Below are 65582 nucleotides of genomic sequence, written 5' to 3'. Positions count from 1 at the left end.
TGTATTTTATCTATCTCCTTTCCAGATCACTTGGTAGGTTCCCAGTGTAAGCTGGGAATTTATTGGACAGGGCATTTGCACACCGTCAAGGCATTTCATTGGTTCCCCTAACCATTCCACTCCCCATCAGAGCACTAGATTGTCGACCATTAGGGTCCGGGTTGGTTAAGGAAGTTAATGTACCAGTCACCATGATTACGCAGGAGACACATGTTGAGCAGATCACCTTTACGATTATTGAGTCTCCTGCTTACCCTGTAGTCTTGGGTATCCCGTGGTTAGCCCTTCACAACCCCAATTTCTCATGGCCGCAGAGGGTTCTTACGGGGTGGTCGCGTGAGTGTCCGGGTAGGTGTCTAGGTGTTTCCGTTGGTGCGACCACGGTGGAAAGTCCAGATGGTACCCCCACCGTGCGCATTCCCCCGAATACCATGATCTGGCGCAAGCGTTTTCCAAGACGCAAGCGACTAAATTACCACCTCATCGGGAGGGGGATTGCGCTGTACCTCCCAGGAGTCATGTGTATCCCCTGTCGCAGGCTGAAATGGAGGCTATGGAAATATATGTCACCGAGTCCCTGCGCCAGGGGTATATACGTCCCTCCACTTCACCTGCCTCCTCGAGTTTCTTCTTTGTGAAGAAGAAAGATGGTGGTTTATGCCCGTGCATTGATTATCGACCACTGAATAATGTGACGGTTACGATTTAGTTATCCTCTTCCCCTCATTCCTTCAGTGATTGAGTCAATGCATGGGGCCCGTTCTTTCACCAAATTAGACCTCAGGAGTGCCTACAACCTGGTGCGTATTCGGGAAGGGGATGAGTGGAAAACAACATTCAGCACAACCTCGGGGCATTATGAATACCTGGTGACGCCCTACGGTTTGATGAATGCTCCATCTGTTTTCCAGTCCTTTGTGAACGAGGTGTTTCGGGACATGCTTGGTCGTGGTGTGGTGGTCTACATCGATGACATCCTGGTGTATTCCACTACGTGCGCCAAGTATGTGTCCCTGGTTCGCAAAGTACTGGTCCGACTGCTGGAAAATTATCTTTATGCCAAGGTTAAGAAGTGTGAGTTTTTCCAGCAGTCAATCTCCTTCCTCGGATATCGCATTACCACCACAGGTGTGGAGATGGAGGGAGACTGCATTGCAGCCGTGCGTAATTGGCCGACTCCAACCACGGTAAAGGAGGTGCAGCGCTTCCTTGGCTTTGCCAACTACTATCGAAGGTTTATTTGGGATTTTGGCAAGGTCGCAGCTCCCATTACCTCCTTGTTGAAGGGTGGGCCGTCCCGGCTCCGCTGGTCTGCTGAGGCTGATTTGTCATTCAGTAGATTGCGGGGTCTGTTCACCTCAGCCCCGGTACTGGCTCACCCCGATCCATCACTACCATTCGTAGTGGAGGTGGATGTGTCCGAGGTAAGGATAGGAGCTGTCTTATCCCAATGCTCGGGCACGCCACCCAAGCTCCGCCCCTGTGCCTTCTTTTCTAAGAAGTTCAGTTTGGCGGAGCAGAACTACGGCGTTGGTGATCGGGAGCTGTTGGCTGTTGTCCGAGCTTTGACGGTGTGGAGACATTGGCTCAAAGGGGCGAAACACCCTTTCCTCGTCTGGACATACCACTGTAACCTGGAGTACATTCGGGCAGCGAGGAGGCTGAATCCTCGCCAGGCCAGGTGGGCCCTCTTCTTCACCCGGTTTGATTTCACACTCTCATACATTCCGGGTTCGAAGAACGTGAAGGCACTGTCTCGGCTGTATGACACAGAGGAGAGGCCCAGAGACAACACCCCCATACTCCCGGCCTCATGCATTGTGGCGCCGGTAGTATGGGCGATGGACGCAGATATAGCGCAGGCATTACGCACAGATCCATCTCCACCGCAGTGTCCAGCTGGGCTGCAGTACGTGCCTGCGCTTATCCGTGATCGTCTGATCTACTGGGCACACACGTCACCCTCCTCTGGTCATCCAGGTATTGGTCGTAAAATGCGCTGCCTGACCGAGAAAAACTGGTGGCCTACCTTGGCTAAGGACGTGAGGGTGTATGTTTCCTAATGCTCATTGTGCGCCCAGAGTAAGGCACCTAGGCACCTCCCAGCGGGTAAGCTACAACCTTTACCAGTTCCACAACGACCATGGTCTCACCTGAGTATTGATTTTCTCACTGATCTTCCCCCCTCCCAAGGTAACACCACGATCCTGGTCGTTGTGAACCGCTTTTCAAAGTCCTGCCGCCTCCTTCCTCTGCGCGGTCTCCCCACGGCCCTACAAGCTGTGGAGGCTCTGTTTACTCACGTCTTCCGGCACTACGGGGTACCAGAGGATATAATGTCCGACCGAGGTCCCCAGTTCACGTCTAGAGTCTGGAAGGCTTTCATGGAACGTCTGGGGGTCTCGGTCAGCCTGACCTCTGGTTTTCACCCCGAGAGCAATGGACAGGTGGAAAGGGTGAATCAAGATGTGGGTAGGTTCCTGCGGACCTACTGTCAGGACCGGCTGGGGGAGTGGTCGGTGTTCCTGCCATGGGCAGAATATGCTCAGAACTCTCTCTGCCACTCCTCCACTAACCTAACAGCCTTCCAATGTGTTTTGGGGTACCAACCGGTCCTGGCACCGTGGCACCAGAGCCAGACCGAGGCTCCCGCGGTGGATGACTGGTTTCGGCACGCGGAGGAGAGTTGGGACGCTGCCCACGTTCGCCTCCAGCGCACCGTGCGTTGTCAGAAGGCCAACGCTGACCGCCACCGCAGGGAGGCCCCAGTGTTTATACCGGGGGATCGGGTCTGGCTCTCGACCCGGAATCTGCCACTCTGCCTGCCCTGCCGGAAGCTGAGTCCGGCAGGGCGGGACATCCTCGATCCCTCCCTGTTGAGGGATTTCCACCGTCGCCATCCGACTCGCCCTGCTACGCGTCCTCCTGACCTTCCCCGAGGGGTGGGTACTGTCACGACTTCCGCCGAGGCTGCCCCCCCTCCTGGTTCGGGCAGGCTTCAGCGTTCGTCTTCACTAGAGTATTAGCTACTGCCGATCCCATTCTCATCAGTCCACTTGTCATGTCTTGTCAATCACACACACCTGGTGTGTGATTTGTATGTGTATAAGTATTCCCTCTGTTCCCCTTGTCTTTGTGAGTGATTGTTTTGTTGTGAGAGCGTGTAGCTCGGTTGAGCTACATTTCACTGTGTTATTGCCAAGGTGGATGTTTTCCCGTTTGAATATTGGGGCATTTGATTTATGAAAACAGATGAAACTCTGGACTTCGGTATTTTACCTCCTGCGCCTGACTCCTTCTTTCACACCTCGTCACATTTCCACGGAGGTGGCACAGATAGAAACTGAGAGACACCTCCCCTGACACTCCTGCGACCAACCCAACAACCTCCTCTCTGTCCACGATATACTGGGGTTATGCAACTGTAACCAGGGGAGACCTAAAACTACGGGGTGTGCAGGAGAGTCTAAGATGAGGAACGTGATGCGTTCATGGTGGTTGTGATCAACTGTGAGGGAAATGGGAGTTGTGGTCTGGCTCACCAGTCCTATTCCTAGGGGACGGTTGTCTAGGGCATGGACTGGGATAGGGGGTTGTAAAGGGACTAGAGGAATGCGTAATGATAAGGCCACTGACCGGTCTAGGAAATTACCTGCAGCACCTGAGTCCACTAAGGCAGGACTCAGTGGGGGACCAGGATAGTCCGGGAAGGTGACAGGGAGGAGGACGGGCTAGTTGGACAGAGAGGAGCAAGGCATGTCCACGCCTACCTTGGAAGGTGCAGGAGCGCTCCTCAGCCTGTTGCTTCCTCACCTGGTTCTCCTTCTGGGACAGGAGTCCAGGGGTTGTCCGACTCCCCGCAGTAGGAGCAGAGACCCTGTTGACGGTGGCATTGACGTTCCTCTGGGGGAAGGTGCGTCGTGCCCACCTCCATGGGCTCAGTCTCGCTGGAGGTTCCTGGGAGAAACCTGAACCCCTGGGATGGGCGACGACGGGCACGCAGGAGATTATCCAGACGGATGGCCATGGCGATGAGCTGGTCCAGCGTGAGGTCCTCATCACGACAGGCCAGCTCGGTCTGGACGTCCGCCTGTAGCCCACTGCGGAAAACTGTCAACAGGGCCTGGTCTTTCCAGCGTACTCAGACGCTGTCCTGGACCCCTGGCACAGATGTTGGAGATGCTCACCTCCCTCTCGGCCCTCTGTTGGGTGGTCGGAAATGGCACGGAAGAGTTGGATGAAGCGCTCATAGGACTGTACTTCTGGACCGTCCCGCTCCCAGATGGCGTGCGCCCACTCCAGAGCCTGGCCTGTCAGCACTGAAATCACCAAGGCCACCTTGTCCCTCTCAGAGGCCGTCCCGGCATGACGTGCAAGGTGGAGGTCACACTGCAGGAGAAACCACCTACAGTGAGCTGGGGTTCTGTCAAACCGCTCAGGGAGGGGCAGGTGGACGTTGCTGATCGGACCGGGTGATGTTGATGGTGGGGGTGTGGCTGGAATGACCATGAGGAGCTGGGAAGGTGGAGGTGTAGCCTGCAGTTGGCGTACGGTCCGGATCACCTCGTCCATGGCAGTCCTGAGATGCTCCAGGCACGAGTCGTGCTGTAGGAGCTTCGCTTCGCTCCTACAGCGGAGAGGTCGGGATGTCCTGCTGCCTCCTGTTTTCTTGGGTCGGTCATTCTGTCACGAGTGTAGAGAGGAGTAGGCAGGAGGCAGTCGCAGGTTAGAACTACTGAATTTATTAAAGCGCTATTGCTTAAAGTGGGACGAAACCCATGTGCAAAATATAAAGTACTCAGGAAATAGTAGGAGAGATTCTTCTCAGGAAAACAAGCAACATATACAATGACTGACAAAGACAAATGACAGAGGGAGTATATATACAGTGATAGAGTGGGGATTGGAACCAGGTGTGTGTAATGATGATGAGACAAGTCTGGGGTTGATGAGTGAAGGGCGTTTGCCAGCAGCAGGTTTGGCAGCAACTAGAAGGCCGGAGACGCCGAACACCTGAGTTGGACGGGAGGGGGAGCCAAAGCGAATGCTGGTGTGACAATATGGTGTGACATTAAATCAAGACCATAGACTTAACATCTAAATGAAATGTAGGCCCAGTTAAAGCCTCTAAATATAGGTTATTAAGTCACAACAGGGCAGACTAAATGCCACATCAACGAATGAATGCATTGCCGTGCCTGGGGGCCGGATTCATCACCTCTGAATGGACAGCGCTTAAAATGTGGCGCCAAAACTAATCCGAAACAGGTATAGTCGGCAGAGCTCCATGGTGCTGAATGAACAGTGTTTCTGTCTTGTATTTTCTGTAGGTCACGTCATTTTACTGTTTTGAAAACATTTTGCAGTTTGTTGACCGGTTAATGAGGGTCGGTTAGTCCGCAGCAAAATTGACCGAAATTTGCATGCAGCCCAGATCTAGATCAGTGGAGGCTGCTGAGGGGAGAACGGCTCATAATAATGGCTGGAATGGAGCCAATGGAATGGCATAAACCATGTGTTTGATGTATTTGATGCCATTCCATATATTCCGCTCCAGCCATTACCACGAACCCGTCCAACCCAATTAAGGTGCCACCAACCTCCTGTGATCTAGATACAGTTTACCAAAGACCGCTGCCTTGAGCTGGGCTTACGGTGTGTGACATGCCTCCACTGGGATGCAACTACTCTGTAGTTGCAAAGTAGCTAAAAAGTAGTAAGTATTTGCAAAGTTGCCAAAATGCTAAAGTTGTCTGTGATGAGATTCGAACACCAACCTTTGGGTTGCTAGATGTTCGCATTAGATGTTCGCATTACACACCCACCCACCTTACTTTGATTTTGCCTTAAAGGTATACTTCGGGATTTTGGCAATGAGGCAGTGTATCTGCTTCCCAGGAGTCAGATGAAGACGTGGATACCATTTTTATGTCTCTGTGTCCAGTATGAAGGAAATTAGAGGTAGTTTCACGAGCCAATTCTAACTAGTATTAGCGCAATGAATGGAAATTCTGTCTTATTTAATCATACCAACGTAACATATCATACTAATTTCAGTGTCCCGGATTTCTGTTTACTATGTTACATCTAGTCTATGAGACCAGGCTGTTCTGTTGGGTCTTAAGACATGACATGATCTGGTTGTTTGAAAATTATGGACTTTATCATTTTGGCAGTTGTTATCATCAAATCATAGCCTACTCTGAAATAATTGTGTTGTTTTCACTATTGACCTCACGTTCCACTAATGATAGCTCTCTGGAGTATAGTTCAGTGCAAAGTAAGTCAGTTTGCAGGTTTGCAAGCTGACAAAGAAAGAAACTGTATTAAGGCTACTGTGTTACTGAAGGTGTTGCTGGATGTTACTGTATATGTAATAATAAGGTAAGGCTACTGGACCTACATACCATGACACAAAGTCTGTCCGCTTTAGCATATTCTGTGGGCCCTGTTAAATGAGCTGTTTCCCTGCAGGAATCGAGAACTAAACAAACAAACCAATAGCTGAGAACAAACTAACACTTTATGCTGTATGGTTTTTAAAATTATGAGAATGATCTTTCACCAATTTACAAAACTTTTGAATGAGGGAAAATGTAGATATTTACATTTTAGTCATTTAGCAGACGCTCTTATCCAGAGCGACTTACAGGAGCAATTAGGGTTAAGTGCCTTGCTCAAGGGCACATCGACAGATTTTTCACCTAGTTGGCTCGGGGATTAGAACCAGCGACCTTTCGGTTACTGGCACTACACTCTTAACCACTAAGCTACCTGCCGCCTTATATATAGATATGTCTCGCATTGTATAACCTTATTATTCTGAAATCAGGATTGCTATGAGAAATGTCTGCTAAGTGAGTTGATTTTTCTGCAGTTCAATGCTTTCCAAGGACGGCTTTAGCTGATGGAGATGAAATCCATGTAAGAAACTGTGTTGATGTACAAAACATTAAGAACACCTTCCTAATATTGAGTTGCATCACGTTGTTAAGAGTAGGGATGTCAAATGTTCAGGCTGCTGCACAGACTCTATGGAGGCTCTAGTCTAGTGTGCCCGGGTAAATTGTGTTTGAGAGTATTTTTAAACTCTCTAAATGGTTAAATGAGTGAGAAATAAATGTAATTGTTGCAATAGTTTGTGAGTGGGCAACATACTCACAATATGATATTATCACGATACTTGGGTGCCGATACAATATGCATTGCGATTCTCATGATTCTACACTGAGTATACCAAACATTAGGAACACATTCCTAATATTGAGTTGCAGCAGCCTGCAGCAGCCTGCAGTTCTTGACACAAACCGGTGCGCCTTGGTGTTCAAAGACACTTCAATATTTTGTCTTGCCCATTCACCCTCTGAATGCCACACATACACAATCCATGTCTCAAGGTTGAAAAATCCTTCTTTAACCTGTCTCCACCCCTTCATCTACACTGATTGCAGTGGATTTAACAAGTGACATCAATAAGGGATCATAGCTTTCACCTGGATTCACCTGGTCAGTCTTTGTCATGGAAAGAGCAGGTGTTCTTACTGTTTTGTACACTCTGTGTATGTATACATTATTTGCTGATAGTGACATTGTATTTGCCTTGGAGCAGTTATCTTGTATCCCCCCCACAAAAAAAGGATTTGTCATATTGTCAGTTTGATCAATGAAAGGGACTAGCCTATCTCCCTTTAGGGTCAAGGTTTTTCAACAGTCTTGAAGGAAATGTAACATTGCCTTGGGATGGGCTTGGTGCTGAAGATAGAAGGACTATGCTTTCTGAGATGTTATTTTTACCACCACTAGATAGCGCCATGGTCAAATATATGATCCACACAGAAGTGAATTGATCCTGCATCAGGATACAAATGTGTGTTCCTCTTCTGTGTTATCTGGTGCAATATTATGTGCAGCTGGCAGGTATTATATTTTACCAGCTCTTCTCACCCTTTGGCAGAGCATTCTGGCTAGTGACAGAACACATGCTTTCCGCTTGGCTGAGTTCTCACACTCAGAGAGTTGTCTTGTGGGGTGTCTTGTTGCTTCACACCCCCAACCTCCTCAATCCCCTACCCAGCTCTAGCTTGCCAGGGCACGGCAGCCTGCTCATGGACTACTATCAGTCCACAGCCTTCCAGCTACTTCTTTCAAGAAATACTCCCACAGTGGGTGAGAAACCAGAAAGGAAAGAGATACACTTCCAATGACTCATCTTTTTCACAGTATTTGTGTAGTGTCATTGTCAATCATATAGCGACTATTGTGTGTGTGTGTGTGTGTTAAGTCTGATAATAATAGTTACTAGATAGCAAAAACAAAGTATACATTTTTATTCCATACCTGACTCTCCACAAATATTTTCCTAATTAACAAAACAATTAATCATGCTGCAAGGTAAATACAATTAGTAAGTCATCAGAATGAGTTTCGTTTTTCACCTGAATGTAATAGTTGGTAGCTGAAACAATTTGAGGTTTTGGTATATTGAGACTATAATCAACCTTTCTGCTCTTACGTCTGTTTGAAAGGTGGAGTTTAATCACAGAATGTGGGTGCAACATAATCGTGTTGGGTGAGATCTCAATCTTCTGTCATAGGAAATGTTTCAGAGAGAGACAGTGTGTCGTTTTTTGAGCACACTATGTATTAGGGGTGTAACGATCCATCTACTACATCGATGTATCGATTTATATTCCTATGATCCAACTACATCGATCTGTGCTCGGCGAGTTGGCCTTTTGGACAACATATATCAATCTAACATCGTTTTAAAATGTAATAAATCGATTGTATCGATACTAGGAAATAACCCATTGGATTTAAGCACGTCAGACTTTATATGGATGTTTTTTCTTAGCACTTTTAATGATAAAGGCTTTAAACATTACTCGATTCAGTCTGCCTATCCGTGACGTCATCGCCCCGCGCCAGCAGCAGCGCAAAGGCGCAAAGACAACAAAACATAGCATGGCGGACGACAGAGGAGAAGCCGACGAGCGAGAAATTATCAAGCCACCATTGCGGTCCTTACAAGAAACAGGAATCTAGGAAACTTCACCTTCACTGTCCAGTATCCAGGTATTTATTTCAGTCACACTGGTTGAATTTTTGGCTAAAAGGTTACTGAATCGATTTCAAGTCACTGAATCGTTTCGGATCGTATCGTTCTAAATGAACCAATATCGTCCTTGAATCGTATCGACAACCACGAATCGTGATACAAATCGAATCGTTGTTAAAACGAATCGTTACACCCCTACTATGTATGGTCAAGAGTATTTCAGCTCACAGACACAAACACACTCCTCTTTTGTGTTCACTGACAATTTTCCAGTTGCGTCAGGACCTCTTTGTGCAAGTTTCATAAGCAGTATCTGTCTGTTTGCAAAATCATGCCACCACAAAAATAACCATATGACAATGCTTTTACTTCAAAAGACGTAACACAAATAAGACTTTTGGACCAACAAAGATTATTTTACTTAGACTCTAATTTCTTTGTTGTTCATTTTTGTTTCTTCATTCTTTCAACATCGTTTCGGCGGTGGTCTGGACCACTCTATGATGGTTGTGCCTGTTCGGTTCTCTGGTTCTGTGTCATCTCTGTACAGCGTATAGTAGGGAGTCTGTAACACATGCAAGCACAAACACAGTAGACTTACAGTTAGTGAGTGCATACATTTTTTTTTTTTTTTCATACTGTTTTCACAGTAATAATCACCAAAGAGTTTCATGGAAACATGCCTCCCCTCTCTGTCAGATTACAGTTTGATGTGTTTTTTCCCCCCCATCCCAACCCTTTCAGGGTACACTAGTAAATGGACGTCAGTGTTACAGCAGTGTTCACTAATGATAATGGCATTGAGAAATACCCCAAACCTTACATTTACTCAAATTCCAGGGTTCGTCTTCCATTTCTTGGCTGTAAGTAAGAAAAATAAATGTTACTGATGTATGAAGTCAAATAAACTTTTGAATGGAGCATTCCTGTTCTCTGAATGTGTCAATCATACCCGATATAAGAAGTACCCTCTATTCTGAATTCCCCCAGGTCCCTGGAGATCATCCTAAACAGAAAGCACAGAAGATATCAATGATCAGGTGCTATAAAATCAGGTATTGTCTTATTTGATTAAGGCAGTATTTATTCAGCCGACAACCACTTTAAAATGAAAAAAAGTCAACATTTCAGTTGGAACAGAAAGAAGTGTGCTAGATATCCTTGTTTATCTGTCTAAGCTCCTTTTCCACTTATTTCATTCTTTCGTAGGCAAACCCATTAGAGCAGACGTCACTCCCATTGAGTCTCTGCCGTAAACAGACACACACTAAGCTGAGCACTTCTCCACTCACAATTCTGCTGTAGCTACTATGTGAATGCCAACCCCAGGTAGAATGAAGGATTCATTATGTTGAGTTAAAGCACTAATTTTAGACCGTAATTACCTGCATCATGGAAAAGAACAGCTAATGTAGACAAGTAGAAAGAGTGACAGTATGTGTGTAAAAAAGGTAGCCTCTATACGCACAATGAAACAGTCTCATAATAGGGCAACACACTGAAAAAATGACAAATCCTGCATACGTTGACAAAGTGAAAAGAGAATATCCTCCAGATGCCCTATATTGACTGCTAAGGGCACATCAAGAGTTTTAGCTCTCCTGTGTAAATAAAAGCAAAGGGTGTTCACAAGATCTTTAATTTGATCATTAGTACCACACTATAACAAAGCACTGCAAATTGTGATTAGAGATTACTGAGAGATTTCCTCTCCAAAGAAGTGAGAGGTGCAAAGTAGATGTAAAAAGGAACATGCAGAGGGTACATACGCGGACCACAAACTCTCCTCTCTCTCGTCTGGTATGGAGTTGAGGAACTAGCTGCAGGAGAGGGTGCTTCACAGGGGACTGACACATCCACAAAACATCCACATACGGACAGACATGAAGAAACATGAGAACCATGAACAACTGCCCTGACATCGAGACAGAGGGCTGGGGGTTGCAGAGAGGACTCCATATACACACACAACATTCCCCCCTAACATCCCATCCATACAGACACAAGTATGAATGCATGCTCCAGTGGATGCACCCATGTGCACGCACACACTCACACACCAGGGTTGGGCTCAATTCAGAATTTTGGAATTGACTCCCATTCCACTCATGAGTTGAAATTCTAATTGAATTGGCCACACCCCACAGGATGTAGAATTTGAGTTTGAGTGACAGGAAGTAGAAGTTAATTCAGTGCAATTCAAATTAATTCCACTCAGTCATAGAACATGAGTTTCATTGAATCTGACTGGTCACACTTCCAGATACCAACAAATATCACTTTTCTCTGAAAACAATGTTTATATACTCTTTTAACATTAGTGCTTAGAATAGCCAATTATATTTCCACCAACCAATTCATTTGTTTGGCTTCTTTTTGAATGCCTCAGGGTCAACTTGAGGGTTAAACTAATGCATCCTGGGAAATTGAGTATTTTCCCCATTTTGAACAAAATGTATGTGATTAATGAAATCTAATGACTTAGAATATTCATAAACAGGTTTTGTTTTCCTTAATTGTTCCTTTAAGAGTTTGTCCTGAAATCAATTGTTTCAACAATATTTTATATGCATGTATATAATGACATTTTTTATATTTGTTCAATATGTATATTTGTATAGACTACCAGGTACTTTACCCTGCACCTTATACTGCTTTTCTATGTACATAGTCATTGAACACTGGTCACTTTAATAATGCTTACATACTGTTTCTCCCACTTTATATGTACTGTAAATACTGTATTCTAGTCATGGCTCATCATATATAACTTATTTTGTAATTCTGGATTTTTGTATTTTTTTGTTGCTAGGTATTACTGCGCTGTTGGAGCTCGATTTGCAGATGTTATTGCAGGTGCAGCGAAATGCTTGTGTTTCTAGTGAAACAAGCATTTCACTGCACCAGCGATAACATCTGCAAATCTGTGTATGTGAACAATAAACTTTGATTTGACTACACCTAATATAGAATAGAAGAGGCATTTGAATTTTATAGAATTTCACTGAATTCAATTATATTTCCTTTAATTCAAGAATTGGAATTTGATGCATTCCTCGATTCAATTCTGAATTGGGCAACACTGACACAAACACACACAGCATATAGTGACAGCACACTCTCCACATGCAGGCCATGCCAGTACATAGAAGTGCTATACTTTCTCTACAGATGTAATGTACCAGCATCATGGGTGGCAGGTAGTTTAGTGGTTAAGCGCATAGTGCCAGTAACCGAAAGGTCGCTGGTTCTAATCCCCAAGCCGACTAGGTGAAAAATCTGTCGATGTGCCCTTGAGCAAGGCACTTAACCCTAATTGCTCCTGTAAGTCGCTCTGGATAAGAGCGTTTCCTACATGACTAAAATGTAATGTCATGCGTAGGTAACATTGAACAAAATTTGGTGTGGGATGTCATAATGATGGAAGTGATGTCAGATAACCGATTACAATCAGTTAAATAAATATTTTCATGGCGTAATCACAATGTCTAGGAAATACATATTTTGATTGTTATCTGGTTGACAAGTTTCACATTTTGTCAACTCAACTTGATTTTACTGTGCTAACATCCTCTGAGGAAGAACTTTGCAAATCCAACCTCCGCCCAGTGACTGTAAACAGAGCTATATCCTAAATGAATTAATGAAGCCATCACAGGAAATAGAGAATGTCATTTCGGTGCTATTACAATGACTTGGAGATTTGAGAAGAAAATAGTTGGCACTTAAAAATACATTGTCCTTTCTGTTTATCTAATTTGCGCTGATGATGTTCCCCCACGTCAGTCATACTGATGACACAGCGGAAGTGAGGGGGGCATGAGTAATTTAAATTATCATGCAAACAAGACAGTATACATTGATGTGGAAACAGTGGCGTCATGTACCCCAAAAATGTGAGGGGCACAAAGTAAGTGAGGATAGCTGGGGGGTGGTCTGTAGGGGGGGCTAGGTCCCCTGTCCGTAAGTTAGAGAATTTGGCATTTTTCAAACACCTGAAACACCTTTTTTTCTGCAATCTAGTCATATTTTAACAGTAAATTTAAGCGCAGGCGGTAGCGTTATAGGTTCAGGGGTGTGTGCTATTTTCACTATCACAATTATCAGCACACTTGTTGGTGTTGGCGCGAAAGGGCTGGGTTTTGATTAATAAACAAGTTGTGGGTGTGTCGAGGCTCCATTGCGAAATATGTGGTTGCTTCAAGTTGTGTATTTACGGTATTTTATGTATGGCCTTCGAATCAACTCCAATTCCAATGTTAGTCCGTTATAGTTTGTTAAATGGCTTACAGAAATGAAATAAAAAAATGTAGACATATCTTTGCTAAATACTAACTTGAACCCATTTGCAGTCCACATTGTTTTAAGTAATTGCATGGCTTCAATAGCATTCACACTGATATAGGGGCTAGGCCTACTGTAAATTGCATTATGGCTGAGCATGGACATGCCAAACATTGTCAATAAGCAAGATTAAAATTAATTATTGATAAGGCTTAAAAAGATCATTAATAATTCTAATCAAATTCTAAACAAAACGAAACAACAACTGGTTTTAAATAGGCTATGTCACACTTAAAGGCACCATAATTTCTCCCCATGGGCATATAATATTAAAACAACGCAGACTATGGAGGGTTTTACACACATCCAAACTTTTCACAGTAGCTGGAAAAAGATGCATTATAAAGAGAAATGGAGAACGTCCACTCACCGGGCCAGCAGGCATGCCAGCTAAGATAGTTAGACAAGCTAGCTACTCTAACTTCATTGACAGCCTGAAATGGCTTCTTGGTAGCTAGTTATGAGGTTGGGAGATTGGGAACCTACACTATATATACACAAAAGTATGTGGACACCCCTTCAAATGAGTGGATTCGGCTATTTCAGCCACACCCGTTGCTGACAGGTGTATAAAATCGAGCACACCGCAATGCAATCTCCATAGACAAACATTAGCAGTAGAATGGCCTTACTGAAGAGCTAAGTGACTTTCAACGTGGCACCGTCATAGGATGCCACCTTTCCAACATGTCAGTTTGTGAAATTTCTGCCCTGCTAGAGCTTCCCCGGTCAACTGTAAGTGCTGTTATTGTGAAGTGGAAATGTTTAGGAGCAACGGCTCAGCTGCGTAGCGCATAGAAATCGTTTGTCCTCGGTTGCAACACTCACTATCAAGGTCCAAACTGCCCCTGGAAGCAACGTCAGCACAATAACTGTTCATCAGGAGCTTCATTAAATGGGTTTCCATGGCCGAGCAGCAGCACACAAGCCTAAGATCACCATGCACAATGCCAAGTGTCGGCTGGAGTGGTGTAAAGCTTGCCACCATTGGACTCTGGAGCAGTAGAAAAGCGTTCTCTGGAGTGATGAATCACGCTTCACCATCTGGCAGTCCGACGGACGAATCTGGGTTTGGTGAATGCCAGGAGAACACTACCTGCTGGAATGAATAGTGCCAAGTGTAAAGTTTGGTGGAGGATGAATAATGGTCTGGGGCTGTTTTTCATGGTTCGGGCTAGGCTCCTTAGTTCCAGTGAATGGAAATCTTAACGCTACAGCATACAATGACATTCTAGATGATTTTGTGCTTCCAACTTTGTGGCAACAGTTTGAGGAAGGCCCTTTCCTGTTTCAGCAGGACAATGCCCCTGTGCACAAAGCGAGGTCCATACAGAAATGGTTTGTCGAGATAGGTGTGGAAGAACTTGACTGGCCTGCACATGGTCCTGACCTCAACCCATCAAACACCTTTGGGATGAATTGGAACGCCGACTGCTAGCCAGGCCTAATCGCCCAACATCAGTGCCTGACCTCACTAATGCTTTTGTGGCTGAATGGAAGCAAGTCCCCGGGGCAATGTTCCAACATCTAGTGGAAAGCCTTCCCAGAAAAGTGGAGGCAGCAAAGTGGGGACCAACTCCATATTAATGCCTATGATTTTGGAATTAGATGTTCGACGAGCAGGTGTCCACATACTTTTGGTCATGTAGTGTATCTGGGCTAGTTAAAGCCAACTTCATAAAATTGCTAGGTGGCTAGAAGTATTACAGAGAAACAACAACAACAAAAAACTGGACAAATCTGAGGGGGCACATGCCCCTGTGCCCCCTATGGGCATGACGCCTCTGTGTGGACACATGCCGCACCTAAAATAGTTTGCATCTTGCATGCAGAGCAAGAGACAAGGGAAGCACTTTGGCTGGTGGAGTTGTGTTTTTTTCAACCTTTGTTATACCAGGGATGGGAAAACTATGGTATTTCCTATACCAGAAACCAGCAACCTAAGGGCCTATCTCCTTGGAGGACAACTCTTGAGAAGTGACTAAGTTAACAAGCTGGGCAGCAATAGGGTGTGTGTTTGTGTGAGCAGGCATGCATTTTGAGAAAGTGAGTGTCTGCAATTCATGCCTCAAAATATTTGGTTTACTCCGGAAAAGAAACTAAGCTAAAACGTAACACTTTTCCAGGATATAAATTCACGTTATGGAATAAAAAGGTAATACAATACTAAAAGCACAGTACAAGTAACAAATAATTTAAAAAATGCAGTGTGCTTTATTGTGTCAAGCCGCAAGCAGTGCATGGTGAAATTGAACTTTAACCCAACTTACCGCCCCCTCTGTTAAGCCAGCACCTTGTTGCTTAACATAATGAAATAAAAACTGTATACGCAAGCAAACACATACACGCACAAATAAAATTGTCAAAAGGTTGGATGTTGATTGCATTGATAGGCGTTCACTAAAGGTAACATATTTCAATAGATGGATGAAACAGACATGATGCCACACTTACCCTTTTACTAGGGTTGTCCTGTCCTTTCAAGTCCTGCAACGACAACGAAATAAAACTCAATTTACTCTTGAGAATGATTAAACACTGCAAATCTGAATATACATGCAACTGTGTTGTGCTCACATAACAGGATAAACCACTATAATGTTTGTATTTGTGTGTTTATACATATGATTATTGTTTGAGCTACTATGCTGGAACATGAAGGGTGGAATACCTTAGACTTCTGTGCAAGCATGAACACACAGAGTTCTCCTAAAGCATTGGGTATCTAGGGTAGCAACCAGAGAGCAGGGGGAAAGAGTTGAGCGTAAGAATCTGATACAGTTGTACACCATTTTAATTTCAAGCCTGTTATTGACTATTTTAAATTTCATCATAATTGGAATTGATCCTGTACTTGAAAATATGAGAGAGGTTCAGAGAAAGAAAACATTGAACATTCATCCATTCCCTTCAGCGCTTTCATTTGATCATTTAATTATTCTAGTCTTACTCACACGAAATGGCAGGTCTGCAGAAATGTAGGATGAGCACACATCTTCTAGCTATTGGAGACAAGACAAGAGAGTGCTGTTATGATAGAGGGAGTGAACAGTAAACATGTCTCTTTATTGCAAAGGAGAGCAACAACTCAGTCTTAGTATGGGAAAATGTAGAGAGAGATACAAAGAGAAGCACTGTAGTTCTGTGGCCTACCTGGTTGAGAAGCTGGTGCTGGTCTATTGTTGCTCTTTGCTGTTGTATTGGAACACCTTCCATTAAAACACAGACAGGCACAAGCATCATTACATCATCACATTGATGCTGTAGGACTGAGCTGGTAGGAGTGTGCAGATCATGATTAAAAACCATAACAATCCACTTTGAGTGGATCATAGACATGAACTAATGCATTTTGACAATACAACAGGTGGATGGGAATTAGAGTGTATTGAAGCTTTCCTATGTTACCCTGTGGTCATATTTGTTCATATTCAAAAACTCACAGTGACCAGCTAAATATAAACCAACAGCTCTGTATCCCAAAGGTGTATTGACATCCAGCAATGGTATGCCCCAAAGGGGATGTCTTTCTTGTAAACCACTATTTTCCCTTATAGATCCGTCTTTCCCTCTCTTCTTTCCTTCTTTTCATCTGACACAGCAATAGCTCTGTTATCTCTTCCTGTCACCATCGCGGTTTAACTGTCTCTAAACACCTGTGCCAATTAACACATAAGAGCATCAAAGCTGCGATCAATCTCTCAATGTCACAGCAAATAACCCTTAACAAATATAATTGATCACATCTGAAGAGTGATTGACACGATTGCCATTCTAAATCTATTGACGTCTCAATCATTTGTGACATTATTGCTGTTTGGAGTCGAATCCAATCCAATGTTAAGTCATTACAATTTTGCCTGTTTGTCAGGGCCAGAGTTTGCCTGCCTCAGATTATCCTGACATGTCTTTGGGGGGTAATTGTAGTAGATTCAAGCTGTCAGTCATAGGACAAGGAAAGGAGTGAGAGAGGGAGAAGAGGGCCATGCATGAAATAAATAAAAGATAGAGAGAAATTACCAGTGCAATAAGTACACTAAAATCATAATTTTACCAAAACAAGCTGCAACAATGCCACAATAGATGTTATTCCCAGAAAGGTTTGACAATACTAATGGGTAAATTTTAAACTAATGATCAGGCTCATCCACAACAAGTTCCAATAGGAAGTCCCATGATGGTTCAAAATACTGTGAAATTAACTGATTGTTGATTAGAAGGTCATTTCCTTTCCAACTGATGTCAGTTATGTATGTTAGATGGCTATGGGGAGTCATAAAAGTGTAGCCTAATGTCATACTCAAGAATAGGGCTGGATTTCCCCAAATCATCATTGCACTAAGATCATCTTTCATCCATTTAGTTTCAATAGAATTAAGTTTACCTTTATTGCTACCTATGATGCTTTTGGGAAACCCAGCCCAGGTCTGTTCAGTTCCGGTACTGGCGGGATGAAACACTTCTGTTTTTGTTTCTACCTGGTAGTTAATTGCACTCACCTGGTCTCCCAGGTCTGAAATAGTTCCTTATTAGAAGGAGAAGACGAAAACCAGAAGTGTTTCGGCCCTCCAGGTCCGACATTGAACAGCCCTAGAACAACAGGCTGTGAAGCCGCAGTACTGGTGGTGGGTGCCTATAGGCTTACACCAGTTCTCTATGCAACACAGTTTAGAATCAATTCAATTCCAGTCAGAGAAAATCCCATAAACGAAAATAAAGTATTGGATAATAGGTTAAATAGGATAAATAAAAAAACATCGTTGTAATGAAAGATTGCCATCCGATCAAATCTAGCGCTCTGATTTTAGCAACAATCTGGGAGACCCCAGGCCCTCTTCAGAACAAAATAAACTTACCAATTGAAACTGCTGAAAGTGTTGATGACATGGCAAACGTTTAATTGAATGCAACAGGCAACAATTGCCGTACATTTACTGATAATTATAATGATAATCTGCATTTAACGTAGACTTAAGTAAATGTCACTATCCACAACAACAAACAACTTTTAATTATTTCTCAAACCTTATCTCTCCTTTGGGAACGTTCCCAAGAATGCGTAATTACGCACAATAATATAATGTTTGGCATGTGAAATAATCTTGAGTTTAAACATTGATATGGGTCTATTCATATTGTAAGGAATTGAAATAGAACTACTTTTAGTCTACAGTTTAATTTTTTCAGGAGTTGTACACATTAAAACAAACAAAGAGAGATGATTGATTAACCTAGTTTTATTTTGTAGGCTAAACAAATGTCTATCTTTTCAACATATATATTGTTGTTGTTGAGCTTGTTGATTAGGCCTATTAGCAATTTATGTTGCCCAAATTTAATGGTTTAGAAAAACTTTCATAACCTATTCAATTAGGCTACACCAGACCCACAAATATTTCCCATTGCCTAAAAAGTTTTTCGTTTTAACATCTTGACTTCGACCTTTAGCAATGCACAAGACTTTCCATATTCTATACCCAAAGCATGGACAAAATATATTATTAAACTTACTTTTGCAGACGGGGATGGCTGAGATGAGGAGAACTAGGAGGGTGAGGCTCGCACTGCTGAGCGGGTTCATTGCGCTGGTGCTGAGGCCGCTCATGTAGCTCGCGCTGCCGCTCTGAGAGACTCTGGTTTGGCACTGAGAGGTCTTCATAATTACTTCTCTCTGGTTGCTGTTTGCTTGTGTTCTTGTTCATCTGTGATAAGTACTATTCCACCGGAACAATTTTAAAACATTAGGTCACACCCTCTCTACATCAATGACTGCGTCATTAATTCCACATCACATGCACGCGTAGGCTACACTAGGCTAGGGCCTATCTAATTGATGATTGAGGCTATGAGGAAACGTGATGCTATAACAACATAAATAATATTCTGCCTGAACAAATACACGAATGAGATATAAAACAGTATATGTTTGACAAAATATCTGACATTATTCAGTTTAAAATTATTTTATCACAGTGAGGGAAAAAAGTATTTGATCCCCTGCTGATTTTGTACATTTGCCCACTGACAAAGACATGATCAGTCTATAATTTTAATGGTAGGTTTATTTGAACAGTGAGAGACAGAATAACAACAAAAAAATCCAGAAAAACGCATGTCAGAAATGTTATAAATTGATTTGCATTTTAATGAGGGAAATAAGTATTTGACCCCTCTGCAAAACATGACTTAGTACTTGGTGGCAAAACCCTTGTTGGCAATCACAGAGGTCAGACATTTCTTGTAGTTGGCCACCAGGTTTGCACACATCTCAGGAGGGATTTTGTTCCACTCTTCTTTGCAGATCTTCTCCAAGTCATTAAGGTTTCGAGGCTGACGTTTGGCAACTCGAACCTTCAGCTCCCTCCACAGATTTTCTATGGGATTAAGGTCTGGAGACTGGCTAGGCCACTCCAGGACCTTAATGTGCTTCTTCTTGAGCCACTCCTTTGTTGCCTTGGCCGTGTGTTTTGGGTCATTGTCATGCTGGAATACCCATCCACGACCCATTTTCAATGCCCTGGCTAAGGGAAGGAGGTTCTCACCCAAGATTTGACGGTACATGGCCCCGTCCATCGTCCCTTTGATGCGGTGAAGTTGTCCTGTCCCCTTGACAGAAAAACACCCCCAAAACATAATGTTTCCACCTCCATGTTTGACGGTGGGGATGGTGTTCTTGGGGTCATAGGCAGCATTCCTCCTCCTCCAAACACGGCGAGTTGAGTTGATGCCAAAGAGCTCGATTTTGCTCTCATCTGACAATAACACTTTCACCCAGTTCTCCTCTGAATCATTCAGATGTTCATTGGCAAACTTCAGACAGCCCTGTATATGTGCTTTCTTGAGCAGGGGGACCTTGCGGGCGCTGCAGGATTTCAGTCCTTCACGGCGTAGTGTGTTACCAATTGTTTTCTTGGTGACTATGGTCCCAGCTGCCTTGAGATCATTGACAAGATCCTCCCGTGTAGTTCTGGGCTGATTCCTCACTATTCTCATGATCATTGCAACTCCACGAGGTGAGATCTTGCATGGAGCCCCAGGCCGAGGGAGATTGACAGTTATTTTGTGTTTCTTCCATTTGCGAATAATCGCACCAACTGTTGTCACCTTCAAACCAAGCTGCTTGGCGATGGTCTTGTAGCCCATTCCAGCCTTGTGTAGGTCTACAATCTTGTCCCTGACATCCTTGGAGAACTCTTTGGTCTTGGCCATGGTGGAGAGTTTGGAATCTGATTGATTGATTGCTTCTGTGGACAGGTGTCTTTTATACAGGTAACAAGCTGAGATTAGGAGCACTCCCTTTAAGAGTGTGCTCCTAATCTCAGCTCGTTACCTGTATAAAAGACACCTGGGAGCCAGAAATCCTTCTGATTGGGAGGGGGTCAAATACTTATTTCCCTCATTAAAATGCAAATCAATTTATAACATTTTTGACATGCGTTTTTCTGGATTATTTTGTTGTTATTCTGTCTCTTATTGTTCAAAGAAACCTACCATTAAAATTATATACTTTTCATTTCTTTGTCAGTGGGCAAACGTACAAAATCAGCAGGGGATCAAATTCTTTTTTCCCTCACTGTAGTCTAAATCCAGGCCTTTAAAACACCAAACCATCAACATAATGAAATAGATATTGTAGCCTAATGAATTTATATCTTCAACAGTAAATCAAATAATCCAGAGACTTGACAAGAAAGTGACAAGAAGTAATGAAAACACAATATTAACTAAACTTTACTATGGAACAATGGGAATTTAACACTATAAAGACCTAGGCTATTGTTAAAATAAATGTTTAGCTTTTAGGGACCAAAAAATAAGACCTAGAAACTTTGTTATGGCTACAAGTTTTCAATTTTGCTTATTGGTTTATTGAACTTCATCAACTCTGCCGAAGGAGGAGAAGTGTATTTCTTGTATGTGGAAGATGGACTCGAGTGAACTTAGACAACTTTCAGCACCTCACTGGCGTGGACAGCACTTGGTCCAGAAAGGGCATCATGGCGGTGCTGAAATTGCTGCTGTTTTGCCACCCCACTCATATTAGAAATGCAAGGGCCATTTTACTGAGTGTTGAACAATGTAGTCTTGAATAGCATGTTTGTGGCCCACAGCCTTTCCACAGTAGGTCAGCGAATCAGACTTTACCCCCAAAAATAACAATTAATGAAGGACATAAGGACATAAAACTTGATGTAGATAAACTAACATGCATTAGCTCTCACTTACCACCACCCAAGGGTCACCAGGACAGAGCCATGTATTGTAGCCTACTGTAAGTTAATGTGAGAGGTTATGGTTGACCTGTGTAAGACTACTTTAGGTCACACATTATTTGGATAGTCCGGAAAGTCAAAATATCAACAAGCTATCTGTTAATAAGCAACTGCTTGCTAAGGTTACGGTTAGGGTTAGATTTAGAATAAGGGTTAGGGTAAGGGTTAAGTTTAGAGGGTTAGGGTAAGGGTTAAGTTTAGGGTTAGGATAAAGATTAACGTTAGAGCTAGGGTTAGGTTTAATAGATACACTATATATGCAAAAGTATATGGACACCCCTTCAAATTAGTGGATTTGGCTATTTCAGCCACACCCGTTGCTGACAGGTGTATAAAATCAAGCACACCGCCATGCAATCTCCATAGACAAACAGTGGCAGTAGAATGGCCTTACTGAAAATCTCAGTGACTTTCAACCTGGCACTGTCATAGGATGCCACCTTTCCAACAAGTCAGTTGTCACATTTCTGCCCTGCTAGAGCTGCCCCGGTCAACTGTAAGTACTTTTATTGTGAAGTGGAAATGTCTATGAGTGTCACGCCCTGGCTCTGGGGACTCTTAAATGTTGAGCCAGGGTGTGTAGTTTCTATGTTTAGTTTTCTATGTTTGAGTTTCTAGATCGTGTAGATCTATGTTGGCCAGGGTGGTTCCTAATCAGAGGCAGCTGTAGTTCGTTGTCTCTGATTGGGGACCATACTTAGGCAGCCGTTTGGCACCAGTCTGTGTGGGATCTTGTTCCGTAAAGGTATGTTATTAGTCTACCTTGGACTTCACGTTTAGTTTGTTTGTTGTTTTGTTCGTGTTATGTACTTTAATAAATATGTACGCTTATCACGCTGCGCCTTGGTCCGTCTCATCCGTAAACGATCGTGACAGAAGATCCCACCAAATGAGGACCAAGCAGCATGCCCAGGAAGAGAGAATAGCGATGTCTCAGGTGGGCAAATGGTGGTCATGGGAGGAGATATTCGCGGGGAAAGGGCCATGGGCGAAGGTAAATGCCCAGGCAGGAGAGGAGAAACGGCGCCAACCGTGCCGACGACGGACACCCGAGGCAACCCCAATAAAAAAAATTGGGGGGGCACACAGCGTGGACGACGAGGCAGCAGGAGGCAGCGACAGGGCGAATCTGCAGATTAGGAGAGGAGGCCACCAGGTTACGGGGGCTATTGGTCCAGAGGGAGCAGGAGTTAATTGGTCAGAGGGAGGAGCTACAGGAGGCGATAAGGGAGAAGGAGAGTGTAGAGGCACGGCGAGAGGAGCTGGTTAGGCAGCAGAAGGAGCGGGGGTTTAGAAGGGAACCCAGTCCCGCTCCTTGCACCAAGCAAGTGGTGTGTGTCGCCAGTCCGGTCCGGCCCGTTCCTGATCCCCGCACTAAGCCAGTGGTGCGTGTTCCCAGTACGGCCCGACCCATTCCTGCTTCCCGCACAAGGCCAGTGGTGTGTGTTCCCAGTACGGTCCGGCCCGTTCCTGCTCCCCGCACTAAGCTAGTGGTGCGTGTTCCCAGTACGGCCCGACCCGTTCCTGCTCCTCGCACTAAGCCAGTGGTGTGTGTCCACAGTCCGGTACGGCCCGTTCCTGCTCCCCGCACCAAGCCAGTGGTGCGTGTTCCCAGTCCGGCCCGGCCCGTTCCTGCTCCCTGCACCAAGCCAGTGGTGCGTGTTCCCAGTCCGGCCCGGCCCGTTCCTGCTCCCCGCACCAAGCCAGTGGTGTATATTCCCAGTCCGGCCCGGCCTGTTCCTGTCCCTCGCACCAAGACAGTGGTGCGCGTCGCCAGCCCGGTCCGGCCTGTTCCTGCCCCTCGCACCAAGCCAGTGGTGCGCGTCGCCAGTCCAGTACGGCCCATTCCTGCTCCCCGCACCAAGCCAGTGGTGCGCGTCGTCAGCCCGGTCCGGCCCGTTCCTGCTCCCCGCACCAAGCCAGTGGTGCGTGTGTCCAGTCCGGCACGGCCCGTGCCTGTTCCACCGGTGCCTGGTCCGGCACCGGTCAGCTGCTCCACTCCGGAGCCAGAGCAATCCGCTCCACCGGGGTCCGGTCCAACTCCAGTCAGCGGATCCACTCCGGAGCCAGAGCAATCCGCTCCACCGGTGCCCAGTCCAGCTCCGGCCAGCGGCTCCAGTCCGGAGCCTGTACAGTTCGATCCACCGTCGTCGGGTCCAGCTCCAGTCAGTGGTGCCAGACCAGACCAGGGGCGCAACAGGGAGGTGGAGAGAAAGTGGTGGTTACGCCCGGAGCCGGATCCGCCTCCGAGGCGGAATGCCCACCCGGCCCCTACCCTGTTATGTTTATGGGGCGCGGTCGGAGTCCGCACCTTTGGGGGGGGTACTGTCACGCCCTGGCTCTGGGGACTCTTAAATGTTGAGCCAGGGTGTGTAGTTTCTATGTTTAGTTTTCTATGTTTGAGTTTCTAGATCGTGTAGATCTATGTTGGCCAGGGTGGTTCCCAATCAGAGGCAGCTGTAGTTCGTTGTCTCTTATTGGGGACCATACTTAGGCAGCCGTTTGGCACCAGTCTGTGTGGGATCTTGTTCCGTAAAGGTATGTTATTAGTCTACCTTGGACTTCACGTTTAGTTTGTTTGTTGTTGGTGCGTGGAGCAGGGACAGGCCGGGCTGGGCTGTCGACGCACACCGTAGGCTTGGTGCGTGGAGCAGGGACAGGCCGGACCGGGCTGGCGACGCACACCGTAGGCTTGGTGCGTGGAGCAGGGACAGGCCGGACTGGGCTGGCGACGCACACCGTAGGCTTGGTGCGTGGAGCAGGGACAGGCCGAACCGGGCTGTGGAGACGGATAGGAGGCCTGGAGTGAATAGCGGCCACCACCCGTCCTGGCTGAATGCCTACCCTCACACACTCTGTGTGAGGCATCCGCACAGGACGTACAGGGCGGTGTACCCCTGGCCTGGTGGCCTTCTGGATCCGCCCCCTTTTCTCCTCCGTCAGCCCCGTCGTCCATGCTGTGTGCCCCCCTAAAAAAATTTCTGGGGTTGCCTCACGACCGTCCGACGACGACCCTGATCACGCCGTAGCTCCTCTCTACGGCGCGCCTCCACCGTCTCACTCCATGGCCGGCGATCCATCCCGGCCAGGATTTCCTCCCAGGTCCAGGACCCCTGCCCGTCCAAGATCTGCTCCCACGTCCAGGCTGCCTGCTCCTGGACACGCTGCTTGGTCTTGGTATGGTGGGTTTTTCTGTCACGATCGTCGTAGTAATGAGTAGACCAAGGCGCAGCGTGAGAAACAAACATGACTTTAATTAGTTAAAGTTTCTAAACAAAACAAAACACGACTCGTGAAGTCCACGGTGACAATGACCGAACACGGAACAAAAACCCACAAACACAAAGTGAAACACAGACAGTTAAATATGGCTCCCAATCAGAGACAACCAGCACACAGCTGACACTCGTTGCCTCTGATTGGGAGTCACTCAGTCAAACATAGAAAATGACGAACTAGAAACACCCAACATAGAAACAGAACACATAGAATGAACACACCCTGGCTCAACATAATGAGTCCCAGAGCCAGGGTGTGACAGGTAAGCAGTGCTTACCCTGTGATAATCTAATTATAAAAAGCTGTTATGAAAAGCCAAATAAAAAATACAATTATATACAAAATAGTCATTCTTTTTTGTTATCTAATGTTTTTTCCTCAGTGATTCTGGTGGTTTTTATGCTCAAAATCTCAAAATGTGCTAAAACAGCATCAAAACCTCATGAGAGGCTCAAGGATATTCATACCTTTCTTTCCATCCATTCAAAGCCATTAAAATCCTTGACGTGCGCTGCCTTTCCTGACTCCAGTCATAGGGTCAGCATAGGTGTCGCTGGTTTGCCTAGTATGGGGGATTTATTATTCTCCTAATTGATGGGATGAATAGCTTAGAAGGAATGCATTAATGATAAACATAGGTTTGTACTATACTGATATAAATTGTTTCACATAACAGGCTGTGATTCATGTAAGGAACGTTAGGGGCTAGGATGAGATAAGACTTGTATTTCTCACAGATACGAACACTGCCCCTTTGTGATCTGTGAACCATCCTTGGACGTAGGAATGGTGTCTAAGGGAGCTGGCTCTTCTCACTATGACAGGTTGTTATGATAAACTTATGCCTGGCAACAGGGGTGCGTCAACGGATTGGCTGAGTAAGTCTAAACCACGCTCAAGTCTCTACTCTGATTGGCCAGCAGAGAGGTGGGAAACTCTCTCTGTCAGAGTATTTGAGGAAGAACCTGGAACAATGGATTTAGTTCTCTGAGTGCCCTGCGAGGCATATCGGGAAGCCCGTATATACGAAACATCATATTTACCATTGAAGGTTTTTGCATTAATTAAAATAACTAGTATATCTTAGAAGTTGTGTTGACCTCTTTTGTTCCTAATGCCAGATTTGAATTGACGCAACTTCGACACTAGCTTGAAGTAGGTACATTTGTTGCATTGAGCCGATTTTATATTTTGCGTGTGCGTATTGCCTAAACATGTTGTGTGGATATTGCCTGGGGTAAACTGTGTACATTTGGACGTGTCTACATAATTTGGCACTCGCATCCCTTGAACTGAACAAAGCTAGCTAGCAAAAACAACCTGACTAATGGACACTACTATACTGCACCTCAAATAACGTAACGCACCATTTGGAGGGTTCAAAGAGTGGAATGTCAACTATAATGAAAGTTAAGACCAGACAGAGGCAGCATACAGCATACAAAACTTGACTTTATTCATGACAGGCAAGGCATGACAGAAGGCAACCACCAACTCCCTCACTGCTAGCTGTCAGGCAGGCGAACAGTGAGTACTGGACTGTCCACTTGTCTGAAACGTCATTACCAAATAAAAAAATTTACCCAGACTTTTACACATCTATGACATTTACTTTTGCTTTGTGGATGTAGTGGGAATGGGGCTTCTCCCACCACTCAATGCAGGCCAGAGCCTTGGCTTCTATAAGATGGATGCGACTAACTACACTACAACTATTCTAAGTGCGTGGCTGCATGGGGGCACACTCGTGCAGGAGGATTCTTCTGCTCTCCGACCGGCTGGATTCCCTAATGGATTAATCTTCATGTGTGCTGCGTGGGCGAACTGTGCTACCTACTAGCTACTGTTTGTGTGTGTGTGACTTTTTGTATCAGTGTGAAAATAGAAGGAGACCTTGGGGATGCCTCTCCAGTCCCACACGACCGTGGGCCTGCTGTGTGCATGCATAATAAAATAATGGACATAGGGTTCTGCTGTCACTTTTACAACACTGTCACCAAGAGGTTCACCAGACGAATGGACTTAATTTACAAGTAAAAGGTAGGCCTAAATGCATTTTGCTTTGCAATTTGCATGTTAAGCTACTGTTGAATCATGAAAATAGACCACATCCCTTCAAATGCATTTGATTTATCAAGCTAGAATTTAGTTTTTGATGAGACACTTTTGAACAGCCTTTTTTTGTCATTTCGATTGTTGATCTGGAAATTTCGTTAGAAAAGTATTAATTACATATGTGTGTGTAATAATATTTCATATTTTATGTGGTGTGTGTGTGTTTGCGTGCCCCGCGTTGTAAGAATTGTAAATCCATTGTGAAAGGCTATGGAGTTTGCGTTGCAAATTATTTGGATGAAATGTGTACATATATTGGTATTTTAGTGCCACCTATCAGTTGTAACTATGGATACTACATCGGTCTATGGCTGAGCTGAGTTGAGCAGTGTGCCATTTTGCTGGATGATATGAAATATGCTGCCATCAGAGGCTATCGCTTGTGTATCTTGGTATTTACATTTGGTGTCACTCTGGTTGTTGGATATATCTGTTGTATGGTGAACTTGGGCTTCATCAAGGTTTATTTGTGAATAAATCTGGCTTTGATAATAGCCTGTGCTTTCCCAGACACCGACCTCACTGCACGTCATTAGCCAACTGAATAGTATACTACTAGCTACTGGAAAAGGACAGACCAGAAATGTTCATTTTTATAACACTGTTGCATAGTGATTTAATATTTAATTGGTGTCAGATGCCTCAGCAGATCATTAGGGCAAAATGTGCCTCACCAAGCCTATTTTCATCAGAGGCATTAGTATGATCTCTTCTGGATGTTGGGGTCACAGTAGGCTAGAAAACCCCCATGCATATGCATGCCACATGTAAAACAAAACCAGAACTCATCAATGATATCCTCATTAAACATTTCAGGTGACTGATGATACAAAAATGTGTTTAATTATTCTCTAACTTTTGTTTATAAAGATCCAGTCCATTTACAAAATTGGAGGCCCCTTACACTTCAGTGTTGTGATGCAAAAATCCTAGCAAAATGTATAGCGCATAGAATTAAAAAGGTATTGTCGGATATTATTCATTGTAATCAGACAGGTTTTTTACATGGAAGATACATTGGAGATAATATAAGGCAAGTATTGGAAACAATAGAACACTATGGAAAATATGGGAAACCAGGCCTGCTATTCATAGCAGACTTCGAAAAGGCATTTGATAAAGTTCGACTGGGGTTTATATATAAATGCCTGGAGCATTTCAATTTTGGAGAATCTCTTATAAAATGGGTCAAAATCATGTATAGTAACCCTAGGTGTAAAATAGTAAATAATGGCTATTTCTCAGAAAGTTTTAAACTGTCAAGAGGAGTGAAACAAGGTTGTCCACTATCGGCATATCTATTTATTGTGGCCATCGAGATGTTAGCTATTAAAATCAGATCCAATAATAATATCAGAGGATTAGAAATAAAGGGCTTAAAAACAAAGGTGTCATTGTACGCAGATGATTCATGTTTTCTTTTAGATCCACAACTAGAATCCCTCCACAGCCTCATAGAGGATCTAGATACATTTTCTAACCTCTCTGGATTAAAACCAAATTATGACAAATGTACTATATTACGTATTGGATCACTAAAAAATACAATTTTTACATTACCATGTAGTTTACCAATAAAATGGTCTGATGGTGATGTGGATATACTCGGAATACATATCCCAAAGGAAATAAATGATCTCACTTCAATAAATTTTAATAGAAAGTTAGCAAAAATAGATAAGATCTTACTACCATGGAAAGGAAAATACCTGTCAATTTGTGGAAAATCACCCTGATTAACTCTTTAGTATTATCCCAGTTTACCTATTTGCTTATGGTCTTGCCTACGCTTAGCAAACAGTTTTTTAAATTATATGAGAAAAAAATATTTAATTTTATTTGGAACGGCAAGCCAGACAAAATTAAAAGAGCATATTTATATAATGAATATGAATTCGGAGGACAGAAATTATTAAATATTAAAGCATTAGACCTATCACTAAAATCTTCAGTCATCCAAAAGTTATACTTAAATCCGAACTGGTTCTCAAGCAAATTAGTAAGATTGTCTCACCCACTGTTCAAGAAAGGCCTTTTTCCCTTTATTCAGATTACAACCTCTCACTTTCAGTTATTTGAAAAGGAAATAATCTCCCAAATGTCACTATTTCTAAAACAAGCCATAGAAAGTTGGTTGCAATTTCAATTTAATCCTCCAGAAACAACAGAACAAATAATGCAACAAATATTGTGGTTAAATTCAAATATACTAATTGACAAAAAACCTTTATTTTTTGACAGAATGTTTAAAAAAGGTATAATCTTCGTAAATGATATCATCGGTAGGACTGGTGGAGTTATGTCGCACATGCAGCTAACAAAAACATATGGAAATGTCTGCTCTACCCAAAATTACAACCAAATAATTGCAGCCTTACCGCAAAAGTGGAAGAGGAAAGTTGAAGGGGGAGAAAGTAAGGAACTTGTCTGTCGGCCTTGCATTAAAGAACATAATTGGTTAAGGAAAACTGTGATAAATAAAAAAGTATATCAGTTTCACTTAAGGACCAAAGGATTGACAGCCATCCCATATAGATTGAAAAATAGTTGGGAAGAGATCTTTGACGTACCGATCCCATGGCATAGTGTTTATGAACTGACACGCAAAACGACACCGGATTCAAAAATTTGAATCTTTCAATTTTAATTATTATATAAAATTCTTGCTACCAATAGAATGTTATTTATATGGGGGATACAATCTTCCCAGCTCTGCAGATTTTGCTGTGAAGAGACAGAATCATTAGATCATTTGTTTTGGTTCTGTCCATTTGTAGCTTGTTTTTGGACACAGGTCCAGGAATGGCTAAAGGATTGCAATATTTACCCGGAACTAACCTTGCAGATAGCATTACTGGGTGATCTGAAAAGTCATAGTCAATCAATCAATAATATAATAATACTTTTAGCAAAAATGTTTATTTTTAATTCACAATCTGTAGAAGCAATGAGAATAGAAAGGTTCAGAACTTTTGTAAAACATCACAGTACGGTTGAAATATATATGGCAAATAGAAATCCTATATGGATGGTGTTAAGAGATAGATGGGAGGTATTGAATAGAGTTGAAGGATGGGACTAATAACAAATAACAACAAATAATAACAAAGATAGCTAATAATGTAAGCATACTGTGTCCATAATAAGTATATAGGTTGTATGTTGGGAGCTTTTGGGAAAGAGCACAGTTAGAAAGATATGGCATTTAGAAGCAAACCGGATGGACATCATGAAAATGATCGGAGAGGTTGAGAGTAGAAGAAGTTCAGGAGCAAAAAAAATAAATAATAATATATATATATATATATATAATAGAATTATTGTAAAATTAACTCTGTCCATAAGGTGTAGATAGTAAGTATAGACCGGAAGTAGAGGCCTGGGCATTGTTGTTCACTAATTTACTCCAAGTAGGGAAAGGATGGTGGGGTTGAAAAGTAATAAAGGGGAATATATATAAAAAATAAAAATAAACATGGGGGATTGGAAGTGATGCAGACAATTACATTGATAGAAGATACAATCTATCTGCAATATTAAGCTGATCCATTCCCCAGAAAATAAAAAATAAAAATAAAAATAAAAAACTTTGATTTGTGTGTGTGTGTGTGTATTTTGTATTTTGTATTTATTAAGGATCTTCCTGGGGTCCAAACAAGATTAAGGCATTTACGTCTGTGTGTGTCTGTGTGTGTGTGTTCACGGTCTCACTGCAGTTATACAGTAACTGACGCACATGTAGGAACAATATCTGATACACACAATATGTTCAGCGCCACAGGGAAATACACCTCAAATGTCAAATGAATTAATGAATATGAGAAGAACCCTTACAAGAGGGTTATTGCTTGAGCTGTAATATGTCACATTGATGATATAGTTATTTAAAGGGAGTACAGATTTGCATTTATAACTAATAAGGATGAAGGAAGGAGATATTGAGCAAGTAGAATAAGAGGTAGTTAAAGAAAATCAAGGAAAAATATGATTTAAATGTTTGTTTGTTTCAACCAATGACTCTTTAAGACAATCGACCTTCCCCACTGGCATCTAGAAGCACTTGAAATAAAATATTATTCTGCAAACATTCAGCACTTAAGCCCAAAAGAAACAACAGAAAGTGAATCAAAATGATAGCTATGACCTATCTGAGTTTATTTCACAATAACACTTTGGATGTGCCATTAGATTACTAGACCATCCATCAAATCAAATCCAAAAACAAACAAAAGAATCCCATGCGCCGAATACAACAGGTGTAGACCTTACCGTGAAATGCTTACTTACAAGCCCTTAACCAACAATGCAGTTCAAGAAATAGAGTTAAGAAAATATTTACTAAATAAAATAAAGTAGAAGCTGTTAAGGAGCCTTTTGGATCAAGACGTGGCGCTCCGGTACCGCTTGCTGTGTGGTAGCAGAGAGAACAGTCTATGACTTGGGTGACTGGAGTCTTTGACAATTTTTTGGGCCTTCCTCTGACACGCCTAGTATATAGGTCCTAGATTGCAGGAAGCTTGGCCCCAGTGATATACTGGGCTGTACGCACTACATATCAGGCGGTGATGCAACCAGTCAGGATGCTCTCGATGGTGCAACTGTATAACCTTTTGAGGATCTGGGGACCCATGCCAAATCTTTTCAGTCTCCTGAGGGGGAAAAGGCGTTGTTGTGCCCTCTTCACAACTTTCTTGGTGTGTTTGGACCATGATAGTTTGTTGGTGATGTGGACACCAAGGATCTTGAAACTCTCGACCCGCTCCACTACAGCCCCGTCGATGTGAATGGGGGTGTGTTCGGCCCTCCTTTTCCTGTAGTCCACGATCATCTCGTTTGTCTTGTTCACGTTGAGGGAGAGGTTGTTGTCCTGGAACCACACTGCCAGGTCTCCGACCGGCTGGATTCCCTGATGGATGAATCTACCTGTGTGCTGCGTGGGCAAACTGTGCTTTCTACTATCTACTGTTTGTGTGTGTGTTACTTTTTGTGTCAGTGTGAAAATAGAAGGAGGCCTTGGGGATGCGTCTCCAGTCCCACACGACCGTGGGCCTGCTGTGTGCATGCATAATAAAATAATGGACATAGGGTTCTGCTGTCACTTTTACAACACTGTCACCAAGAGGTTCACCAGACGAATGGACTTAATTTACAAGTAAAGGTAGGCCTAAATGCATTTTGCTTTGCAATATGCGTGTTAAGCTACTGTTGAATCATGAAAATAGACCACATCCCTTCAAATGCATTTGATTTATCAAGCTAGAATTTAGTTTTTGATGAGACACTTTTGAACAGCCTTTTTTATTCATTTCGATTGTTGATCTGGACATTTTGTTAGAAAAGTATTAATTACATATGTGTGTGTAATAATATTTCATATTTTATGTGGTGTGTGTGTGTTTGCGTGCCCCGCGTTGGAAGAATTGTAAATCCATTGTGAAAGGCTATGGAGTTTGCGTTGCAAATTATTTGGATGAAATGTGTACATATATTGGTATTTTAGTGCCACCTATCAGTTGTAACTATGGATACTACATCGGTCTATGGCTGAGCTGAGTTGAGCAGTGTGCCATTTTGCTGGATGATATGAATAATGCTGCCATCAGAGGCTATCGCTTGTGTATCTTGGCTACATTGGTATTTACATTTGGTGTCACTCTGGTTGTTGGATATATCTGTTGTATGGTGAACTTGGGCTTCATCAAGGTTTATTTGTGAATAAATCTGGCTTTGATAATAGCCTGTGCTTTCCCAGACACCGACCTCACTGCACGTCATTGGCCAACTGAATAGTATACTACTAGCTACTGGAAAAGGACAGACCAGAAATGTTCATTTTTACAACACTGTTGCATAGTGATTTAATATTGAATTGTTGTCAGATGCCTCAGCAGATCATTAGGGCAAAATGTGCCTCACCAAGCCTATTTTCATCAGAGGCATTAGTATGATCTCTTCTGGATGTTGGGGTCACAGTAGGCTAGAAAACCCCTATGCATATGCATGCCACATGTAAAACAAAACCACAACTCATCAATGATATCCTCATTAAACATTTCAGGTGACTGATGATACAAAAATGTGTTTAATTATTCTCTAACCTTTGTTTGTGTGTGTGTGTGTGTGTGTGCATTTTGTATTTTGTATTTATTAAGGATCCCCATTCACTGCTGCCTAGGCAGCAGCTACTCTTCCTGGGGTCCAAACAAGATTAAGGCATTTACGTCTGTGTGTGTCTGTGTGTGTGTGTGTTCACGGTCTCACTGCAGTTATACAGTAACTGACGCACATGTGGGAACAATATCTGATACACACAATATGTTCAGCGCCACGGGGAAATACACCTCAAATGTCAAATGAATTAATAACTATGAGAAGAACCCTTACAAGAGGGTTATTGCTTGAGCTGTAATAGGTCACATTGATGATATAGTTATTTAAAGGGAGTACAGATTTGCATTTATAACTAATAAGGATGAAGGAAGGAGATATTGAGCAAGTAGAATAAGAGGTAGTTAAAGAAAATCAAGGAAAAATATGATTTAAATGTTTGTTTGTTTCAACCAATGACTCTTTAAGACGATCTACCTTCCCCACTGGCATCTAGAAGCACTTGAAATAAAATATTATTCTGCAACCATTCAGCACTTAAGACCAAAAGACCAAAAGAAACAACAGAAAGTGAATCAAAATGATAGCTATGGCCTACCTGAGTTTATTTGACAATAACACTTTGGATGTGCCATTAGATTACTAGACCATCCATCAAATCAAATCCAAAAACAAACAAAAGAATCCCATGCGCCAAATACAACAGGTGTAGACCTTACCGTGAAATGCTTACTTACAAGCCCTTAACCAATGATGCAGTTCAAGAAATACCGCTTGCTGTGTGGTAGCAGAGAGAACAGTCTATGACTTGGGTGACTGGAGTCTTTGACAATTTTTTGGGCCTTCCTCTGACACGCCTAGTATATACTGTAGGTCCTAGATTGCAGGAAGCTTGGCCCCAGTGATATACTGGGCTGTACGCACTACATATCAGGCGGTGATGCAACCAGTCAGGATGCTCTCGATGGTGCAGCTGTATAACTTTTTGAGAATCTGGGGACCCATGCCAAATCTTTTCAGTCTCCTGAGGGGGAAAAGGCATGTTGTGCCCTCTTCACGACTTTGTTGGTGTATTTGGACCATGATAGTTTGTTGGTGATGTGGACACCAAGGATCTTGAAACTCTCGACCCGCTCCACTACAGCCCCGTCGATGTGAATGGGGGTGTGTTCGGCCCTCCTTTTCCTGTAGTCCACGATCATCTTGTTTGTCTTGTTCACGTTGAGGGAGAGGTTGTTGTCCTGGCACCACACTGCCAGGTCTCTGACCTGCTCCCTATAGCCTGTCTCATCGTTGTCAGTGATCAGGACTACCACTGTTGTGTTGTCAGCAAACTTAATGATGGGGTTGGAGTCGTGCTTGGCCACGCAGTTGTGGGTGAACAGGGAGTACAGGAGGGGACTAAGCATGCACCCCTGAGGGGCCCCCGTGTTGAGGATCAGCATGGCACTTGTGTTGTTGCCTAGCCATACCACCTGGGGGTGGCCCGTCAGGAAGTCCAGGATCCAATTGCAGATGGAGGTGTTTAGTCCCAGGGTCCTTAGCTTAGTGATGAGCTTTGTAGGCAGTATGGTGTTGAACGCTGAGCTGTAGTCAATGAACAGCATTCTCACATAGGTGTTCCTTTTGTCCAGGTGGGAAAGGGCAGTGTGGAGTGCAATTGAGATTGCATCATCTGTGGATCTGTTGGGGCGGTATCGAGTTGGAGTGGGTCAAGTGTTTCTGGGATGATGGTGTTGATGTGAGCCATGACCAGCCTTTCAAAGCACTTCATGGCTACCGACGTGAGTGCTACGGGGCGGTAGTCATTTAGGCAGGTTACCTTCGCTTTCTTGGGCACAGGGACTATGGTGGTCTGCTTGAAACATGTAGGTTTTACAGACTCGGTCAGGGACAGCTTGAAATACACTTGCCAGTTGGTCAGCAGATGCTCTGAGTTCACGTCATGGTAATCCGTCTGGCCCCGCGTCTGAGGGCATAGCGGGATTTCTTATAATCTTCCGGATTAGTGTCCTGCTCCTTGAAAGCGGCAGCTCTAGCCTTTAGCTCGATGCGGATGTTACCTGTAAATCATGGCTTCTGGTTTGGATATGTACGTACGTCACTGTGGGGACGACGTCGTCGATGCACTTATTGATGAAGCCGATGACTGAGGTGGTATACTCCTCAATGCCATTGGATGAATCCCGGAACATATTCCAGTCTGTGCTAGCAAAACAGTCCTGTAGCATAGCATCCACGTCATCTGACCACTTCCGTATTGAGCGAGTCACTGGTACTTTCTGCTTTAGTTTTTGCTTGTAAGCAGGAATCAGGAGGATATAATTATGGTCAGATTTGCCAAATGGAGGGCAAGGGAGAGCTTTGTATGCGTTTCTGTGTGTGGAGTAAAGACGGTCTAGAGTTTTCTTTCCTCTGGTTGCACATGTGACATGCTGGTAGAAATGAGGTAAAACTGATTTAATTTGCCTGCATTAAAGTCCCCGGCCACTAGGAGCGCTGCGTCTGGATGAGCATTTTCTTGTTTGCTTATGGCCTTATACAGCTGGTTAAGTGTGGTCTAAGCGCCAGCATCGGTTTGTGGTGGTAAATAGACGGCTACGAAAAATATAGATGAAAACTCTCTTGGTAGATAGTGTGGTTTACAGCTTATCATGAGGTACTCAGGCGAGCAATACCTTGAGACTTCCTTAATATTAGACATCGTGCACCAGCTGTTATTGACAAATAGACAAACACCACCACTCCTCGTCATACTGGACGTAGCAGTTCTGTCCTGCCGATGCATGGAAAACCCAGCCAACTGTATATTATCCGTGTCGTTGTTCAGCCACGACTCGGTGAAACATAAGATATTACAATTTTTTATGTCCCATTGGTAGGTTAGTCTCGAACGGAGCTCATCCAGTTTATTCTCCAGTGATTGCATGTTGGCCAATAGAACGGATGGTAGAGGCGGTTACCCACTCGCTGACGAATTCTCACAAGGCACCCCGATCTCCGCCCCCTGTACCTCCATCTTTTTTTCACACGAATGACAGGGATTTAGGCCTGGTCTTGGAGAAACAGTATATCCTTCGTCCAGTTCGAGGTGAGTAATCGCTGTTCTGATATCCAGAAGCTCTTTTCGGTCATAAGAGAAGGTAGCAGCAACATTATGTACAAAATAAGTTACAAACAATGCGAAAAAACACACAAAATAGCACAGTTGGTTAGGAGCCAGTAAAATGGCAGCCATCCCCTCCGGTGCCATTACTGATCCAAAACACATCTCCTTTTTTGGAGTCCAGCTGTCCCATTATCTTCTGTCATATTAACCTGGGATGGACCCTTAGCTCAGAGGCGTGGGAGAGGGGTGCAGTGATGAACCAGTACTATTTCCTGTCAGTGCCCACACGCTTCCACACCCTTCTGCACTTCCTATGCTAATCTGTAACTCTCTCTCGCTCTCTAATTTATACTCCCTCCTCCTAGCTTGATTACTGTAAAATGGGTCCATCAGTGGAGGTCATTGTGATTGTCATTTTCCTGATCAGTGTTACTACCAAAGAGCTGCTTGTAATATAATAATAATAATATGCCATTTAGCAGACGCTTTTATCCAAAGCGACTTACAGTCATGCGTGCATACATTTTTGTGTATGGGTGGTCCCGGGGATCGAACCCACTACCTTGGCGTTACAAGCGCCGTGCTCTACCAGCTGCTTGTGAAATGTGAAACACGATGGCTGTATCTAAAGACATAGCCGTCAAACCCTTGCTTCCTCCGTCCTTGTTTCCTCCAATTCCTCACTTCCCTTTCAAAGTGAATTGGAGGAGGAGTTTCAGGGGAGGAACCTTGGATCCTTTCGCCCAATGCATTTTGAGAGGTGAGGAATTTGAGGAAACAAGTATGGAGGAAGCAAGGATTTGACGACTCGTAACGTTTTCAGATGCAGCCTTTGTGACTTATTAGTACTCAGGGAGAACTCGCTTATCAAGAGTGTCAAGAGTCTCAACTACTTTCCCCAATAGACATACCTGTGAGGAGGTGATGTTGAAGGAGTTAGGCGCAGGAGGGTAAATCACAGAATAACAGCTTTATTCCGCAAATACAGAGTTACGCAGTAATGCGTTAAAAACACTCCAGTGCACAAAACAGGCGCACTGGAAAATACAAGGCACACAGGAAAATATCCCGGCGATACAAAATACACGGAGCTCCACCGAGCTTCACTATCCTCCACAATAAACAATCACACACAAAGACAAGGGGGCAGAGGGAACACTTATACAGGTACTGATGAGGGGATATGAACCAGATGTGTGTAATAAACAAGACAAAATAAATGGAATGATGAGATGAGGAGCGGCAGTGGCTAGAAGGCCGGTGACGATGACCGCCGAAGCCTGCCCGAACAAGGAGAGGAGGCAGCTTCGGAGGAAGTCGTGACAATACCACGGTAACCCTTAATTTTACAGCCTGTTAATTACTATGTATTTAGTAGGTACATACATTGTAACTAAAACAAAATACGTAGCAACAATTTAGTCCTACACTGACTTACTAGGAACCAAGCAAGTACTACATACAAAGTCACAAAATGTAACTACAGTGCATTCGGAAAGTATTCAGACCCCTTGACTTTTTCCAGATTTTGTTACGTTACAGCCTTACTCTAAAATGTTTTTTTCCCTCATCAATCTACACACAATACCCCATAATGACGAAGCAAAAACTGTTTTTTATACATTTTAGTACATTTATTACAAATAAAAAAGTATCACATTTACATAAGTATTCAGACCCTTTACTCAGTACTTTGTTGAAGCACCTTTGGCAGTGATTACAGCCTCAAGTCTTCTTGGGTATGACGCTACAAGCTTGGCACACCTGTATTTGGGGAGTTTCTCCCATTCTTCTATGCAGATCCTCTCAAGCTCTGTAAGGTTGGATGGGGAACGTCGCTGCACAGCTATTTTCAGGTCTCTCCAGAGATGTTCGAGTCCGGGCTCTGGTTGGGCCACTCAAGGACATTCAGAGACTTGTCCCGAAGCCACTCCAGCGTTGTCTTGGCTGTGTGCTTAGGGTCGTTGTCCTGTTGGAAGGTGAACCTTCGCCCCAGTCTGAGGTCCTGAGCGCTCTGGAGCAGGTTTTCATCAAGGATCTCTCTGTACTTTGCTCCATTCATCTTTCCCTTGATCCTGACTAGTCTCCCAGTCCCTGCCGCTGAAAAATATCCCCACAGCATGATGCTTCCACCACCATGCTTCACCGTAGGGATGGTGCCAGGTTTCCTCCAGACGTGACGCTTGGCATTGAGGCCAAAGAGTTCAATCTTGGTTTCATCAGACCAGAGAATCTTGTTTTTCATGGTCTGAGAGTCCTTTAGGTGCCTTTTGGCTAACTCCAAGCGGGCTGTCATGTGCCTTTTATTGAGGAGTGGCTTCCGTCTGGCCACTCTTCCATAAAGGCCTGATTGGTGGAGTGCTGCAGAGATGGTTGTCCTTCTGGATGGTTCTTCCATCTCCACAGAGGAACTCTAGAGCTCTGTCAGAGTGACCACTGGGTTCTTGGTCACGTCCCTGACCAAGGCCCTTCTCCCCCGATTACTCAGTTTGGCCGGGTGGCCAGCTCTAGGAAGAGTCTTGGTGGTTCCAAACTTCTTCCATTTAAGAATGATGGAGGCCACTGTGTTCTTGGGGACCTTTATTGCTGCAGAAATGTGTTGGTACTCTTCCCCAGATCTGTACCTCGACACAATCCTGTCTCAGAGCTCTACAGACAATTCCTTCGACCTTATGGCTTGGTTTTTGCTCTGACATGCACTGTCAACTGTGGTACCTTATATATACAGGTGTGTGCCTTTCCAAATCATGTCCAATCAATTGAATTTAACACAGGTGGACTCCAATCAAGTTGTAGAAACATCTCAAGGATAATCAATGGAAACAGGATGCACCTGAACTCAATTTTGAGTCTCATAGCAAAGGGTCTGAATACTTATGTAAATAAGTTATTTCTGTTTTTAATTTTTAATCAATTTGCAAAAAAATTCTAAAAACCAGAGATATTGTGGGAAGGTTACTGTCTCTGTGACGTATCAAATCAAATCACATTTTATTGGTTGCATACACATATTTAGCAGATGTTATTGCGGGTGTAGCGAAATGCTTGTGATGTAGCGAAATACTTGTATCACTGGAGTAATTAGGCTTGCTCAATTTAGGCCTGGGCTTAACATGGTTTACCTCAGTACTAAAGAAGAGGACACCCACATGGGAGAGTGTCATAAAGTGAACCAAAACATTTTCTATCTAGACGTGTTGCTTTTATAAGCAATAAGCCAGTAAATTTACATCATATGATCATCATAGGATACAGAAAGGTGATTTTCTCAATCAAATAAAAAAATGTCATCTTACTCTGCCATGATTCTAGAACAAGCAGAGATTTTTCCATTCAACCCATTTTCCCTGACCTCTTGTTTACAATTAGAAACAATAAATAAAAGGAGAAATAAACGCGATTGAATAATCGGCCACAGACTGTTCTTGTCTTCATAATAAGAAGAGTGATTAACCTTATGCATATGGCAAGTCACTGTGTATTTTCACATTGTGCAAATCAGGAAATCAATGATTAGAAAACCGCTGTACACAGCTGATGTACCAGTATCCTGTGAGTATCTGCAATTATCTTCTCTTTCCGTCTTTAGTGATCTGTGACAAAGTCCCTCCTTGTGAGCCTGTAAATACTGATGTTCAACACTGATCATTTAGCCCTCATTGTCTCTCTGGCGTGAGAAGGCTGTTATCAAGAGCCATTTGACTTATGAGGAATCTCAATACAGAGAACCCTAAGAACAGAGAAAAAACTGATTTCACTCTCATAGAATATGATTGATTATTGTCACTATAATAAGATATCAACACTAGTTCATCCTTCACCCACTGATCTCCATTTACTAGTTAATCCTCCTAACAAGAGGTATCATATACCCTAAATATTATTTTAGCGCCAAGGTTTTCCATAGGGCATTAGTGACTCCAGGATAGAGACATTCATGGGTTTGAAATCATTCTTAATGGTCAGACTAATATCCTTTACCTTGGTCTCACTTTAAATAATTGGTAATTATAGAGAAATTACATGATTATAATAATAGTTTTCCCCAAACACCTATTATTTTACTACACCTGTAGATTGAAGAGCGCAATAAGAACCCATGGTCAACAGAGCTGCAAAAGTAGTACATGTTTTTAACCCTCCATCAGGTCAAAAACTGATTACATTAATATAATTCTGAAGCTACAACATTCAACAGTGTTTTGGATCACGAACAAACCCTCAACAGAACATTTTGTTTGAGAAGCAACAGCTTCAATATAAATGTTGAGAGGAGATACGAGTCTTCTATTATATCTGCCAGATCACATTCCATCCAGAATGTGAAGTGGAGATTCATTTAATCAACAAAATCTTTACTAATCACCCACTAAGCCAATACCACGGGCGCCAATGGTAATTACACTTGCTTTCCTATTTTGTGAGTGTAATTCTTTTTTTGTGACTTTATATTATGCTCTACTAATTGCTTATCAACATGCATTTACTACTCAGAAAGTACATGTTTTGGACAACTTTCACATACCTAATGAATCTTGTGCTGGTCTCTTGAACAATTGTATATGCTCTTCTTTTAGGTCTGCAGCATAGTATCAGAGTACTCATATTATTCAGGATTATTAATTATAATTATTAAGATCATTTGGTTTACTACCCTCTATGTTAGTCCTGGCAATAGAACAAGACATGTGTGTAATATATTTGACTCTAAACATGCTAAAACAAAGCCACCCAAAATGTCAACCTGCTTAAAATGCTTATTTAGAGACCTTTCTGATTCTTTATCAAATATTGAAAGGCTGTCAATGTTTTCATCACCAGTGTGAATGTCAATGTAGTTACACAGATGCCACCATTCTCCCTCGACGCTGCAGTTCCGGTGTGAAAAGCCCTTTTGTTTGCAGGTCACATCTGCACGTCATTTTCTGTGCATGTCGTAGGGGGCTCCCTCAGCACTGTCGTACACACAGGTTCACTTACTGAGAGACACCTCTTGCCCCCAGAGTCATGGTGGTCGAGCCCACTGTGAGAAGTTCATTATCACACTCTTAAAGACGGGAAAATGGAGTGGGGCTAGCTGGTGTTATGCATTGATTGTAACCTCTACCCACCTGAGGTTTTGTTTTTGTGTCAACACTACTATTGACAGATTGTCTACGTGGGCACTAACATCTTCCTTTGACATTCTCAAAATATATAAATATGTGGACAAGTGAGATAAAGCACCAAAACAGCAGGACCAGTGAGTGAATCATGACCAAAGGCAAGCAGAGCTTGTGGAATAAAATACATGTGCGTTGGTAAAAGCTAATGGCTGTGTATGTGTATGGGCTGTCAATACCACAGGATACACATTAAACATGTTGGGCTAAAACAGGCTCCTTTTCCTCCAACGCACTGAGCCAAACACATGCGTCAGCATGTCACATTGAACTAGTCAGGACCTATTAGAAGTTCACAGGGAGAAGTTAATGTAAAGTGTCACCACCAAATATTATCATTCTCAGGCATACAGTTATTTAAGACACCCTATTCAGCTACACACTTCCTTTATGCAATTACTGCAATCTCTTTGCCCTTATAGGGAGATTTATTTGTACAATAAATTATTGTGTACCAGTATTTACAGTGCATTCAGGAAGTATTTAGACCCCTTCACCTTTTCCACATTTTGTTACATTACAGACTTATTATAAAATCTACACACAATATCCCATAATGACCAAGCAAAAACCGTTAAAAATATATATATATACAGTGGTGTGAAAAAGTGTTTGCCCCCTTCCTGATTTCTTATTTGTTTGCATGTTTGTCACACTTAAATGTTTCAGATCATCAAACAAATTTAAATATTAGTCAAAGATAACACAAGTAAACACAAAATGCAGTTTTGAAATGAAGGTTGTTATTATTAAGGGAAAACAAAATCCAAACCCACATGGCCCTGTGTGAAAAAGTGATTGCCCCCTACAACCTACTAACTGGTTGGGCCACCCTTAGCAGCAACAACTGCAATCAAGCGTTTGCGATAACTCGCAATGAGTCTTTTACAGCGCTGTGGCCCACTCATCTTTGCAGAATTGTTGTAATTCAGTCACATTGGAGGGTTTTCGAGCATGAACTGCCTTTTTAAGGTCATGCCACACCATCTCAATAGGATTCAGGTCAGGACTTTGACTAGGCCACTCCAAAGTCTTCATTTTGTTTTTCTTCAGCCATTCAGAGGTGGACTTGCTGGTGTGTTTTGGATCATTGTCCTGCTGCAGAACCCAAGTTCGCTTCAGCTTGAGGTCACGAACAGATGGCCGGACATTCTCCTTCAGGATTTTTTGGTAGACAGCAGAATTCATGGTTCCATTTATCACAGCAAGTCTTCCAGGTCCTGAAGCAGCAAAACTCACACTACCACCACCATATTTTACTGTTGGTATGATGTTCTTTTTCTGAAATGCTGTGTTACTTTTACACCAAATGTAATGGGACACACACCTTCCAAAAAGTTCAACTTTTTTCTCGTCAGTCCACAGAGTATTTTCCCAAAGGTCTTGGGGATCATCAAGATGTTTTCTGGCAAAAATGAGACGAGCCTTAATGTTCTTTTTGCTCAGCAGTGGTTTTCGTCTTGGAACTCTGCCATGCAGGCCATTTTTGCCCAGTCTCTTTCTTATGGTGGAGTCATGAACACTGACCTTAACTGAGGCAAGTGAGGCCTGCAGCTCTTTGGATGTTGTTGTGTGGTCTTTTGTGACCTCTTGGAGGAGTTGTCGCTGCGCTCTTGGGGTAATTTTGGTCGGCCGGCCACTCCTGGGAAGGTTCACCACTGTTCCATGTTTCGCCATTTGTGGATAATTGCTCTCACTGTGGTTTGCTGGAGTCCCAAAGCTTTAGAAATGGCTTTATAACCTTTTCCAGACTGATGGATCTCAATTACTTTCTTTCTCATTTGTTCCTGAATTTCTTTGGATCTCGGCATGATGTCTAGCTTTTGAGGATCTTTTGGTCTACTTCACTTCGTCAGGCAGGTCCTATTTAAGTGATTCCTTGATTGAGAACAGGTGTGGCAGTAATCAGGCCTGGGTGTGGCTAGAGGAATTGAACTCAGGTGTGATAAACCACAGTTGAGTTGTGTTATAACAGGGGGGTCAAACACTTTTTCACACAGGGCCATGTAGGTTTGGATTTTGTTTTCCCTTAATAATAACAACCTTCATTTCAAAACTGCATTTTGTGTTTACTTGTGTTATCTTTGACTAATATTTAAATTTGTTTGATGATCTGAAACATTTAAGTGTGACAAACATGCAAACAAATAACAAATCAGGAAGGGGGCAAACACTTTTTCACACCACTGTACATCACATTTACATAAGTATTCAGATCCTTTACGCAGTACTTTGTTGAAGCACCTTTGGCAGTGATTACAGCCTCAAGTCTTCTTGGGTATGACGCAACAAACTTGGCACACCTGTATTTGGGGAGTTTCTCCCATTCCTCTCTGCAGATCCTCTCAAGCTCTGTCAGGTTGGATGGGGAGCGTCGCTGCACAGCTATTTTCAGGTCTCTCCAGAGATGTTCGATTGGGTTCAAGTCCGGGCTCTGGCTGGGCCACTCAAGGACATTCAGAGACTTGTCCCGAAGCCACTCCTGCATTGTCTTGGCTATTTGCTTAGGGTTGTTGTCCTGTTGGAAGGTGAACCTTCGCTCCAGTCTGAGATCCTGAGCGCTCTAGAGCAGGTTTTCATCAAGGATCTCTCTGTACTTTGCTCCGTTAATCTTTCCCTCGATCCTGACTAGTCTCCCAGTCTCTGCTGCTGAAAAACGTCCCCACAGCATGATGCTGCCACCACCATGCTTCACCGTAGGGATGGTATTGGCCAGGTGATGAGCGGTGCCTGGTTTCCTACAGACGTGACGCTTGTCATTCAGGCCAAAGAGTTCAATCTTGGTTTCAGCAGACCAGAGAATCTTGTTTCTCATGGTCTGAGAGTCCTTTAGGTGCCTTTTGGCAAACTCCAAACGGGCTGTCATGTGCCTTTTACTGAGGAGTGGCTTCCGTCTGGCCACTCTACCATAAAGGTCTGATTGGTGTAGTGTTGCAGAGATGGTTGTCCTTCTGGAAGGTTCTCCCATCTCCACAGAGGAACTCTAGAGCTCTGTCAGAGTGACCATCGGGTTCTTGGTCACCTCCCTGACCAAGGCCCTTCTCCCCCGATTGCTCAGTTTGGCCGGGCGACCAGCTATAGGAAGACTCTTGGTGGTTCCAAACTTCTTCCATTTCAGAATGATGGAAGCCACTGTGTACTTGGGGACATTCTATGCTGCATAAATGTTTTGGTACCCTTCCCCAGATCTGTGCCTCGACACAATCCTGTCTCAGAGCTCTACAGACAATGCCTTCAACATCATGGCTTTGTTTTTGCTCTGACATGCACTGTCAACTGTGGGACCTTATATAGACAGGAGTGTGCCTTTTCTAAATCCTGCCCAATCAATTGAATTTACCGCAGGTGGACTCTAATCAAGTTGTAGAAACATCTCAAGCATGATCAATGCAAACATGATGCACCAGAGCTCAATTTCGAGTCTTATAGCAAAGGGTCTGAATATTTATTTAAATAAGGTATATATATTTTTTTTATACATTTGCAAAAATGTCTAAAAACCTGTTTTCACTTTGTCATTATGGGGTATTGTGTGTAGATTGATGAGGACATTTTAGAATAAGGCTGTAACGTAACAAAATGTGGAAAAGTGAAGGGGTCTGAATCCTTTCCGAATGCACTGTACATGGTAAACGCACATAGGCTACTGTATAAACGCTGTTCTACTTCACTTCTTTGTAAAGAAAATTTTATATCACAGTAAATGTTTATTTTCATATTAAAGCAATAACTCTGTTTTCAAGGTCTTGCTGTGGGATGTGAGAAGTTCCGTAAGTCTCAGTGCACTCCTATAATCAGATCTCCAACGCCGCCAACTCCAACATCCAGTAATCTCAAACAGCCATGGTTGGCCTTTAGTTTCCCATCATTCTAAAGGCTCCAGGAGAGTCATGGGTACCCTGGGGCCCGAACGATGCCAGAAAGCTGAAAATGACTTGTCGAGAAAACACACAGTATAAAATGTGCAAATTAACATTATTAGGTCACTATTACATAATGACATCATCTCGCGACAAATGGAGAAACCAGCAGCCAACATTTATTTTGTTCATATAAATATATACAAATAATATTGATAATACATTTATAAAGCAGCAACCAACAGCTACTTTCCATGAAAAATAATTGGCAACACTGAGCAGCAGTGCGTCACATGACTGGTCCAGCCCATCCCGGAAACAGGAAACAGTAGGTCAGGGGCCGAGTCATGGCTAGAAGGGATACTGATTTTGTAAAAGTTACGTCATAGTCTAGTTCACTACAGCGAGAGTTTGCGTCTTACACAGCGTCGAGTTCTACAGCAGACTGGACTTGATATCCACAGAATAACTAGCTAGCTAGGGGAACAATTGGGGAAAAGCTAGCTACAAAGTAGGTATCCTTCTAGCCATGACCCTCTGTTCCGCCTGCAAGAATAAGCAAGACCTAGCAAGAATAAGGCCGTGAATAATATATATAATAAATTATCGACCTTTGTGGGGATCTAGATGTGATGACTAGCTTAGAAAGAATGCATTAATGATTAAAAATAAAAGGTTTGTACTGTACTGATATAAATTGTTTCACATAACAAGCTGTGATTCATGTGAGGAACGTTAGGGGGTTGGATGAGATAAGACTTGTATTTCTCACAGACACGAACACTGCCTCTTTGTGATCTGTGAACCGTCCAAGGACGTAGGTACAAGGAGTACAGGGGAACAGTGTCTATGGGTGATGACTCTACAGGTTGTGATGATAACAAACTTATGCCTGGCAACAGTGTGCAACAGTGGAGCGCCAAGGGACTGGGACCAGCCTGTGCGCCAACGATTGGCTGAGTAAGTCTAAACCACGCTCAGTCTCTACTCTGATTGGCCAGCAGGGAGCGGGAACTATCTCTGTCAGAGTATTTTAAGAAGAACTCATAACAATGGCTTAGTTCTCTGAGTGCCCTGCGTGGTATTTCAGTGGACCCGTATATACGAACATCATATTTACCATTGAAGTGTTTTGCATTAATTAAAATACTACTCTATTTTAGAAGTCGTGTTGACCTCTTTTGTTCCTAATACCAGATTTGAATTGACGCAACTTAACAATTGGTGACCACCGACTGTGATCTGGTAGAAGGGACTTCGCTGGGTATTGTCCGGCCCAATGGACATCTCTGTCATTGAACGGTGTGTTTCACAAAGAGTCCGGACTACGAAAAACAGGTAAGCAGACACCTATTGTTATATAACTACAGTTCTGCACATTGGCTTTATCCAAATTAATTTTGTGAAACACCTGTCTGATGTAAGTGAACTAAATTATGAAACTATTATGAGTAGATAAGCACAATATTGTGACATGCAAACCTTTGGTGAATGTGATGTTAAACCATGGTACCAGAGAGTATTTGTTCTACCGGCAAGGTCCGTAACTGCGGGGTTACGGCTAGGTTCGGAGAAAATACTGACATCTATCGGCAAGGTCCGTAACTGCGAGGGTACGGCTAGGTTCGAAGATACAGGGAATAATTGACTTAAGTAATTGCTATCGGCAAGGTTCGTAACTACGTGGGTGCGGCTAGGTTTGAAGAATTACACCGGCAAGGTCCGTAACTTCGAGGGTACGGCTAGGTTGGGGAAATTTTAGATAGTGTTGCGCTATGGCAAGGTCCGTAACTAGTACGGCTATGATCGTAGGAGCACTTTAAAGTACACTATAGTGTTGCGCTTCGGCAGGGAGCTGTACTTGGGGGTACCGCCCAGATCGGAGGAGCACTTTAAAGTATAGGGTGTCGTATGCATGAGAGTGTGAATGATCCCAGTGTAATAAAATATTGTTTGCAGACGAAATAAAAGAGTGAATGCGGGTTACTAAAATTAATAAACCTGTATACCTTGATAGAAAACTAATTAGGAATTAAAGACGTCTGTGGCTGTCCAAACTGTATAATTTGTGAATAACTATTGGGTTTGTGGTTGCTTAAACCGTATAACCCGTTAATAACAATTGGGAACATAAAGGTAAAATAATGAATAACTAGTATGACTAAACTGAAACGTTTGAACTGATATAACTGAACTGTAACGTTTGATGTTTGACATAGCATAATACTGGTTTTAAATAATTATGTTGAAGCAATTTGGTTTAGTATTTGATTTAACATTTGATGTTTAACATAGCATAATACTGGTTTTAAATAATTATGTTGAGGCAATTTGGTTTATTATTTGATTTAACGTTTGATGTTTGACCCTGCAAAATACTGGTTAAATAATTAGACTGATTAGGTTTATCGTTGAAATATAAATATGCACCGACTTTAACTAATTAGGTGGGAATAATTTGATTTAAATAAATAGACTAAAGTACTTTAAATAACGGCTGAATATTGGAAACGCTAAAATGAAAAACAGACAAAGCCTGTTCCCACTGGACACAGAAGGGAGAGCCGCGAGGGGAGGGGCTGGAGACAGCGAGAGTGTGGCTGTTGGAGTCAGGAAAGACTGGGAGTTGGCTGGGAACACCACAGGGCGATTGTTTGAGAGGTGCCTGTGGGTTTCTGACGATATATACGTATGAACTTGCTCACCCGAACGTAGACGTACATCATGGGTGAGAAAGTAGAGAATATTTACATTTGCATTTTTGGTCATTTAGCAGACGCTCTTGTCCAGAGCGACTTGCAGGAGCAATTGGGGTTGGGTGCCTTGCTCGAGGGCACATCGGCAGATTTTTCGCCTGGTCGGCTCGGGGATTGGAACCGGCGACCTCTCAGTTGTTGGCGCGGCACTATTGGTCACTAAGCTGCCTGCCGCCCCATATGAGTTTAAGGTTGTGCCGTTGTTTGATCATGTGATAAGGTTTAATGGGTAATCGGACCATAACTAATGTGGTTATGGAAGTAATGTATAAATAGTGGAGAGCCAATAGGGGGCTCCATTGAACTATTATGGTTTATTTGGCATTTCAATGGCATAAGGTGAAATCTGTATGCATGAGGGGAATTCGATTATGTATTATTATAGTATTATGGACACTCCGTAATAAATAAACTGAACCAAACAAGACTTTACTACAGCAATAGAGGATGGTTAATGTTGTTACGTTAGTTTTTAAACCCGATGATAGAGGTAAATGCAGAACGCTGTTTGAGAGTGTGTTTTATTTTTATTTTTAAGGGCTGGCTAGTTGGGAGTGATGACGTGGCTGGTTGTGCGACATGGAAGTTGTTGTTTGGCATACTTTGAAATCATCGCAGAATGTGTGGAGTGACTGGCGATGTATGTAGAGGGTCCCTGGTTCTAACACAGGTAGGGACAGTAGGTAAAGCTTTCGCATTGGGGCTATAGACCTAGATTAATATGTGGATTGGGAAATGTGAAAGGTTAAATTAGATAGCTTAAGTAGAAGTATTCTAGAAAGGTCTATGAAAATATGTTACAAAGTCCCCGCGCCTTCTCCGTAGTTCAAATGTTAGGAATATCATTAAATGTATGTATGCTTATCAACGATAACAAGTATTTGTTTTATTAATTAGGGCCTAATCAGAGAGAACAGTTAAAGAAATTGAATAGCGAACTGAAATGGCGATAGAGCTGTGAAAATTGAGTTGAGGACAAAGGAGAGTAATTTATGGCTCTGGTTAGCGGGAGAAAAATATGTAATAATAGAGACAGTCAAGCGAGTTGGGTTGAGCTGTGGGATTTCAAGTGGAGGTCTGAATGCTTGACTGGAAGGAAGTGCTTTGATACATTATAATTGTTATTACTTTATTCGATGGGTTGCTTGACGCCAGTGGTGTTACTTTTGATGTAACCGTGATTATATTGGCTAAAAACTGAAATTTGACAGAGACAGATTTTCCTAGGGGGTTGATCAAATAATTGATATTGGATCATTTGAGATGAGATCACATGTAGCAGAGTTAGGGTAATCAATTAAATAATCATTGTATACTCGAGGAATTTTGAGTGGTTTTATGGATTAGTTATGAGGAATTAGATTGATACAAACAATTATTGATGGGTTAAGACTGGGGATATCTGTATCATGTTTTGTGTGTACTACCATATTTAGATTATAACCAGGAGAAAGAGATTAGCTCATCTCATTGGAATGTTGCCCAGGGCTAGGGGGAGCAGTAGTGAAGTTAGGCAGTATTTAGGTCATTAAAGTGAGTTACCAAATTAAGTGGGGCCTGGCTATTTGTGGTTGTTGTTTTTCAAATTGGGTTTTTCAAACAAAAAACAACACACCTAGTATGATGTTTATAAAGCCTTGTTGTTTCAATTTTGGGGGGGTTTCAGCAGGTCAAGGCTGATAGGTCTTAGAGGAGCACACACAGTACACAAGAACTGTTCATCGGGAGCCTCATGAAATGGGTTTCCATGGCCGAGCAGCCGCACACAAGCCTAAGATCACCATGCACAACGCCAAGCGTCGGATGGAGAGGTGTGAAGCTTGCCGCCATTGGACTCTGGAGCAGTGGAAACACGTTCTAAATGTTTTATTGTCACATACACCAGAAAGGTGAGTGAAATGTGTTTTACAGACTCAGCCATAGTATTACAGCACCCCTGAAGCAAATTAGGGTTAAGTGCATTGCTCAACGGCACATCAGCAGATATTTCACCTTGTCGGCTCGGGTATTCAAACCAGCGACCTTTCGGTTACTGGCCCAACGCTCTAACCGCTAGGCTACCTGCCACCCAGGCAATCTGATGTGCCAAAACGTGCATCAGGTCAAGTGTTTTGGCTAGACAAATAAAATAAATGTTTTGAAGCAGTATCCTAGTAAGATCATGTTGCTACAGGTTAGAATCGCCCCAATCATCACATAGATGTTTTTCTTTATGACGTGAAAACAATGTTGATTCAATCAGTTTGTGCCCAGTGGGCTGGATGAACAGGATCTTGCATATAATTTGAAACTTCTGTTTTACTGTTGATGAGCAATTTGATTAATTAACTTCATTGTGATACTTGTTATAAATAAAGTATGCTTTCTTGACCAAATGTATCTCTCTGGACTTTTGAATAAACCTATTATTTGTTTGTAGAATGAGTGACGTTCCTCTCGGTGTCAACTCTGTGGATTTGGAAACTACACTGAACAAACATATAAACGTTACATGCAACAATTTCAAAGATTTTACTGAGTTACAGTTCATATAAGAAAATCAGTCAATTGAAATAAATTCATTAGGCCCTAATCTATGGATTTGACATGACTGGGAATACAGATATGCATCTGTTGGTCACAGATACCTTAAAAAAGGTAGGAGCGTGGATCAGAAAACCAGTCAGTATCTGATGTGACCACCATTTGCCTCATGCAGTGTGACACATCTCTTTTGCATAGAGATGATCAGTCGGTTACGACGCCGAACTGCAGTCAGGTCAAGACCCTCGCGAGGACAACAAGCACACAGATAAGCTTCCCTGAGACGGTTTCTGCAGAAATTCAGCTGTCCGGGTGACTGGTCTCAGACGATCCCGCAGGTGAAGAAGCCGGATGTGGAGGTCCTGGGCTGGCGTGGTTACATGTGGTCTGCAGTTGAGGTCGGTTGGACATACTGCCAAATTCTATAAAACGGCGTTGGTAGAGATGGCTTATGGTAGAGAAATTATAATTCAATTATCTGGCAACAGCTCTGGTGGACATTCCTGCGGTCAGCATGCCAATTGCACGGTCCCTCAAAACTTGAGACATCTGTGGCATTGTGTTGTGTGACAAAACTGCACATTTTAGAGTGGCCTTTTATTGTCCCCAGCACAAGGTGCACATGTGTAATCATCATTCTGTTTAATCAACTTACATTTACATTTACATTTTCGTCATCTAGCAGACGCTCTTATCCAGAGCAACTTACAAATTGGTGCATTCACCTTATGATAGCCAGTGGGACAACCACTTTACAATAGTTTTTTTGGGGGGGGGGGTAAGGGTTTCAAGTGTCTCCGGAAGGTGGTGAGTGACTCCGCTGTCCTGGCGTCGTGAGGGAGCTTGTTCCCCCATTGGGGTGCCAGAGCAGCGAACAGTTTTGACTGGGCTGAGCGAGAACTGTGCTTCCGCAGAGGTAGGGGAGCCAGCAGGCCAGAGGTGGATGAACGTAGTGCCCTCGTTTGGGTGTAGGGACTGATCAGAGCCTGAAGGTACGGAGGTGTCGTTCCCCTCACAGCTCCGTAGGCAAGCACCATGGTCTTGTAGCAGATGCGAGCTTCAACTGGAAGCCAGTGGAGTGTGCGGAGGAGCGGGGTGACGTGAGAGAACTTGGGAAGGTTGAACACCAGACGGGCTGCGGCGTTCTGGATGAGTTGTAGGGGTTTAATGGCACAGGCAGGGAGCCCAGCCAACAGCGAGTTGCAGTAATCCAGACGGGAGATGACAAGTGCCTGGATAAGCCACACCTGTCAGGTGGATGGATTATCTTGGCAAAGGAGAAATGCTCACTAACAGGGATGTAAACAAATTTGTGCACAAAATTTGAGAGAAATAAGCTTTTTCTGTGTATGGAACATTTCTGAGATCATTTATTACAGCTCATGAAACATGAGACTGACACTTTACATGTTGTGTTTATATTTTTGGTCAGTATAGAAGTGCTCCTGAGTAGAATGGACCCCCTTTTACTGCGACACAACGTACAAAAAATGGTGTACGGTGCAATATATATGTCCAATATGAAAAAAACTATTGGATTTAAGCTTATGGCCACTCTTTAAGGGCCGCAAAATGAACTCCTCTGGGTGTAAACTCTATGGATTTGGAAACTAGAAGTCCTCCTGAGTAGAATGGACCCCCTTTTAATGCGACACAATGTAGAGAAAATTGGTACAGTGCAATAAATGATGAGTACACAAACTAAAAACATTGTTGACCATTTAGGCTTGAATGTTTTTCTTTTTTAAATAATATAATATTTCATAGAAATACTTTTAATTATTATTTGTATGATAACTAGTATAAATATAGAGATAATTGTGCATATTTTCCATCATTTTCACCCTCATTATTTAAAGTATACAGAACGGGACTCTTATTCTGAAGGATTCCAAAAATACGTGACCCGGAAGTACTTAGTTATTCTTGCCTGTTTCACAGCAGTGGAGAAGATTGTTTACTATTTTTCTTTAATAGCGATAAAAAACATATCACGTTTAAATGGAAATAAACAGTGATTAAGTGCAGAACATACCTAGTACATTAGATTCTCTATCAACATCGCATTTAAGGTAAGTGTGTTCTGTATAAGACACCAAGCTAGCCTAACAATTTTGGTACCTAACCTAGCAGTTAGCCAGGAAGAATGGCTTGCAGCTGTCATGCTTTTCTAGACAGCTAGCTAGCTGTCTGAATGACACTGTCCTCACTTTGCAGAACGACATAGCTAACATAAGGGCCCTTTTGTACAAATGTAGCTAGCTGTCTATAGCTAGACACGTCCAGAACCATGTTAGCTAACGTTAGCTAGCTTACTACATCATGCTAGCTAGCTAACCTTTGTTACTTTAATTATTTTGACTGCACCATTGATCAGCAATGCTGTGATGTAAACAGTGCAGACGTTCTTACCATAATGTTAATGTATACTGTAGGAAGGTCAGAAAATGTACAGGTACAAATCTTGCATATGGTACTATACTATAGTTGTACTTGTAAATTATAGTGTTATAGTCTGTGTCCCACTGGGAGGAATAAAATGGTGTGTGTTTTCCTGCAGTAAAAATGAATTATATAAAGGTTAGGGTTGCGTTAAGTTTGCCTGGCTACCCAGACTTCTTTCTCCGGCCAAACGCTACGCCACAGGCACGGACGTTAGTTTATTGTAGCGAACGACAGAGCATTGGAAGAATTTAGTGCGAGTCGTCAGGCTATCATTAAGTCTGTCTGATTTGAATTTACAGTGACCACAATGACAGCCATCAAGCACGCCCTACAGAGGGACATCTTTACGCCCAATGATGAGCGTCTCCTCAGCATCGTCAACGTCTGCAAGGCAGGGAAAAAGAAGAAGAACTGCTTCCTGTGTGCCACGGGTGGGGCATAAATTCCTTTCAAGTCTAACATGAATCGGCTAATTTCACTATCTCACCAGTGAAATGATGTAAACATTCAGAACTTGAAAACCACTGTCAGAGATTTAACATCAGAAACAGTGATTTCACTGATAAGGCTACAGAAATGGATCCACAGATCACTTACACCCCATTATTAGACTATTATAACTGTTTGATGCTTCTACCCCAGTCACCACAGAGAGGCCGGTGCAGGTGAGAGTGGTAAAAGTGAAGAAGTCAGACAAAGGGGATTTCTACAAACGGCAGATGGCCTGGGAACTGAGGGATCTGGCTGAAGTGGATGCAAAAGATGCCAGCAAGGTCAGGGAAAGAGTGATTTTTCTCAACTTCCTCTCACTGCCTGAATGTAATTTCTCATAGAACCTTGTCTTTCTCTCTCCTCCTCATCCTCCCAGTGGCTATTTTACTTTAACCTCCTTTCCTCATATACTTTATCCTCCTCCTGCTAATTTGATTGAAATTCACATTTGGCATCTCTTCTGCTCTTGTCATTCAGGAGAACCCGGAGTTTGACCTCCATTTTGAGAAGGTGTATCGATGGGTGGCCAGCAGCACAGCTGAGAAGAATTCCTTCATCTCCTGCATTTGGAAGCTGAACCAGCGTTACCTACGGAAGAAGGTGGAGTTTGTGAATGTCAGTGCCCAGCTGCTGGAAGGTATGACAGCTCTCTAACAATGGGAGATGATCAAAAGCATGTGTGTTTTCTAGTGACCCTTGCTGTCCCTGTACCTTGCATCTATGAGACTCTTCTTTCTTGCCTGTTCCCAATCTCCTGAACTCAACCTGAAGTGTTTCCAGATAAATCTATGTAACCTGTCAGTTGACCTTTGGTGTGGCTTTCTGTGGCTTAACACATATTTATTTTCACTCTTCTCTCTTAAACTGTCACTGGCCAGAGCTTCCTAAAGCGGAAGGTTGGTAGCACTTAACTTCTTTTCCCATTTCCTCTTCATTGTGATTTCATAGTGTTGAATCACCATTCTCATAGTAGACGCACACATCTTTGAAAGCTGTTGCTATTGTTTGCTTTATTTGGCTATTGAGTGAGTGGCTGTTGAATGGGTGTTACTATATGAATATTAGTCTGTTCTGTAGTGTATATGCGTTTTGGATTATATATTCGTTCAAATGGAAGGGTGATGTTTGTTTGTGTGGATGTGCGTGTACTGTACTGTATGCACTGTGCACAATGTTAAACCATCCTCTCTGTCCTTGGTTTAGAGTCAGTCCCCAGTGGTGAGAGCCAGAGTGTTGCCGGAGGCGATGAGGATGCTCTGGATGACTACCAAGAGCTGAATGCCCGTGAGGAGCAAGACATTGAAGGCATGATGGAGGTGTGCGAGTATGCCATCTCTAATGCAGAGGCCTTCGCTGAGAAACTCTCCAGGGAGCTACAGGTTCTGGATGGGGTAAGTAGACAGCCATGGAGCCTTGGGTCTTCTTGAGGCCAATTTAGACTTGAGTTGCCTGACATGCACTGACTACTGTCCTTTGTGATCTATGATTGAGCACATTACAGAGTGGTTTCTTTCACCGTGATGGATGAACATTGTGGTTAAAGTGACCACCTCCAATAATCCCCCCAATCCCAGGCCAACATCCAGTCCATCATGGCATCTGAGAAGCAGGTGAACATCCTGATGCAGCTGCTTGACGAGGCTCTTTCGGAGGTGGACACCATTGAGGGCAAGCTGAGCAGCTATGAGGAGATGCTGCAGAGCGTCAAGGAGCAGATGGACCAGATCTCCCAGAGCAACCGCCTCATCCAGATCAGCAACACCAACAACGGCAAGCTGCTGGACGAGATCCAGTTTCTGGTGGTGAGCACTGCGGTTGATGTGGGGGAGGGTTCCTGTTTCTGTTTGTTTGGATGAGGTTTGGATGGTTTGCCTCTATTTCGTACGATTACGATACAGTACCACAAGCTATGGGGTGTTTTCTATGACTTGTTGGTTTAATGAGATGATGTTGAATGATGAGGGGCGGCAGGTAGCATAGCTATTAACAGCGTTGGTTCAGTAACCGAAAGGTCGCTGGTTCGAATCTCCAAGATAACTAGGTGAAAGATCTGTTGAGTTGCCCTTGAGTAAGGCGCTTAACTCCAATTGCTCCTGTACGTTGCTCTGGATAAGAGCGTCTGCTAAATCAGTGGTTCAGGGGTTATTTTTATTTTTACGAATTCAGTCTGGTTTTCAACTCTTGAAAGTTGTAATAGTAGAATGCACAAGGTGCAATTTCTAAATTGGGTAGTGCATCATCAGTTCCTCTTGTTATGTTAGTCATTGCATACCTTAGGGAGCTATTTATAACTTCAGAAATATCCAGATCAACTAGCCCATGTCAGCTAACATTTTATAGCTAGGTTTTTTAACCAATAGATTTTGAGTCACTCAAATATCACATGAATAAACATTAGACATGGAAAAATGTATAGAGTTGCAGGAAAATTTGGTTTAAAACTGCAACATTTTGTGTCATGAACAGTGCTTGTGCCCATACAAATAGACATGGCGCGCACAGGATGTTCCCCAATGCTGGAAGGAGGGCCTGAGTGAAAATGTTTGGGAATCCCTTTGCTAAATGACTACAATTTAAATGTAAATGATGAATACCTGTCCCTCAGAATTATATGGACCTGTCGAAGGGACACATCAGGGCCCTGCAGGATGGAGACTTGTCCTCCCCCAAAGGCATCGAGGCCTGTATCAACGCCTCTGAGGCACTACTGCAGTGCATGAACGTGGCACTCAGACCAGGTCATGAGAAACTGATGGCTGTGAAACAGCAGCAGCACCTGTTCACTGAGCTCAGAGATACCTTCGCCCGGCGCCTCACCAACCACCTCAACAACGTGTTCGTCCACCAGGTAATCCACACAACACAGTAACACTTCACTAGACTTCTCGGTAATCTAAACATGGTCTCAAGATTTTTTATTCAGATTTATATTGAACAACATTTATGACTAGGTACTAGGCATAACAGAGCGCTGTACACATTTCTTGTTACAGTATTAAAATGTTTCCGTCCTCATACACTTCCTGGTTAAGCTCTCTTTCCTCTGATCGTGTCTCTTCCAGTCTCTGTGCTGTTTCCTTCCTGTACTGCTCTGGTCCTCCTGACCTTCACTCTCTGCCTCACTCTGAACCACCCCACTCTGCTCTCTGCTTTCTGTCCCTGTCAGTTCAACCACTTCAGTCACTTCAAAATGACCATCCCTCAGTTCTATAGGTCCTCCTGTATGTCGCTTCCAGTGAGTAGTACCCTCACAGCAACCCCATTGACCCCTCCACTCTAACCTATGACCTGTCCTACTTATCTACACGCCCCTGTTTTCTTGCCAAAATGCATTACTGACTGCATGGGTTGTGCTGCTCATGACTAAGCTAAACCTCCTCTCTTTCATCTCAACGGGTCTAAAAGCCTCAGAAACACCTCAGACCTTGCTCCACCACCTCCACTGGAAGATTGACTGGGCTCTCCTTGCACTTTGCTTCCTTCCTGTGTCAGAGTGCTGCTGTGACTTTGCTGTGCTGGGGTGCCATGTCATAATACTTCTGCCTGTCTGCATGCTTGGTAGCAGCCCTAGAAGCAAGTGAATTGATTGAGAAAGGAAAAAAAGCTAGAAAATGTTAGGTACAAATGCCGGGATGTTCTTGTCAATGAGGTTATTTGAATGTTGAGGTTGAATATCTGAACAGTTAATCTTGTACTACTAACCTCAGTGGTCCATTGGGCCACACAAACTGTCCCTATGAATGCAGGGGATGTCCGTAAAGGGACCAAGAGGGTTCAAGAAAAAGTATCTCCCTGCCTGTGTGTGTATGTGTTTGAGATGGTGTTTCTCTGTATGAGCTGTGTTAACTTACCTTTGTTCCCTACATCCAGGGCCATGACCAGAGCTCCACGCTTTCCCAGCACACGGCAGAGCTGACCCTGCCTAAACACAGCCCACTGCACAGGGACCTGCTGAGATACGCCAAGCTCATGGAGTGGCTCAAGAACACCCAGAGAGAGAAGTACGACGGCCTGTCTAGGGTGAGTGGCTTCCTCTCGAAGATTATCATCATTATTATTACTGCCCTTGCCATAGCTATATCCTATTGTTATCACCATTACCACCACTACTATAACATCTCCATCTCCATCACCAGCAACACTATGATAATATCTTAATGTGTCTCATAACAAGTAGACAGGTATTCATTGAATTTCTCTCTCCGTTTTCAGACCTATGTTGATTACATGACCAGATTATATGAACGAGAAATCAAAGATTTCTTTGAGGTGGCGAAGATCAAAATGGCGGGCACAACCAAGGAGGGGAAGGGAAATAAATTTGGTAAGACCTCTGAGTGTCTTTAAATGTGGGATGTTTGTGTGATTGTTTGTCTTTTCTTTTCCCTGTGAAAGCTTGTAGTTTGCTGTGTGGTTTAGCCAATTTAGTTCCTGTTTTTTTCCCTTGGGTTGTTGCATATGGTTTGTATTTGGGGTGTGTGTGTGTGTGTGTGTGTGTGTGTGTGTGTGTGTGTGTGTGTACTGTATCTATGTGATTTGGTTTTGAGGTAAGTGTGTGTAATTCTGTTCAATATTTGTCCATCTGTACTGTAACATCACCAGCTTTTTCTGCATGGTTCCCCTTGCTCTATTCCAGGACTATTTGGTAACGGTGTTCATCCCAGCAAACACAACTACATGTAGTTACCTGCCCCGTACTGCCTCCTGTGTCATAGCTTTCACTGCCTAGAAAAGGTCCCCGTGTGATGTCATTGTCCTGCTCAATGTTGCTAGCTGGTGTTTTGCTCAATGTTATTTCCCTATTTGGCTGCTTACTGTATGAAGAGCCTAAAATTAATCCTACAACTCATTCTGACTGCAGAGTATGACTTCACTCATTTAGTGTTTTAAGACAAATGAGTGATTTCATTCCTCTTGTAATGTTTAGGCTCCCCAGTTAAAGTTTACCTGTAAAGTAAACGGAAATATACTGTATTTAAAGTAAATATATTTATATTTCAATGCTCTAAAAAACTACCCTTTCATTTAGTGAACTTTGGTTTGAAGGAGTATATGGCTCTGCTTCCTGAATTTCAGTCTTGGCTTTTCTCTCCAGAAAACAAAATGAGCAAAACTTTTGTTTTCAAAAATGCTTTCTTAAGGCCAAACACAGCCTCTGCAGTGCATTTCAGTCTGTTACCTTTGACCTGTAACCTCTTAACGTGTCCCCATGCTGCATGTCATGAGCCTAACATGTCTCTGTCTCTGATGCCTGCCATTCTAACTGGCCACCAGCCACGCTTCCACGGAAAGAGAGTGCTCTCAAACAGGAAACGGAAAGTAAGTATCCCATATGGGTCACGCAGTCCGACCCCTGTAACCTGTAACCTGCCACCCACACCCACCCCTATCCACCTGCTCCCCACTACTATGTCCCTGATACTGCTGCACAGACAGAACCCCCTCCCCCTCACTCAGAACCCTCCTCCCCTACAGACTCCCTCAGCCCTCTGCCTAGAGTAACCCCAACCTGCCATCTATAGAACATTCTACTGGCCACTTGTCGTTGTCCTAGGGTCAAAATGACCCGCCACTGTGTTGAACCAACTTTATTTAATTTTTATATTTTTGGGATCATTTGTGAGAAGGAGGCAGTGAGACTTTAAAGAAAGTATCACTGCCTCCTTCTCACAAATGATCCCCAAAATAAAAAAATTAAATAAAGTTGGTTCAACACAGTGGCGGGTCATTTTGACCCTAGGACAACGGGAGGGTTAAAGAGCACCTAAACTAACACCTATCAGACATGAAAAACAATGAGCATGTACATTCTTTATGGCATAGGATACTACTACTCATTCACAATACAAAAGGATATATTAAGGTCAACGTATCCAGCAAGTTTCTCTGATAATGAATGTCCAACATCCATAATAAGATTATTGATATTTAATGGTCTTTATCACCGAGCACGCCTTTCATTGTTTCAATGTTGCATATGTTATTCAATCTCAATTGTTTTCAGCTGTTCATGTTATGTGTAATTACTGCAAAACTAACATGTTTTAAAGATGCATATTAACATGGGCTTTGTGGCACACTTTTTCAGAAGCCACAAAGTTATTTATTTTTAATAGCACAGTTGCTCTGCTTTGAAAATAAGTCCATGTGAATGCAGCTTTGGTCTCAGGGGCTATAGATAGGGCAGTGTTCCACAGACTAGTATTTAGCCTGTGGTTAGAACATGTTTTCAACTGTTTCCCCTCTGGTGTCCCAGGCCTGCATGGCAGCTCTGGGAAGCTGACGGGCTCCACCTCCAGTCTGAATAAGCTGGCAGTGCAGGGCTCCAACAGCAGGCGCTCCCAGTCCTCCTCTCTGCTGGACATGGGCAACATGTCTGCCTCAGACCTGGATGTGGCCGACAGGACAAAGTTTGACAAGGTGATGCTCACAGAGAGGGCCATAGCCACCATACACTACAGTCTTTATATTGCACATACTACCCGTGGGTCTTTGTAGATCTCTTTGTCATTTTAGATGTGTCATTTGTTTTGTGTGTTTATTTATATTGATCCATTGATGTAGGCGTCTCTCTTTTTGTAGATCTTTGAGCAGGTTCTTAGTGAGCTGGAGCCTCTCTGTCTAGCAGAACAAGACTTCATCAGCAAGTTCTTCAAGCTACAGCAGCACCCCACCCTGGCTCAGGTAAATTACATGCTAATCTGACTGGCTGAGTGTTTGCAAGTGAGATTACGAGTAACTTCTAAATTATTAACCACCGTTTTTTTTCTATCAGGGAGAAATGGAGGAGTCGGATGGAGGGGTGTCCTCCAGACAGCCCCCTCCAGGGGAACACAGACACTCCATGTCATTGACTGAGTGAGTAGCTAGCTTCTCATCTCTTACTGACATTTACTGTATGCTCTGAATGTCCATCAATAGTACAAGGGCAGTGGTCATCAACCTTTTCTGAGTCAAGATCACTTTCTCAGTCAAAAAGTAAGCCATGATCTACTGCTCAGATTTTTAAAAAACATTACTTTAAAAAATGTAACATTAACCTAATAAAAACAGTTATGTAGGAATGAGGTTTGTGCAGTAGGCCAAATACATTATCACAGCAAATTGGCTATATGCCTGGCCTGACAATATTGTTCTTCTAAGACCATATTATATTTAAAAACTTGAGCTTTGATAACAAAATAGATCAGTTGTAGCACTTGTGAGGCACAGCTGAGCATAAATTGAAATGATTTGCAAATAATTCGCTTTTCTATTTTACTGGACTGGTGCTACTTGCATCTGATGGTCATGGTTCTTTCAAGACAACTGGGAACTCTGGAAAACAACGAGGTCAAATCATGACGTCAGTGATCTTCAGGTCGGAAAGGCGGAGCTCTAGAAAGATGCCTGAGTTTCCGTTCAAAACGATTTTTCAGTTGTCATGAACGCTCGGAAGTCGGAGATGTCCGAGTTCCCAGTTGTTTTGAACACAGCATTAGTCTTGGCGGAGGGAGGGAGAGAGCAGCAGAGGGTCCGCTTCTCACGGTCCCTGCTCTCTCATTCCTTTCCTCTGGTGAGACTGACCAGAGGGGACACAGTCTTCCAACGGATGGCAAAACTCGAGTCGCACCTGCTGATGAAGTCTGCCTCATGCACAAATTCATGTTGTTCCTATGACCAGAGAAAGTGAAATATTCCTTGATATTAATGTAGACACGACGAGCTGCTAATAATAATCAAATGCAGGGCTATCGATACACTTGGCTACTAATTCATTGCAGCTGCAGTGCAAGTGGTAGTATGGAGAAGCACATGTTTTGTTTTGTAATAGTGCTGAATGAAAACACTCACTCATAAAAACAGCAGCACTGCTTTTTTTATTCTTCAGACTCTCTCTGGTCATGGTTTTTTAAAGTTATGAAATCTCATGTAGGCTAGTATCAAACTTTGCTGGAAGCTATAGGCACGGTGATTTGAGCTATCCGATTGGCCAGCGCAGTAGGCGCACTTGATTTAGCCACAGATCTCCCGGTCTGCTGGGTAAGAGGAGTTTTGAATTTTCAGACAAATGAAAAGGTTCCAAATGGAAACATTTTGTCTACCTGCCGTGCAGGGCTTCTGAATCAAGTGCACCTACCGCCATCAGTGCAACAACAAAAAAAATTAGGATTGCGATCGACCGGTTGGTGACCACTGTACTAGGGGCACTAAACATGCAACAAATATGACAAGTCCAAATGTCATCTTTCATGGTCCACTTCTCTCCTACCCTCCTCTTCACTTTTACCATATTATTCTCTGTCGTTCTGTGTCTTATCACCCGTCTGGTCCTCCTCAGGAAGGACATGGTGCGATTGATGATGAACAAGATCTTCCAGAGCATTGAGACGGAACTCAACAGCCTCATCGCCCTGGGAGACAAGATTGACAGCTTCCACTCCCTGTACATGCTGGTGAAGATGAGTCACCACGTGTGGACGGCCCAGAACGTGGACCCCGCTTCCTACCTCAGCACCACCCTCGGCAATGTGCTGGTCACCGTCAAGAGAAACTTTGACAAGTGCATTGTGAGTAGAGTTCAGGTTAACCAGTTGAGTCTGTTGATCTGTGTATTGTACTGCTACAGTGAGGGAAAAAAGTATTTGATCCCCTGCTGATTTTGTACGTTTGCCCACTGACAAAGAAATGATCAGTCTATAATTTTAATGGTAGGTTTATTTGAACAGTGAGAGATAGAATATCAACAAAAAAATCCAGAAAAACGCATGTCAAAAATGTTATGAATTGATTTGCATTTTAATGAGGGAAATAAGTATTTGACCCCTCTGCAAAACATGACTTAGTACTTGGTGGCAAAACACTTGTTGGCAATCACAGAGGTCAGATGTTTCTTGTAGTTGGCCACCAGGTTTGCACACATCTCAGGAGGGATTTTGTCCCACTCCTCTTTGCAGATCTTCTCCAAGTCATTAAGGTTTCGAGGCTGACGTTTGGCAACTCGAACCTTCAGCTCCCTCCACAGATTTTCTATGGGATTAAGGTCTGGAGACTGGCTAGGCCACTCCAGGACCTTAATGTGCTTCTTCTTGAGCCACTCCTTTGTTGCCTTGGCCGTGTGTTTTGGGTCATTGTCATGCTGGAATACCCATCCACGACCCATTTTCAATGCCCTTGCTGAGGGAAGGAGGTTCTCAACCAAGATTTGACAGTACATGGCCCCGTCCATCGTCCCTTTGATGCGGTGAAGTTGTCCTGTCCCCTTAGCAGAAAAACACCCCCAAAGCATAATGTTTCCACCTCCATGTTTGACGGTGGGGATGGTGTTCTTGGGGTCATAGGCAGCATTCCTCCTCCTCCAAACACGGCGAGTTGAGTTGATGCCAAAGAGCTCGATTTTGCTCTCATCTGACCACAACACTTTCACCCAGTTCTCCTCTGAATCATTCAGATGTTCATTGGCAAACTTCAGACGGGCATGTATATGTGCTTTCTTGAGCAGGGGGACCTTGCGGGCTCTGCAGGATTTCAGTCCTTCACGGCATAGTGTGTTACCAACTGTTTTCTTGGTGACTATGGTCCCAGCTGCCTTGAGATCATTGACAAGATCCTCCCGTGTAGTTCTGGGATGATTCCTCACCGTTCTCATGATCATTGCAACTCCACGAGGTGAGATCTTGCATGGAGCCCCAGGCCGAGGGAGATTGACAGTTATTTTGTGTTTCTTCCATTTGCGAATAATGGCACCAACTGTTGTCACCTTCTCACCAAGCTGCTTGGCGATGGTCTTGTAGCCCATTCCAGCCTTGTGTAGGTCTACAATCTTGTCCCTGACATCCTTGGAGAGCTCTTTAGTCTTGGCCATGGTGGAGAGTTTGGAATCTGATTGATTGATTGCTTCTGTGGACAGGTGTCTTTTATACAAGTAACAAGCTGAGATTAGGAGCACTCCCTTTAAGAGTGTGCTCCTAATCTCAGCTCGTTACCTGTATAAAGGACACCTGGGAGCCAGAAATCTTTCTGATTGAGAGGGGGTCAAATACTTATTTCCCTCATTAAAATGCAAATCAATTTATAACATTTTTGACATATATTTTTCTGGATTTTTGTTTTGTTATTCTGTCTCTCACTGTTCAAATAAACCTAGCATTAAAATTATAGACTGATCGTTTCTTTGTCAGTGGGCAAACGTACAAAATCAGCAGCGGATCAAATACTTTTTTCCCTCACTGTACATACTGTTGGGTGTGTGTGTGAAGCTGTTCTTGTTTCTCTCAGTCTGGTCAGATCAGACAGATGGAGGAGGTGAAGATCTCTAAGAAGAGCAAGGTGGGCATCCTGCCCTTTGTCACTGGGTTCGAGGAGTTTGCTGAGCTGGCTGAAACCATCTTCCGTAATGCAGAGCGCAGAGGGGATCTGGACAAAGCATATGTCAAGCTTATCAGAGCCGTCTTTATGAATGGTGAGTCTAATACTTGCCCTGTGTCAGGAAGATCGAATATTATGATTGGTGAATGTTTTGTGTGTACTCTGAGTAATGTGGTTGGCTGATAGTCTGTGCTCTGATTGGTGTTTGTCTTGCTGGGGGTGTGTCCAGTGGAGAAAGTGGCCAATGAGAGTCAGAAGACGCCCCGGGACGTGGTGATGATGGAGAACTTCCACCACATCTTCTCCACACAGTCCCGCCTGAAGATCTCATGCCTTGAGACAGAGAGGCGAGAGGCCAAACACAAGTACACAGACCACCTGCAGTCCTACGTCATCAACTCCCTGGGCCAGCCCCTGGAGAAACTCAATGTGAGAGGGGGGGTTTACACTTGGCAAAGCTAATGTAAATTTGTTTAATGTTTATATGTAACATACTGTACACGTTATATAACTATAACACATTAGAAATGTGTGATTTCACATATTACATGGCATGCATACTTGAATGTACAGAATTGAAAAATGCACACAGTTGATCAAGTATGCCCCTATGCTTTGCAGCACTTCTTTGAGGGAGTGGAGGCGCGTGTGGCCCAGGGGGTGCGTGAGGAGGAGGTCAGCTACCAGCTGGCTTTCAATAAACAGGAGCTGCGTAAAGTTATCAAGGAGTACCCTGGCAAGGAGGTGAAGAAGGGCCTGGACAACCTGTACAAGAAGGTGGATAAGCACTTGTGTGAGGAGGAGAGCCTGTTACAGGTTAGTGACAGAGAATCTAGAAGTGATAGATATTATAGATCTGTTATCTAAACAGCAGTAGTTTCACTTGTTTCAGTGGTTGATCCAAGTCTTTTTTTGTACAACATTTCAATTTCTCCACTAGGTGGTGTGGCACTCCATGCAGGATGAGTTCATCCGTCAGTACAAACACTTTGAAGGCTTGATTGGCCGTTGCTACCCTGGGTCTGGAATCACCATGGAGTTTACCATTGGAGACATGTTGGAGTACTTCTCAAGCATTGCCCAGTCCCATTAATTACAAACATACACATTATAACTTTACACATGCTCTCTATTGCTTCATAGTGCCTCACACAGAAGAAACACTATTTACTGAAACCAATCCGTCATTGCTGTGTGGCCAATACGAAGTAGATTTACTGAAATTGATTAAACTGCAGTTGAAATTGTCTGCAGTTAATTCTGGAAGGGAATTAACAGTTGTAAAAAGTGTGTGGGCACATAGCCTAGCGGTTAAGAGCTCTGGGCCAGTAACCGAAAGGCTGAGCCGATTAGGTGAAAATCTGTCATTGTGCCCTTGAGCAAGGCACTTAACCCTAATTGCTCCTGTAAGTCACTCTGGATAAGAGTGTCTGCTAAATGACTCCAGTGTAAATGTGTGTGTGTGTGTGTGTGAGTGAGAGAGATCATTGCACAGAGATCACAATGTTACAGATTTCTCAATAAATTCTGTGATTTTTCTTTGTTATAATACAAATCACCTGTACATGATAAACTCTTGTGGGTTGTGGGCCAAATATATGTGAGCTTGTATTGTACTGCTCAAAAATTCTAAAGCCCTCTTTGATCACACTGATGTCTTTGACTTTGTAGAGTCACAGAATGTCAGTATTCTACTGGAATCTTTTTGTTC

General features: G+C 43.3%; 2 protein-coding genes across 7 annotated transcripts; one reads left to right on the top strand and one right to left on the bottom strand.

Annotated features, from left to right (window-relative positions):
* Positions 1 to 9187: 9187 nt before the first annotated feature.
* On the bottom strand, positions 9188 to 19086 carry nmu (neuromedin U). The gene is made up of 9 exons (XM_041848515.2): positions 18914 to 19086; positions 16556 to 16611; positions 16357 to 16404; positions 16074 to 16127; positions 15857 to 15889; positions 10828 to 10905; positions 10011 to 10064; positions 9882 to 9919; positions 9188 to 9623 (listed from the first exon to the last, which is right to left on the bottom strand). Exons 1-8 carry the CDS (start codon positions 19059 to 19061, stop codon positions 9884 to 9886), a joined length of 507 nt encoding a protein of 168 aa, XP_041704449.1. The 5' UTR covers positions 19062 to 19086; the 3' UTR covers positions 9188 to 9623; positions 9882 to 9883.
* Positions 19087 to 52498: 33412 nt separating this feature from the next.
* LOC121540148 (exocyst complex component 1) lies at positions 52499 to 65247 on the top strand. 6 transcript variants are annotated; one of them, XM_041848772.2, is made up of 20 exons: positions 52499 to 52659; positions 53332 to 53463; positions 53675 to 53805; positions 54002 to 54161; positions 54403 to 54420; positions 54728 to 54915; positions 55099 to 55326; positions 56130 to 56372; positions 56691 to 56759; positions 57395 to 57544; positions 57737 to 57848; positions 58799 to 58843; positions 59781 to 59944; positions 60107 to 60208; positions 60300 to 60382; positions 61845 to 62073; positions 63782 to 63965; positions 64101 to 64300; positions 64493 to 64687; positions 64812 to 65247. In XM_041848772.2, exons 2-20 carry the CDS (start codon positions 53340 to 53342, stop codon positions 64962 to 64964), a joined length of 2778 nt encoding a protein of 925 aa, XP_041704706.1. In that variant the 5' UTR covers positions 52499 to 52659; positions 53332 to 53339; the 3' UTR covers positions 64965 to 65247. The 6 variants fall into 6 exon arrangements, with proteins under 6 accessions (XP_041704706.1, XP_041704708.1, XP_041704710.1 ...); XM_041848774.2 differs by lacking the exon at positions 54403 to 54420; XM_041848776.2 differs by lacking the exon at positions 56691 to 56759.
* Positions 65248 to 65582: the final 335 nt, after the last annotated feature.

Source organism: Coregonus clupeaformis, chromosome 26 (assembly GCF_020615455.1).
Source record: "Coregonus clupeaformis isolate EN_2021a chromosome 26, ASM2061545v1, whole genome shotgun sequence".
NCBI classification, from domain to species: Eukaryota; Metazoa; Chordata; class Actinopteri; order Salmoniformes; family Salmonidae; genus Coregonus; species Coregonus clupeaformis.
The sequence above is the reverse complement of the archived record's forward strand: the minus strand, read 5'-3'. Positions and strand labels throughout refer to the sequence as shown.

What these genes read in the sequence shown, in the direction of transcription:
- nmu (XM_041848515.2), bottom strand. Translation starts at nt 19,061, where the DNA reads ATGAAGACCTCTCAGTGCCAAACCAGAGTCTCTCAGAGCGGCAGCGCG. An exon ending in AGCACCAGCTTCTCAACCAG is followed by an intron (nt 16,405 to 16,555) that starts GTAGGCCACAGA and finishes TGTCTCCAATAG; the next exon opens with CTAGAAGATGTGTGCTCATC. An exon ending in GAGGGTACTTCTTATATCGG is followed by an intron (nt 9,920 to 10,010) that starts GTATGATTGACA and finishes TCTTACTTACAG; the next exon opens with CCAAGAAATGGAAGACGAAC.
- LOC121540148 (XM_041848772.2), top strand. Translation starts at nt 53,340, where the DNA reads ATGACAGCCATCAAGCACGCCCTACAGAGGGACATCTTTACGCCCAAT. An exon ending in TCTCAAACAGGAAACGGAAA is followed by an intron (nt 58,844 to 59,780) that starts GTAAGTATCCCA and finishes CTGGTGTCCCAG; the next exon opens with GCCTGCATGGCAGCTCTGGG. An exon ending in CAGAGCCGTCTTTATGAATG is followed by an intron (nt 63,966 to 64,100) that starts GTGAGTCTAATA and finishes GGGTGTGTCCAG; the next exon opens with TGGAGAAAGTGGCCAATGAG.